Source organism: Herpailurus yagouaroundi, unplaced genomic scaffold (assembly GCF_014898765.1).
Source record: "Herpailurus yagouaroundi ecotype Mexico unplaced genomic scaffold, PumYag 193, whole genome shotgun sequence".
NCBI classification, from domain to species: domain Eukaryota; kingdom Metazoa; phylum Chordata; class Mammalia; order Carnivora; family Felidae; genus Herpailurus; species Herpailurus yagouaroundi.
Genome location: NW_024412424.1, coordinates 9,227,489 through 9,288,846, shown reverse-complemented (window position 1 = coordinate 9,288,846; position 61,358 = coordinate 9,227,489). Strand labels below are relative to the sequence as shown.

At 45.3% G+C, this 61,358-nt stretch overlaps 5 protein-coding genes and 1 non-coding gene across 15 annotated transcripts; 3 read left to right on the top strand and 3 right to left on the bottom strand.

The window, feature by feature from the left end:
- Nucleotides 1-2,031: 2,031 nt before the first annotated feature.
- Nucleotides 2,032-8,770, bottom strand: PARP3 (poly(ADP-ribose) polymerase family member 3). 6 transcript variants are annotated; one of them, XM_040445535.1, is made up of 11 exons: nt 8,673-8,691; nt 7,386-7,575; nt 6,613-6,738; nt 6,208-6,396; nt 5,864-5,996; nt 5,548-5,774; nt 5,154-5,300; nt 4,848-4,934; nt 4,414-4,591; nt 3,054-3,209; nt 2,032-2,601 (listed from the first exon to the last, which is right to left on the bottom strand). In XM_040445535.1, exons 2-11 carry the CDS (start codon nt 7,566-7,568, stop codon nt 2,432-2,434), a joined length of 1,596 nt encoding a protein of 531 aa, XP_040301469.1. In that variant the 5' UTR covers nt 7,569-7,575; nt 8,673-8,691; the 3' UTR covers nt 2,032-2,431. The 6 variants fall into 6 exon arrangements, with proteins under 6 accessions (XP_040301469.1, XP_040301470.1, XP_040301472.1 ...); XM_040445536.1 differs by lacking the exon at nt 8,673-8,691 and adding an exon at nt 8,262-8,595 and having other exon boundaries at nt 7,386-7,627; XM_040445538.1 differs by lacking the exon at nt 8,673-8,691 and adding an exon at nt 8,262-8,595 and having other exon boundaries at nt 7,386-7,623.
- A 293-nt stretch (nt 8,771-9,063) lies between these two features.
- RRP9 (ribosomal RNA processing 9, U3 small nucleolar RNA binding protein) lies at nt 9,064-21,733 on the top strand. Its single transcript, XM_040445542.1, has 15 exons — nt 9,064-9,239; nt 9,520-9,608; nt 17,183-17,292; nt 17,658-17,725; nt 17,807-17,848; nt 18,131-18,257; nt 19,089-19,213; nt 19,296-19,388; nt 19,718-19,818; nt 19,898-20,032; nt 20,109-20,171; nt 20,322-20,467; nt 20,550-20,629; nt 21,378-21,451; nt 21,565-21,733. The coding sequence occupies exons 1-15, from the start codon at nt 9,153-9,155 to the stop codon at nt 21,656-21,658; spliced, it is 1,434 nt and encodes a 477-aa protein (XP_040301476.1). The 5' UTR covers nt 9,064-9,152; the 3' UTR covers nt 21,659-21,733.
- A 7,856-nt stretch (nt 21,734-29,589) lies between these two features.
- On the bottom strand, nt 29,590-29,698 carry LOC121011309 (U6 spliceosomal RNA). The gene has a single exon (XR_005781562.1). It is a non-coding gene; the product is annotated as a U6 spliceosomal RNA (small nuclear RNA).
- A 3,473-nt stretch (nt 29,699-33,171) lies between these two features.
- On the top strand, nt 33,172-35,014 carry LOC121011306 (IQ domain-containing protein F1-like). 3 transcript variants are annotated; one of them, XM_040445582.1, is made up of 4 exons: nt 33,175-33,301; nt 33,477-33,586; nt 33,720-33,782; nt 34,555-35,014. In XM_040445582.1, the coding sequence occupies exons 1-4, from the start codon at nt 33,295-33,297 to the stop codon at nt 35,002-35,004; spliced, it is 630 nt and encodes a 209-aa protein (XP_040301516.1). In that variant the 5' UTR covers nt 33,175-33,294; the 3' UTR covers nt 35,005-35,014. The 3 variants fall into 3 exon arrangements, with proteins under 3 accessions (XP_040301517.1, XP_040301516.1, XP_040301515.1); XM_040445581.1 differs by having other exon boundaries at nt 33,182-33,298; nt 33,474-33,586; XM_040445583.1 differs by lacking the exon at nt 33,477-33,586 and having other exon boundaries at nt 33,172-33,297.
- Nucleotides 35,015-43,859: 8,845 nt separating this feature from the next.
- On the top strand, nt 43,860-47,041 carry LOC121011305 (IQ domain-containing protein F5-like). Of its 3 annotated transcripts, none has more exons than XM_040445577.1 (2): nt 43,860-44,006; nt 46,590-47,041. In XM_040445577.1, the coding sequence occupies exons 1-2, from the start codon at nt 43,997-43,999 to the stop codon at nt 47,027-47,029; spliced, it is 450 nt and encodes a 149-aa protein (XP_040301511.1). In that variant the 5' UTR covers nt 43,860-43,996; the 3' UTR covers nt 47,030-47,041. The 3 variants fall into 3 exon arrangements, with proteins under 3 accessions (XP_040301511.1, XP_040301512.1, XP_040301513.1); XM_040445578.1 differs by lacking the exon at nt 43,860-44,006 and adding an exon at nt 44,959-45,194; XM_040445579.1 differs by lacking the exon at nt 43,860-44,006 and adding an exon at nt 45,970-46,171.
- Nucleotides 47,042-59,625: 12,584 nt separating this feature from the next.
- LOC121011265 (IQ domain-containing protein F2-like) lies at nt 59,626-61,187 on the bottom strand. The gene is made up of 3 exons (XM_040445531.1): nt 61,083-61,187; nt 60,823-60,906; nt 59,626-60,064 (listed from the first exon to the last, which is right to left on the bottom strand). Exons 1-3 carry the CDS (start codon nt 61,098-61,100, stop codon nt 59,681-59,683), a joined length of 486 nt encoding a protein of 161 aa, XP_040301465.1. The 5' UTR covers nt 61,101-61,187; the 3' UTR covers nt 59,626-59,680.
- Nucleotides 61,188-61,358: the final 171 nt, after the last annotated feature.

The window sequence follows — 61,358 nt, the reverse complement described above, 5'->3', positions numbered from 1 at the left end:
GGGGGGGGGGGGGAAATGGAACACTTCATAGTTTATGTGGGGTTTTTTTGGTTTAATTTGCACAAAGAAATGGAGGAAGGATAAATCAGAAACTGCAGCAGGTTGGTGGGAATGGAGTGAAAGACTGGAGAAGGACACTTTTCGGAGTGCATGCTTATGTCCAAAAGATTGGACTTTTGGGGACTCTGTTAATGTTCTATGGATTGAAAAAAACAAATCAATGAAGATGAGGGAAACTCCCTGAAAGTGAACTATAAACAGGAACAAATGAACTTCCCTGTATTTCAAATGCATAACAGCCACACTGAAGAGAAATAAATAGCTCATCCAAATAACATTTGAACCTGTGCTCAAACTGCTGCTTTGACCATTGACCCTCAGTCTAGAGGGTGGTCATGAATAAGATTCAATACATCTGGAGCTTAGGTTTGTTTTTCATAATGGCACAGGTGTGGCAATTCTGAAGCCCCTTTTCACATGGGATTTAGTGATAAGTAAATATATTAAGGTTGATGGAAACCAAGATTCTGACTGTTAGAGAAAAGAGATATTTTAAATATGTATTTGAGGAAGAATGGAAGAGCCCTGTGGTGTTGGATTAGAATTGAAGAAATAGATATAGACAGACAGATGTGTTAATTTATTTACATACACGTATTTCCTGGCTCTCTTTACTACAAGAACTTACAAGCAATGACACCCCAGAACTAAGGAGCATACCTACTGCCCAAATCTGGGATGCTAAATACCATTTCCTGCTCTAGGGAACCAGGGCTCCTTGGAGAAATGGCTGACTTGGGTTTGTGTGAGATGAGCCTGGAACATCTTGTGATGCCAGAAAGTAAGGAAGTGCTCAGAAAATGACATAGATCCAGGAATCAGTTTGAAGGGCCTTCTGCTGGCAAAATCTGGGGCATTTTGAAGATCAGGATAATTATAGTAATGGATTATAACCTAATGCATAAAATAAGAATCCACAAGTCCATATGGATAATAAAGAAAGAAAAAGGACTAGTATCAATAAATATAAAAGAAATGGTGGGATTAGATAACTGTCATTTGCAACCATCTTACCAAAAATTGATTTAAGTCATTGATTCCAGGTAAAAGTCACCAGTGGATGTTAAAGCTAGTGGGTGAAAGTCCAGGAAAAATGGGACACTTATACCTCAAAATATTTTCCCACAGATTACTGATTAATTACAAATAGGAGAAATGGTAATTTTCCAGTGGAGAAACCTGGTGGTCACCACCTTAAGAGATCAAAATTAACATCACCTAGAATGGGACATGTCCCTCTGGATATAATGCACCGAAGACACATCACATAGGTCACGTCCCTGCTCAAACTGCACTACCCAAATCTGATCATGACAAAACATCAGACAAACCCAAATTTTGAGTTAGTCTGTAAAACAACTGGCCCATCCCCTTCACGAGTGTCAAGAATGTCAAAGTCATGAAGGGACAAGAAGGGCTGAGGAATGGCTTCAGACTGAAAGAGACGGATGAGACACAACAACTAAATGCAGTGTGAGACCCCAGACTGGATCCTGATTGCTCTCTAGTACCTGCACCCCATTTGTGGACAGGGTTACCTGGGGGTGGCTGTCATTCCTTTCATGATTGTACAACAGTATTCCATGGATATGTGCTGAACTTAATAATATTCAGATGTAAGATACATACGGATGCTTGGTCCCAAGACAGGAATGCTTGATTTGCCTGGCTGTGTCTGGGCCAAATGAGTCCCCAGATGCCCAGGTGAGTCTCCAGATGCCCAACAGTTTTGAATCCCCCTTTGAAGGCTCAATGATCAGGAGGCTAGTTGTTGCAGACTTGGATGTAGATCGACCTGTGCGTGTGTGTGTGTGTGTGTGTGTGTGCGCATGCGTGTGCATCCCACATCAACCTTGTGAGTGCTTGCTCCCTGGAGTGGGCTGGTGCAGCTGTGCGGTGTAGTGGGTTCCCAACAAGAGAAAAGGAGGCCTGGGCCTGGTGCAGCTGCGGCACAGACAAGCAGAGGCCAGGGAGTGAGCAGATACAATATTTAATAAGCTTGCTGTGCATGCTTGAAGTTTAGCCTACCCTGGTGCTCACACCTCTCGGACAGACAAGCTGGGCCAGGGTGGACAGCCCAGGTGGATCTGGGATTCTGCCCACTCTCAGTCTGTGCTCCTCTAACTTGAATGGGCTGCTGTATCTGTGCCCCAGTAATAATGGCAGCCCATCATGCCCATCACCTTAGGAGGTGAGACTCTGGGGCCACGGCCATGCCAGGGCTAGCAAGGATTGGAGGGAGGGGGGGATCACTGTCTGGGACACAAGAGGGAGATCTGGGGGCAAGAAGGGGTGATATGGGGGATGGGCAGGAAGGTTGAGATGATGGTCTAGCGGCCAGCAGGTCCTGGGGCAAGGGTAGGGGGACAGCTCAGAGATGAACCTCTAGCAGGTAGCGCAGGCGACACTGGCTCTCTTGGTAGATGAGATATTCGCTCTGGGAGAAGGTGGAGCTGCTGAACTCTGCGCAGGGCACGGGCTGGCCCTGGGGCACTGCCACTCGCTGTCCATCCAGCTCCAGCTCGGTGTCCTTGGCTGGATCTGCAGGGCACAGCAAGGGCCATGGGTGACTCAAGGGTCACTGGTCCTTGGCTTTACCAGTAAGTTCTGCCTCCTATGCTCTCCACTTCTGCCACAGGGAACACCTGCTCATTCCCCCCCCTTGCAATCTCCAAGCCACTGCACAGGCCGGGCCTTCTGCCTGGAGTATCCTCCCCATTTCTCTGCCTGGGAAATGCCTACTTATATCTTTCAATGCTCAATGACACCTTTTCGTTGAAGCCCTCCTGGATGCCCAGGAATATGTTCAATCAGCAAATGTTTGTCGAATGACAAAGTGAATGACCATAGTGAAGAAGCCTACTGCTTTTTGTCCCTCTCCTCAGCTCCTTCCCTGCCCACCTCCTGGGCCCACCATGCCCTGAAAGCATCCTGGTCCCCTAGCTCAGCCCCAGGTCTCTATCCTCAGGCCTGTCTAGCTTTTCAGGACTCACCAGGCTCTGTGTGGCCTCGGGCAATGACACTGTCGAAGCCAGGGGGTGGCTGCTTCAAGCTGGGCTCGTCGATGGTGATGTGGTACTCTCTGCCCAGTGCCACCTCACCCAGGAACATGTAGCCAATTTGGTGGGCTCCGCAGGACATGCCAGTAACTGGGGGACACAGGGAAGAAGCTTGGCCCTCCTACCTGACTCCCTGGTCCCCTTCTGCTGCATCCTTATCTCCTCTGGCTTTGTTGACCGAGCCAAGGAAAGTGCCCACTCTTCCTGCATCCTTAAAAACACCGCTTGTCCTGGCTGTGCTCCCCCCCACCCCTTACCCCACTCTTCTGATCCCTGAGAGCAGGTATATGCAGCCCCTTCTACCCGACACCAACGTCAGCAAGGGGCTCCCAGTGACCAAATCCAGGGTGGAGGCCTTTTCTCTCTGGCCTGTTCTGTTGATTTTACCACTGGCATCCTCCACCCCCTAGCCTAGGACCCCATTGCCCTGGCTCTGCTGAGGCTACCCTCTACTCCTTCATAGGCTCTTCTGCCCTCCTGGTGGTCCCCTTGGCCTTGAGCAACCTCAGACATCCAAGAACATCAGCCCCATCCAACCTTGCTCTCTTGGATCAGTGGGTGGTGGTGGTCTCCAATGATGGGCTGGCCGGGGAGCCAGTCTGGGGAGGTCTCCTCAGTGAGGACACCTCTGGACAGAAACTTGGGGGTCATCAGAGATACTTCAACCCTGTCACACATGCTGCCCATCCCACCTCCCGCACATCCCTCTCACGGATTCTTTCTTCCCCCACCTCCACTGCCTGGGTTGTGTGCCCATCACATCTGGCCTGGGTAAGAACATGGCCTCCCTATGCTCTGGCCTCAGTCGCTCTCCCTGAGGCTGTAGCCACTGAGATGCTGCTGCTATACCAAGTCTGGTGAGGGTCCCATCACTATCTGGATAAAGCTCCCTTGATCTTCCAGGCCCCAGCCCTCCCGCCCACACAAGGCATTTGCTTGGAGCCTTATCATCAGGCTGTGCTTGGAGGTCCTGATATGGTGTGCGTAGCCTCCCAGCCTGTGTGCCACTTCCTAGTTTCTTTACCTCCAAACCTCCTCTTTCACTGCACTCCCCTCCACATCTGGCTGGCACGCTCATCCTATCTGCATCACCTGCTCCAGGAAGAGATGCTGCCTGGGGCTGTCTGACCTGTCTGTGACCACTGGCCCCTCCACGGAGTCCCCATAGGACTCAGGATGCCCCGCTGAGCACTCTCGTCAGTAGCTATTCAAGGTTTCCTCTTTTGGGCGAGCACTGGGCCTGGTCCTCCCTGGTGTCCTGCATCTGCCCAGGTGGCCCCCGGGGGTATCTCACCATAGCCCGCTGACTTGCTATTCTCTGAGGCGAAGTAGATGCCCTTGCCAACGCGGCCACCAGAATGTGGCATGATGCGAAGCCCACTGGTGAGGATGGCGGCCACCACAGCCACATTGGTGCCATGCCACAGTAGCCTCCGATTACCCAGCTTGGCGTGGGCCTGGAACCTATCTCCCTGGGGGAAAGGAGGTGGGAACAGGAAAGGTCATGCTATCCAAGCTCAGGTGCTTCTCCCTGATGCTCAGAGAGCACCACCAAGGCCAAAGGCCCCTCTGGCCAATCACATCCACTCATGTACACGTGCACAAGACCTGGGTCTGAGGGAAACTGACAAGTTGTTAAGCTGACTCACTAATGGGCACATAAACTAAGGTCATCTCCTTCAGAGTCAGATAGTGATAGGGGAGTGGGTTGGGAGGAATCTCTCTTACCTCCCCTTCTCGGTTTACTTTCCAAACATGTTGAAGAACAGGGCACCTGTAGGTGTTGCCAGTCTGTTCTAAGTAGGTATGTATTACCTGCAAGGAAAGCAGATGCTGGATGCCGAGGCCGACAGATGTGTGGACAAACCTCCACTGGTGCCCCAGTCCCAGAACTCTCTTTGGGCCCTTCAGACACAGGGAGAGAAGGCCAAGGCCAAGGCCAAGGCCAAGGGATTCCTCTGCACACCAGGAGGGCAGATGGGTAGAGGGACAGTGCTTGCTATTAGCCAGGCTCCTCTGTGGGACCTGGCCCACCTTGTACTCGGGTGCCTCGGAGTCGAGCAGCTGGAGCTGGCACTTAAGGAGCTGGTAGTCTCGGTCCAGTGGGTGTGGCACCTCCTTCACCTTCTCCTCTTCAGGGGCTGCCTGCAGGGTCTGAGCCAGCTCGATGTCTGCCAGCACCTAAAGTGATGGGCACTGGCAGCTTGTCTGTCCACTTGACTCCCAGCCTCCTCCCTCCCACATGACTGGGACCATGGTCACCCCACCTGTGCACCCCCATACCATCTATCTGCCTGGCCTTCCCCTCCCCTGTCCTTCAACCTACCCATTCAGTCCACCTATCTGGGCCTTCTTGGCCATCTGTCCTCCATCTCCCTTGCCCAGTCTCTCTGTCTGCCCCACTGCCCACCCACTTGCCAACCCTCACCAGCAGCATGTCCTTTTTGGCCTGCAGAAGCTCAGGGGAGTTGATAGATGGGGGCCGATTGCGGCCAAAGTTGTGGGGAATGACAGTGTAGAAGTGGGAGGATAGCTTCTCCAGGCTGAGGCCACCATCCGTAGGGTCTTTGAGGGCTGCCTCCAGTGCCTCCAGAGCCTCGAAGCCCTGTGCAATTTGCTGCTTGCTCAACTTCCCTAGGGGCATCTTCTTCACATCTAGGAGGTGGGGAAAGTCAGGGAGACTCAGTCTCATGGCCTTGCAGCCCCCAGGCCCCTGCAACCCTGTCCGGCCTCTCTCCCCTCACCCAGGTTCATGAGGGTCATGGCATTCTTGAACATGTCTTTGCTGAAGATGTTGGTGATGAGCTTCTGTGTAGCTGCGTCCAGGGAGCAGGGTCGCACCTGCTGAACCATGGTCCTTACTGGGCCTCCAACCATCTAGAGGTAGAGGGCACAAATGAGCAGGAGTAGCTGGGCACAGCCAGAGAAGAACCTGGCATTAAACAGAGACTGGCCAGGTTGAGACCAGAGAAGAGAGGTCTATGCCTGAGGCCACAAAGCTGGACAGTGGCAGAACACAACTGGCTGGGTCTCTCCATCTAGTCCCCTCCCTCAACGCAAGGCCCACCACCCTCCCTGGCCACTTCACCTTCACCATGGCTTCCTGGGCCTCGTCCTCTCCCCGTACTTCAATAAGCATGTACTTGCCCGGGTGGGCCACAAAATGGTCCCGATCCACCCAGCTGTTCTTGGTCTTGTCCCGAAACTTCTTCTCAAAGTCCTTTTTTGCATCCTCCAGTAACACGAAATAGCTGAGCTTTGACTGGCCCACTTCTCCCTGCAACCAACAACCTTCAGGGGTGTGCCTGCGACAGTACCCACTGTGGACATTAGTTGCCCTCTGCTGTGCCAAGAGCCCCTGGGTAGTCAGAAGTGGGGAGGGGGTGTGGTCAGCAGCTGAGTAAGTTGTGGGGACCCTGGGGGAGTAGGGGGCATGTATTGTAAAGGGAGAGGTGGGGAGGAGGTGGGCACAGGGTGGGAAGGTGGCACTCACCACACGACCCCAGCGGTTCCAGCAGGCGAAGCGGTCACCATCTTCCAGCAGCTGGATGATGTAGAATTTGTTGTTGTTGCTCCCGATGTTGGTCTGGTTCAGGGTGCAGGCGTAGTCTTCATGCACCTGGGGCCAGAGGGGGCATAGGGAAGGCAGGCTGGCTTGGGCTGCCCTTGAATGAGACAGGGTACCCAGCTGCACAATGACAGGGGTCTGATGGGGAAGGAGTCATGCTGCACTGGGGCATCGGAGGAGGCCCTGTCAGGGAAGGCTTGAGGAGGTCACGGTTCTGCCCTGGGGGACACAGACTGAGGGGACATGACTCAACCCAGGCAGTTGGGGGGAGTTCTGGGAGGACATGGCTGTGCCCTGTGTCAGGGAATCAGAGAGAGACATTGGTTCTGCCCTGGGGGGTTGACAGGGACATGACCCTGCCATGCAAGGGATCTCAGGGGACATGGCTCTGTGGGGCTGCTTTAGGGGACATAGTGAGCCCTGGGAAGACTGAGGGGTCACAGCCCTGCCTTAAGTGTGGCAGGGGGAGGCCTAAGAAGCTCAGGGGTCTGCTCTGGGGTCTGAAGAACAGACATGACCTGCCTGGATCTGATGGTATATAACCCTACATGACCTTTGGGGTCTTGAGGGAACATAGCTTACTTGGGACCTTGACCTATCAGGCCAGAACCAAGCCCCAGTGGGAAGCAGAGTAGGTCTGAGTGTATTTATACCTAGGAAGGAGTAGGCTCCAAGACTGGATGGGGCCTACAGCTTACCTGAGTCCTGGGACTGTGGCTGAGTGGGCATGCTGGATCCACTCGGACTATGTGCTTCTCCGTGGGTGCAGCTCTGAGAGCCTTGGCAGTGGAGCGGAAGCTGTCCTCCTCCTCTGCCCCCTGACGCCCCTTCTTTTTTTCAGGACCCGCATGTTGCACCGGGGGCTTGCGCTTTGGAGCCATGGCTCTTCTGGGGCACAGAGGGGTCCCTCAGGGCTTCATGGACTCTGCATTCCACCTGGCTGGCACAGCACCAGCTTGCCCCACTTTGGGTTTGCCCTTTGGTGTTCTGCCCCCAACCCCGCACCCTCAAGCCACTGTCTCCCCCTGCTTCCATTTCCCCATTCCCAGACTCAGACCAAAACCAGCTCTCTGTACCAGTCACCTTTCCCTTTTCCCATTCAGAGGGGCCAGGCCAGGACCCTGTACAGTCTGCCCGGGGTCAAGGAAGAGTGGTTCCCTATCCTCTAGCAATCCAGTATGTCCTGATGAGGGAGGGAAAGTGAAAGGAGAATCTCCTTCCTCTTGCTTCTGGGCTCCTCCTCCCTTCAGAGCACTCCCTGGGTACTGCTTGCTCCTCCCCTGTCTCAGCTGACTCAGACGGGCCTGACATGGTTGCTAGGCTGAGTCACCCAACTATGGAGGACAGTGGGCAGTAGTAGCTCCCCAGGGCCACACTCCTGGGGCCAGATGTGTCCCTCCAGAACGTGCGACCCAGGGGCCCAGAAACCATTCATTCCCAAGGGGTTCAAAAGTTCTGGGGTGCCAGTCAGGGTGTGAGATCAGTGGCCTTGAACTGCCAGAGGGCAAGGGCCAGTCCCACCCATCCCTGCCCTGCCCTGTGGAGGGCTGTGGGCTGGATCATAGGGCACTCACCTAGGAGAAAGAAGCCGTGACCTGGCGGCTAGTGGTGGCCTAGTGGCGGCCACTAGGTCTACTATCAGGACCCCCACAGCAGTTCCAGTTCTAGGGCCTTGTCTAGCAACCCTCTGTAACCTTAGGTGTGACTTGGAGAGTGATTTCCCTACAATCGCCAGAGGGTGGGGGCAGGGGCAACACAGGAGTGGGGGGTGTGGTTTTCTAGCTATCTGGCCACCAATCAAGTGAGTCAGAGGCTGGGCAGGAGGAGGCCGGCAGCCTGTCCCACGGACCCATGGACACTTGATAGGGATACAGCCAAGGCCTAAGGGACTGACGCATCCTGAGCGCCGCTTGTCTGGCCAGAAGTGCGCAGTACAAGTCTGCCGGTTGCCAATGACCTTGGACCCTGGTGCAGGCACTGCCTACCTCTTCTCGAGGCTGCCTAGATTCCCCGGGTTATCTAGTGCCAGGCTGGTTCGTTCTTGCCCCCGCCCCCGACGGGGAGGAGTCACGTTCCGAGACGTGAAACCCTGCATCTCTGACACCTCCCAGCGTTCAAGGGCCGCAAACACAGAGAAAGCCCGTCTCTTCCGACCCGCCCTTGGACGTCAGCCTGAAGCAGGGCGCACGCGCCACTGCCTTGTGCCGGAAGCGCCCGGAGAGGCTTGCTACCTACTGGAGACTGGCGCGGGAGCCTGTAGGAACTGTTGGAGGCGTGGCCACAAGCGTTTACCCTATGGGCGCTTGGGGGGCGTGGCAGAGTTTACAGAAGGACCCAATGGAGCTGTGGGAGGCGGGGCCCACCGGGCAATGGGAGCCTATCCGGGCCCGGAGTCTTGCCAGACCGCCTGGGTTTAGCAGCCACGTGAGTTCTCCGTGGCGGTCCTTACACGCAAGGTGGGCAGCATGTCGGCGGCAGCGGCGGCTCGAAAACGCGGAAGGTCGGCCTCGGGGGCCGGGGCCGGTGCAGGGGCCGGCAAGCGGCGGCGGAAGGTGAGTCTGGCTCTTCTGCAGGCCAGAGTCAGTCCCGTTACTGGGACCACCGTCATCTCCTACGGACATCCTGGCCCCCGGCCCCTCCGTGGCCCTTTTTTCGGGATTCCAGCTGGAGTCAGCTTCGTCCCTCTCTCCGCGGGCCAAATCCTGGAAGGCCTTGCACTTGAGCCGGGGGGCCACCGCCTTTCCTAGTCCCGCGGCTCTCGAGGGATCGGAAAGGGCTCTTGCACAGTGCCGGGGTGGTTGGGACCCTTGACCAACGAAAGGATTATTTAATTCTCAGGCAGATTCTGCCGGGGAGAAGGGCAAGTCCAAGGGAGGCGGCAAGATGAATGAGGAGATCTCCAGCGACTCCGAGAGTGAGAGGTGAGCTCTCTTCCACTGGGGGAAGGGGACACTGAGGCCCATGGTGTATGGAAGACTCAGTGAGTGTGGGCAGAGCTGGGCCTAGAACCCAGGTTTCCCGCCTTTTTGGCTCTTAGATCTTGGCTCTTTCCTCCAGTTCTAACCCTGATGAGTAGGTCTCATCTTGAGGAGATTGAGAAGTCTCATCTCCTTCCCTGCAGGGTCCCAATGCGAGACCAGTGAGAGTTCCCTCATTGGCAGGGACCTGAGCACAGGCTGGACTGGCTGATAAGGGAAGTGGAATGCAAGAAATGCTTGCTAGTTCTTCATCTGCTTTCCCACAATTTTACAATTGCTGCTCTCCCCGCTGACTCTCAACATACGCCAGGTACTGGCTTTACTGTTGAGAATAGAGATCAGCAGGCAGGTGAAGACAAAACGTGTTGTAATAGGATGTGTATTCTACAGCTCTGTGTTCTGGAGACAGGTGAGGGAACATTTAAATAGGGCCTGGAGAGATGAAGAGGAGTCCCTCATGTAGAGGTAGGGAGGACACTCAGGGATCAGAGAAAAGTCTAAGGCTTTTTGTATGTAAATTGTCAAATTTGTATGTAAAACTGCCAGACTGGGAGATGGAGAGGATGGAAAGGTAGGTGTTGGCTGCATCCAGATTGTGGAGGGCTTTTATTGTTTATTTATTTATTTTTCTTTTTTTTTTTTATTTATATATGAAATTTATTGTCAAATTGGTTTCCATACAACACCCAGTGCTCATCCCAAAAGGTGCCCTCCTCAATACCCATCACCCACCCTCTCCTCCCTCCCACCCCCCATCAACCCTCAGTTTGCTCTCAGTTCTCAACAGTCTCTTATGCTTTGGCTCTCTCCCACTCTAACCTCTTTTTTTTTTTTTTTCCTTCCCCTCCCCCATGGGTTCCTGTTAAGTTTCTCAGGATCCACATAAGAGTGAAACCATATGGTATCTGTCTTTCTCTGTATGGCTTATTTCACTTAGCATCACACTCTCCAGTTCCATCCACGTTGCTACAAAAGGCCATATTTCATTTTTCCTCATTGCCACGTAGTATTCCATAGTGTATATAAACCACAATTTCTTTATCCATTCATCAGTTGATGGACATTTAGGCTCTTTCCATAATTTGGCTATTGTTGAGAGTGCTGCTATGAACATTGGGGTACAAGTGCCCCTATGCATCAGTACTCCTGTGTCCCTTGGATAAATTCCTAGCAGTGCTATTGCTGGGTCATAGGGTAAGTCTATTTTTAATGTTCTGAGGAACCTCCACACTGCTTTCCAGAGCGGCTGCACCAATTTGCATTCCCACCAACAGTGCAAGAGGGTTCCCGTTTCTCCACATCCTCTCCAGCATCTATAGTCTCCTGATTTGTTCATTTTGGCCACTCTGACTGGCGTGAGGTGATACCTGAGTGGTTTTGATTTGTATTTCCCTGATAAGGAGCGACGCTGAACATCTTTTCATGTGCCTGTTGGCCATCCGGATGTCTTCTTTAGGGAAGTGTCTATTCATGTTTTCTGCCCATTTCTTCACTGGGTTATTTGCTTTTCGGGTGTGGAGTTTGGTGAGCTCTTTATAGATTTTGGGTACTAGCCCTTTGTCCGATATGTCATTTGCAAATATCTTTTCCCATTCCGTTGGTTGCCTTTTAGTTTTGTTGGTTGTTTCCTTTGCTGTGCAGAAGCTTTTTATCTTCATAAGGTCCCAGTAATTCACTTCTGCTTTTAATTCCCTTGCCTTTGGGGATGTGTCGAGTAAGAGATTGCTACGGCTGAGGTCAGAGAGGTCTTTTCCTGCTTTCTCCTCTAAGGTTTTGATGGTTTCCTGTCTCACATTCAGGTCCTTTATCCATTTTGAGTTTATTTTTGTGAATGGTGTGAGAAAGTGGTCTAGTTTCAACCTTCTGCATGTTGCTGTCCAGTTCTCCCAGCACAATTTGTTAAAGAGACTGTCTTTTTTCCATTGGATGTTCTTTCCTGCTTTGTCAAAGATGAGTTGGCCATACGTTTGTGGGTCTAGTTCTGGGGTTTCTATTCTATTCCATTGGTCTATGTGTCTGTTTTTGTGCCAATACCATGCTGTCTTGATGATGACAGCTTTGTAGTAGAGGCTAAAGTCTGGGATTGTGATGCCTCCTGCTTTGGTCTTCTTCTTCAAAATTACTTTGGCTATTCGGGGCCTTTTGTGGTTCCATATGAATTTTAGGATTGCTTGTTCTAGTTTCGAGAAGAATGCTGGTGCAATTTTGATTGGGATTGCATTGAATGTGTAGATAGCTTTGGGTAGTATTGACATTTTGACAATATTTATTCTTCCAATCCATGAGCAGGGAATGTCTTTCCATTTCTTTAAATCTTCTGCAATTACCTTCATAAGCTTTCTATAGTTTTCAGCATACAGATCCTTTACATCTTTGGTTAGATTTATTCCTAGGTATTTTATGCTTCTTGGTGCAATTGTGAATGGGATCAGTTTCTTTATTTGTCTTTCTGTTGCTTCATTGTTAGTGTATAAGAATGCAACTGATTTCTGTACATTGATTTTGTATCCTGCAACTTTGCTGAATTCATGTATCAGTTCTAGCAGACTTTTGGTGGAGTCTATCGGATTTTCCATGTATAATATCATGTCATCTGCAAAAAGCGAAAGCTTGACTTCATCTTTGCCAATTTTGATGCCTTTGATTTCCTTTTGTTGTCTGATTGCTGATGCTAGAATTTCCAGCACTATGTTAAACAACAGCGGTGAGAGTGGGCATCCCTGTCGTGTTCCTGATCTCAGGGAAAAAGCTCTCAGTTTTTCCCCGTTGAGGATGATGTTAGCTGTGGGCTTTTCATAAATGGCTTTTATGATCTTTAAGTATGTTCCTTCTATCTCGACTTTCTCAAGGGTTTTTATTAAGAAAGGGTGCTGGATTTTGTCAAAGGCCTTTTCTGCATCGATTGACAGGATCATATGGTTTTTCTCTTTTTTTTTGTTAATGTGATGCATCACGTTGATTGATTTGCGAATGTTGAACCAGCCCTGCATCCCAGGAATGAATCCCACTTGATCATGGTGAATAATTCTTTTTATATGCCGTTGAATTCGATTTGCTAGTATCTTATTGAGAATTTTGGCATCCATATTCATCAGGGATATTGGCCTGTAGTTCTCTTTTTTTACTGGGTCTCTGTCTGGTTTAGGAATCAAAGTAATACTGGCTTCATAGAATGAGTCTGGAAGTTTTCCTTCCCTTTCTATTTCTTGGAATAGCTTGAGAAGGATAGGTATTATCTCTGCTTTAAACGTCTGATAGAACTCCCCTGGGAAGCCATCTGGTCCTGGACTCTTATTTGTTGGGAGATTTTTGATAACCGATTCAATTTCTTCGCTGGTTATGGGTCTGTTCAAGCTTTCTATTTCCTCCTGATTGAGTTTTGGAAGCGTGTGGGTGTTCAGGAATTTGTCCATTTCTTCCAGGTTGTCCAATTTGTTGGCATATAATTTTTCATAGTATTCCCTGATGATTGTTTGTATCTCTGAGGGATTGGTTGTAATAATTCCATTTTCATTCATGATTTTATCTATTTGGGTCATCTCCCGTTTCTTTTTGAGAAGCCTGGCTAGAGGTTTGTCAATTTTGTTTATTTTTTCAAAAAACCAACTCTTGGTTTCGTTGATCTGCTCTACAGTTTTTTTAGATTCTATATTGTTTATTTCTGCTCTGATCTTTATTATTTCTCTTCTTCTGCTGGGTTTAGGCTGCCTTTGCTGTTCTGCTTCTATTTCCTTTAGGTGTGCTGTTAGATTTTGTATTTGGGATTTTTCTTGTTTCTTGAGATAGGCCTGGATTGCAATGTATTTTCCTCTCAGGACTGCCTTCGCTGCGTCCCAAAGCGTTTGGATTGTTGTATTTTCATTTTCATTTGTTTCCATATATTTTTTAATTTCTTCTCTAATTGCCTGGTTGACCCACTCATTCGTTAGTAGGGTATTCTTTAACCTCCATGCTTTTGGAGGTTTTCCAGACTTTTTTCTGTGGTTGATTTCAAGCTTCATAGCATTGTGGTCTGAAAGTATGCATGGTATGATTTCAATTCTTGTAAACTTATGAAGGGCTGTTTTGTGACCCAGTATATGATCTATCTTGGGAATGTTCCATGTGCACTCGAGAAGAAAGTATATTCTGTTGCTTTGGGATGCAGAGTTCTAAATATATCTGTCAAGTCCATCTGATCCAATGTCTCATTCAGGGCCCTTGTTTCTTTATTGACCGTGTGTCTAGATGATCTATCCATTTCTGTAAGTGGGGTGTTAAAGTCCCCTGCAATTACCACATTCTTATCAATAAGGTTGCTTATGTTTATGAGTAATTGTTTTATATATTTGGGCGCTCCGGTATTCGGCGCATAGACATTTATAATTGTTAGCTCTTCCTGATGGATAGACCCTGTCACTATTATATAATGTCCTTCTTCATCTCTTGTTACAGCCTTTAATTTAAAGTCTAGTTTGTCTGATATAAGTATGGCTACTCCAGCTTTCTTTTGGCTTCCAGTATCATGAGAAATAGTTCTCCATCCCCTCACTCTCAATCTAAAGGTGTCCTCAGGTCTAAAATGAGTCTCTTGTAGACAGCAAATAGATGGGTCTTGTTTTTTTATCCATTCTGATACCCTATGTCTTTTGGTTGGCGCATTTAATCCATTTACATTCAGTGTTCTTATAGAAAGATATGGGTTTAGAGTCATTGTGATGTCTGTATGTTTTATGCTTGTAGTGATGTCTCTGGTACTTTGTCTCACAGGGTCCCCCTTAGGATCTCTTGTAGGGCTGGTTTAGTGGTGACAAATTCCTTCAGTTTTTGTTTGTTTGGGAAGACCTTTATCTCTCCTTCTATTCTAAATGACAGACTTGCTGGATAAAGGATTCTCGGCTGCATATTTTTTCTGTCTAGCACACTGAAAATCTCGTGCCAATTCTTTCTGGCCTGCCAAGTTTCAAAAGAGAGATCAGTCACGAGTCTTATAGGTCTCCCTTTATATGTGAGGGCACGTTTACCCCTTGCTGCTTTCAGAATTTTCTCTTTATCCTTGTATTTTGCCAGTTTCACTATGATATGTCGTGCAGAAGATCGATTCAAGTTACGTCTGAAGGGAGTTCTCTGTGCCTCTTGGATTTCAATGCCTTTTTCCTTCCCCACTTCAGGGAAGTTCTCAGCTATTATTTCTTCAAGTACCCCTTCAGCACCTTTCCCTCTCTCTTCCTCCTCTGGGATACCAATGATGCATATATTATTTCTTTTTAGTGTATCACTTAGTTCTCTAATTTTCCCCTCATACTCCTGGATTTTTTTATCTCTCTTTTTCTCAGCTTCCTCTTTTTCCATAACTTTATCTTCTAGTTCACCTATTCTCTCCTCTGCCTCTTCAATCCGAGCCGTGGTGGTTTCCATTTTGTTATGCATTTCGTTTAAAACGTTTTTCAGCTCCTCGTGACTGTTCCTTAGTCCCTTGATCTCTGTAGCAAGAGATTCTCTGCTGTCCTTTATACTGTTTTCAAGCCCAGCGATTAATTTTATGACTATTATTCTAAATTCACTTTCTGTTATATTATTTAAATCCTTTTTGATCAGCTGTGGAGGGCTTTTAATACCTCCCTCATTCTGCGGGTGACAGGGGTGGGGCATGATGCAGGGTTTCAGAGGACGCTAGCAAAGTGTCAAGTCCTGAGCCTGTGGAATGGAGTCTGTCATATCAGGGGATGGATCCTAGAGTTGGCCTTAGAAATTCAGCTTCTAAAACTGAGTACATGTTGGCCTTAACCTGCTCACAGAGATATATATTTTCTCTCAAGGTTACTCTGGGCAGGTGTGTGTCTGGCCCTGTGCCAAATACTTTTAACGTTTAAAGAATGTGTTGTGAATGTATGAGATACAGCAGAGTTCATGAAACGCGTTTGTACTATAGGGAGCAGTGGTGAAATGATGAACCTCTGTGCGCCCACCCCTTAGGTTAGGAACTAGACCATTTGCGGAAACTTGGAAGCCCCAACTGCATTCCTGACTTGAGTTAATCATTTCTTTGGTCTCCCCTTCTTCCTCCCTCCCCTCCTTCTCCTTCTCTTCTTCATTTTTTTCATTCAGATACAATTTACATATAGTAATATGCACCTTTTTTAGCGTACAGTTTGTGAGTTAAACACATGTAGTTGTATAACAACCACCACTGTGAAGGTATAGAAGGGTTTCATCACACTCCAGAACTCCCCGCCACTCCTTTGCGGTCAGTTACTGCCCTGCCTCCAGTCCCTGCTAACTACTGTCCCTGGATTTTGCTTTTTCCAGAACATCAAATGAGTGGAATTATACAATACAATGTATATTTCCTTTGCTTTCCTTTAGAGTTCTGTCTCCTATGTGTGAACCCCTAAACAATAGACCGATTAGTTTGGGTAAATGGAGTGCAAGTTCTAACCTTGGCTGGTTAGCAGGGCAGCCACCAACCCTGTTGGCTGAAGTCTTGCTGAGCACTGAGTACTAAATGGTCTCTGTGACCTGATTTAGCTTCGGCTTCCTTGAGAGTTTCCAAGGTCCTTTCTGGGAAAGTTGTGGGCAGGGTCGTGAATGAGTCCTGGGGAACAACTGGGGCATTTGACAGGGACTAGGTATCTTTAGGCATGTGATCAGAAGGGATGGTTCCTGTGACCTACCTCTAGCTCCCAGGAGCAAGTCAAAGTAGGACTTGTCTTGAGTAAAGAGAGTGCCCTCAGCTGGGGTAGGGAGTGGGGCGTGGAAGGGAAAGCAGAAACTTCAGCACAAGGTCAAGCCAAGACCAGTTAAGCTTCACCTGGAATCCTGTCCTCAAGGTAGAGGATGGTGCTATGGCATCCATAGTGAGGTGGCATCCAAGGTGAGGATGAGGCAATGACATCCCAGCGTGTCTGCCTCTTGGGTCCTTTTTTCAGACCTGGGCTGGCTGCTCCCCTGTCTGGGGGTGGTTCTGGGATTTACCTTTTCTGCTTTTCATGTTGGATCTCCTATTCCCTGTCTCCCATGCCTTTCTCATTCTTAGTTTATCCTCTTGTTTGGGGAGCACATCCCCATCCTTAAATGAAGTGTAGAAAAGACCAATCTTGTGGCACCTTGTATATCTGATAGTAACTGGCATGGCCTTCCAGGAGTTCACATTTTCCTTCAGAATTTTGTGTGTGAGGCTCCTTTGCCTGCCTGCTTTCAGTGTTGTTGTTGAGACTTCTGAAGCCTTTTGATTCCTGACCCTTTGTATGTAACCTTTTGTCAGCAGCCTGTAGAACCTTCTCTTTCCCTCTATAATTGAGAAACTTCACAGTGATCTTCTTGGGTTTGGGGTCTCTTTTCACCCTTATGTCGGGCACTGGGTAGGTCCTTTCAATTTGGTAAGTCACCTGTTTTGGTTTTCTACATGTGTAATCGTTGGCCATGAGGGCTGGCAGGGATGGGGGCGGTTGAGTGTCGGGAAGCAGCGACGAGGCATGGTCCTAGAGGCTAGAGGAGCGGGGTGAGCCCCCTCAGAGCCAGCCCCTCCCCACCCCCAGCCTAGCTCCCAGGAGGACTGAGGAGGAAGAGGAGGAGGAGCTGGAGGAGACAGCCCAGGAAAAGAAGCTGCGCTTGGCCAAACTCTACTTGGAGCAGCTCAGGCAACAAGGTGAGCCCATGCACTGGGCCTGTGAGTTCAGGGTCTGTGCTTAAGGCTGCCTGCTGTACCTGATGGGTGACTGATGCAGGTACCTGGTGGGCTGTCAGAGCTCCTGGTGCCAGTGGCCCTGGGGGAGAATGGCTAGGAGAGTAACGGACCTCCTGGGCTGGGCCAGACCTTCAGCTTACTTTATCTCTAAGTAAAGGCAGGGGGTAGGCAGGAGGAGACCCCTCCTTTGCCCAAGGCATCCTAAACTTTCCATGGGACACAGCTTGAGTGTTTGGGGCCCAGGATGGAGATGGTGGTGGTGGGGATGGGAAGGGAGAAGTGGAGTCTCGGCCTCGGTTTACTTGGTCTGGTCTGTCCTTGCACAGAGGAGGAGAAGGCTGAGGCCCAGGCATTTGAGGAGGACCAGGTGGCAGGGCGCCTGAAGGAGGACGTGGTGAGTGTAGAGGGAAGGTGGTAGGAGAGAAGGGTGGGGCTGGCCCTGCTCCTGGGAGCTCACCCTTTCCTCTCTGTGCAGCTCGAGCAGAGAGGCAGGCTGCAGAAGTCGGTGGCAAAGGAGGTGAGTGGGCAAGGCACTTTGGTGTAAGTAAGCCTGGGGACTCAGGCTGTGGGGGTCTTTCTTTGCTCTGGAACATGGTGAGCACTAAGGCAGACAGGACGGACCAGATAAGGGTCTGATCCTTGCAGTTCTGTGTCCACTTTGCCTTCTGGTCAGGGTGGTGGGAAAGGATGGCGCGCGCGCGCGTGTGTGTGTGTGTGTGTGTGTGTGTGTGTGTGTGTGTCTGTGTGTGTGTGTCGGGGCCTTCCTGCCCCGTCGCAGTGACCCAGCCCTGCCCACCAGATTCAGGCCCCAGCCCCGGCTGACATCCAAGTCTTGCGGGGGCACCAGCTCTCCATCACATGCGTGGTCATCACCCCTGACGACTCAGCCATCTTCTCTGCTGCCAAAGACTGCACCATTATCAAGTGTGAGTGAGCAGCTGGGTGGGGGTACGGCCTCACCAGGGGTCTTTGGGGAGGGCTAGTCTGCAGAGGAGGGAGTAATCAGGGCAGACCGAGGCCTCATGGGGAAAGCTTCTGGAGGAAGTTTGCTCCTGAAGAAGTGTTTTCTGTGGGCGCCTGGGTGGCTCAGTCGGTTGAGCATCCAACTTCGGCCCAGGTCGTGATCCCGTGCTTCCTGGGTTCGAGAACTGCGTCGGACTCTGTGCTGACAGCTTGGAGCCTGGAGCCTACTTCAGATTCTGTGTTTCCCTCTTTCTCTGCCCCTCCCCCAGTCTGTCTATTGGTCTCCCAAAAGTGAATAAACATTAAAAAAAAAAAAACGAAGTGTTTTCTGGATGACAATGGATGCTTCTGCCCAGGAGTGGTGCTAGTGACTCTGTGTTGCTGTCACTGGGGATGATGAGGCAGGATAATGATTGAATGAGGAGTGATGCTGCAGGTGGGCAGCTGGAGGGTACCTGAGGCCCTGTGCAGTCTTGGGATTGCATTCCTGGTCCTCCTGGGTCTCCCCTTTGACAGCGGAGTACTTTCCTCAGGAGAAACCAGAAGAACGCACACCCTTGGTCCCAAAGCTCCATCCTGTCCTTTTCTTTGGGGCTTTGTGGCTGCTTTTTGGCATTATTGTCACCATTTAACAGATGAGGAAATTGAGGGGACTTGTGCAGGGTCTCACAGTGGCTGAGCCAGATCTTTGGCCCTGCGGCCACGACCTTATCCACAGCCCCAGACTGCCCTTGAGGGGGTTGCCAGCCAGTCCTCTCCTCCGTCACAGTAGCCTCTCTCTTTCCTGGTGTTAGGGAGTGTTGAGAGCAGACGGAAGCTTCATGTGATCCCACGAGCCAAGAAGGGTGTGGAGGGGCAGCCCCCCGGCCACGGCAGCCACATCCTCTGCATGGCCATCTCCTCTGATGGCAAGTACCTTGTAAGGCAGGGTTGGCCCTGGGAGTGGGTGAGAGGCCCGGGCACACATCGGGTGCCTGGGGCCATTGTCATCATCTCCACAGGCCTCGGGTGACCGCAGCAAGCTCATTTTCATTTGGGAGGCCCAGAGCTGCCGGCACCTGTACACTTTCACGGGACACCGGGACGCTGTGTCGGTAGGAACTATGGATGTTTGGCGGTGCTTGGGTGATGGGGTGAATGAGGCAGGGGGTCTTTGAGGTCAGAGAACCTGTACTTCTGTGCAGTCGGTGGCACTGTAAAGGACATAAAGGGGTGAAGGGATAGGGAAGAGCTGGGAGAGGCTAAGTGGGCTTGCCTAAGAAGCAGGGAGCCCTCTGAGAAGTCTGCAGCTGCTTGATGGCTAGGGAGTGTGCCCTGACTCCTGTGCTTTGTGACCTGCTTTTCGGGAAGTCCTCCCTGGGCCTGACCCGTCTCGCCTGCCGTAGTCCAGGTCCCCTTTCACCTGCTCTCTGTGTACCCTTAGGGGCTGGCCTTCCGCAGAGGCACCCACCAGCTCTACAGCACGTCCCACGACCGCTCTGTGAAGGTGTGGAATGTGGCGGAGAACTCCTATGTGGAGACACTGTGAGTGTGTGCGGGGAGAGGGTGTGCGGATGTGTGTGCTTGTTCATGTGTGACCCATCCTGCCTCTGCCCCCCTCCAGCTTTGGGCACCAGGACGCCGTGGCCGCGCTGGATGCCCTGAGCAGGGAGTGCTGCGTGACGGCCGGGGGCCGAGACGGGACGGTGCGTGTGTGGAAGATCCCGGAGGAGTCCCAGCTTGTCTTCTATGGCCATCAGTGAGGCGATCCGCTGGGCCGGGTTGGGAAGGGTGTTGGGGAGAGGGGCCATGCCCCTTACTGCTCCTTTTGTCAGGGGCTCCATCGACAGCATCCAGCTCATCAATGAGGAGCACATGGTGTCGGGTGCAGATGATGGGTAAGAACTGCCTTTTGGATGTCTCGTGCCACTGCCACTGCTCCTGGACTTGCCTCCTGGAATCCCCCTGTGCGGCTGGTGTGATTCCTTTCCGCTGAGTGGCCTTTCTGCCCTACCCCAGCCCCTCATGATCATATTCTCCGTTCGCAGCTCTGTGGCCTTGTGGGGCCTCTCTAAGAAGCGGCCACTTGCCCTGCAGCGTGAGGCCCATGGGCTGCGGGGGGAGCCAGGCCTGGAGCAGCCCTTCTGGGTGTCATCGGTGGCAGCCCTTCTCAACACGGACCTTGTGGCTACAGGTGGGTGCTCTTTGAGGCAGGGAGGAGGGGGTTGCAGGGTGGGCTGGCGTGGGGGTGCCCACTGTCTCCCTGTCTCCCACAGGCTCCCACAGCTCTCGCGTGCGGCTCTGGCAGTGTGGGGAGGGCTTCCGACGGCTTGACCCTCTCTGTGACATTCCCTTGGTGAGTGGGGCTCTAGTGCCCAGCCTGTCTTTGCCACAGTCCCGAGGCCCAGGAGCTCGTGGCCCCTGGAATTAGACCCTTACTGTATTTTCCTACCTGAATGGAGGCTCCTCAGGTCAGGGCCAGCTCTGACTTCTCTTTTTTATAGTCCCAGCTCCTAGCATAGGACCTGACAGGAACCCTCCCTCCTTTTTCCTCTTCCTTCTTCCCTTCCTCCCCTTTCCCCTTTTCTACTCCCTACCTTGTCCTGGGTGCAGGGGAACAAGGCAGGGACAAGGCAGGGAACATTGTGTGCAGAGCCATGGAGGGCCTGGTGCTGTGATGGGTTCTGTGAGGCTGGTGCCAGATTGACACCGGTCTAGGGCTTGTGAACGTGTGGCACCCTAAGGGACAGTGGCAGGATGGTCAGCGACATCTGGTGACAGTGAAGGGCTTGGTGATGGTCATGGGGTCTCTAGGATCCCACAGCCAGGAGCTAAGCCCTGGGCTACCCCTGACACCCGACGTACTTGGCATACACTGTCTCCTTAAATCCTCACAAATATCACTGTGCGGCTGCTGCTCTGTTATCATCCACCTCACAGGTATGGAGGCTGAGGCCCTGACAGGTCAAGGGCTGGTCTGGGTGCAGGAGGCAGAGCAGGGATTTAACCTGGCCTGCTGAGGCCAAGCCCTTGGCAGTGAGGCTGGGGCTGTGGTGTTGGGGGAATCTGTTCTCACATCTTCCCATGTCTCTCCCTCTTCTCAGGTGGGCTTCATCAATAGCCTCAAGTTCTCCACCTCTGGGGATTTCCTGGTGGCTGGGGTGGGGCAGGAGCACAGGTATGAGGCATCCTTGGAGGGGTGAGGGTGGTGAGGCTGGGCTACCTGGTGGGACTGGGGGTGGTGGGGGCTGGGCCTGGCCTCAGCTGCTCCTTTCGTTTTGTCTTCTGCAGGCTTGGCCGCTGGTGGCGCATCAAAGAGGCTCGGAACTCCGTCTGCATCATCCCCCTCCGCAGGGCCCCCAGGCCCCCCACTGCCGGCTCCTGACTCCTCTCCACTTTATTTAAGTCCTTCCCAGGCCAGGCCCTGCCCTCTTTGTATTAAAAGCCTCCTCTTTGGGGCCTTGTCTCTTGCAGCTTCTTGGGCGGGGACAGCGGGTGATGGTGGCACTGTGGCTTGGAAAAGGCCAGGGAGGGACAGGGCTCCCACAGTCTCCATTCTGCCCCTCTGGTGGCAGAGAGCTTTTTATCCTTTTCTATGGAACTTGGGGATGGAGACCTCAGAAAGCCCCTGGTCCCTAAGTATCCTCTGTGACCTTATTAGGCCAGGTCTCTACCCACTGCTCTGGGCTGGTAGGTGTCAGAAGCTGACCTCTCAGCCAGGAAGCCATGGCTGTCCAATTATGTGTTGGGGCTGGCTGTGGAGTCTGAGAACTGACAAGACCACTAGGCCTACAAGTCAGGGTGACCTGCCCCCCACCCCCGCCATTCCTGCCAGGGCCAGGTCAAGAACCTGGAGGGGACAGACTGCCCCTGGGGCGGGAGTGACACGCTACACTGCTTATTGCCTGGGGACAAGTGTCAGACTTAGGAATAGTGTGGTCCCCTCAGGAAGCCACAGGCTTCTCTCCTGCTCTCATGCTCTTGAGGCCTCACCCTCAGACCTGCTCCTGCCTGCCCTCATTCTTCTGAGGCCAGCGGGGTCAGGTTCAAATCAAACCCCCAGAAATCCTGTTCGAGGTCAGAAGACGTCGATAGAATTCATTTCATGTGTCTCTCCTCCAATTCAGCTCAACGATGGCATAAACATACCTCCTGAAAGACACTACAAAGCAACACTGAAGTATACCTTAATATATTAACCCCTTTCCTATGGGCGTGCTCCTACTAGGGGAAATCCACAGCCTTTGAATCCTTGCTCCCCACTAAGTAATGCATCATTTTTCTTCTGACTGCTTTTATGATTTTTCTTGAGATTTGATATTCAGCAGTTTAATTACATGTGTGGGCATGGTTTTCTTTCTTTTTTTAAAAATATTTATTTTTGAGATGGAGACAGAGCGCGAGTGGGGGAGGGGCAGAGAGAGAGGGAGACACAGAATCCTAAACAGGCTCCAGGCTCTGAGCTGTCAGCAGAGCCCAATGTGGGGCTCGAACCCACAAACTGCGAGATCATGACCTGAGCCGAAGTCGGATGCTCAACCGACTGAGCTACCCAGGCGCCCCGAGGCATGGTTTTCTTGAATACATCTTTTTCTTTTTTATTGTGTTAAAATACACAACAAAATTTACCACTTTTAATTTACCTTTACTTTTTAATTTACCTTTACTTTTAATTTAATTTTTAATTTACCATTTTTAAGCATACAATTCAGTGGTATTAGGTACCTACACATTGTGCAGCTGCCACCACTGTCCACCTGCCAAAAGCTTACAAATCTGAAACTCTATACCTATTAAATAATACCCCCCCCAACACACACACAGGCCACCTTCTCACGAGCCCCTAGCAACCACCATTTTACTTACGATTTTGACTACAACTAGCTCCTATAAGTGGAATTATATGCTATTAGTCTTTTTGCGACTGATGCATTTCTGATGTATTTCACTTCAGATAATGTCCTCAAGGTTCATTCATGCTGTAGCAGGTGTCAGAATTTCCTTTCTCTTAAAGACTGAATAATATTCCATTATACGTATATGCCACATTTTGTTTATCCATTCATCCACCAAATGGATTGCTTCCATGTTCTAGCTATCGTGAATGATGATGCTCTGAACACAATTGTAAAAATACTTCTCCAAGACTCTGCTTTCAGTTTTTTTGGAGGGGTGTATGCCTAGAAGTGGAATTGCTGCGACATATGGGAATTTTATGGTTAATTTCTTGAGGAGCCTCCATACAGTTCTCTACAATGGCTACCATTTTACATTCCCACCAACAGTGCACAAAGGTTCCAATTTCTCCCCATCCTTGCCAACACTTGGGTTTTTTTGTTTTGTTTTTGATAGAGCCATCCTAATGAGTGTGAGGTGGTATCACCTTTCACTTTTGACTTGCATTTCCCTAATGATTCATCATGTTGAGGATCTTTTCATGCACTTCTTGGCCACTCAGATATTTTCTTTGGATAAATGCTTATCCAAGTCCTTTGCCCATTTTTTAATTAGGTTGTTTGCTTTTTTGTTGTTGATCGAGTATATCCCCTTTGGTGTTTGCTGAGATTCTTGAATTTGTAAATTTATGCCTTTCACAAATTTGGGCAGTTCTTAGCCTTGCTTCAAAAGTTTTTTCTACATCAACTTCTTTACTTCTGGGACTCTAATAACATAAGTGTTAGACCTTTTAATATCGTCCCACAGATTGCTGAGGCTCTTTTAATTGTTTTCACAATATTATTTCTCTCTGGATTATTTCATTCCTGTTGCTCTATATTCAAGCTCACTGATTTCTCTGTCATCTGCATTCTGCTAATGAGTCTGCCAGTGAGTTATTTCAGATATTGTATTTTACAGTTATAAAATTTCCACTTGGTTCCTCTTTAAGTTTTTTGTTTTGTTTTAATTTTTTTAAGTTTATTTATTTTGAGAGAGAGAAAGCACAAGTTGGGGAGGAGCAGAGACAGGGGAGAGAGAATCCCAAGCAGGCTCCGCACAGTCAGCACAGATCCTGATGTGGGGCTCGAACTCAAGAACCATGAGATCATGACCTGAAACGAAATCAAGAGTTGGGACACTTAACCAACTGAACCACCCAGGCGACCCTTGTTTGTTTGTTTTCTAGTAATCTCTGCACCTAATGGTGGGCTCAAACTCATGATCCTGAGATCAAGAGTTGCATGCTCTACCGATTGACCCAGCCAGGCATCCCTCTTTTGTTTTATCTTAGTTTTTATGTCTCTTCTGAGAACTATGTTTTTGTTCATTTAGAAAGGGTTCACCTTTACCATCATGGAAGATAGTTACAACTGTTTAAAACGTTGTCGTCTGATACTCATAAACATTAAACTTGTAAACGTTGTCGTCTGATACTTGATACTTGTCTTTTTCCTTAAGAATTAATCAGATTTTCCTAGATCTTTATAAATTGAGTAATTCTGGATTGTATCCTGGATGTTTCCTCTAGCCAAGGAGATGATTTTTCAGAAGCTCATGGTGCTACCACTGTGACAGCTCTATGACTTTGCCATGGGGCAGAGCCGTGGGAGAAAACAAAAACAGGAAAATGGGGGGTGGGGTGGGGGAAGGGATGCTGTCCATAATCTTTGGCTTGAGGAGGTGCCTTTTTTTGACCCTCTGGTAAAAAAGAGGGGCTTTCTCTTGGATCATTTGCCACCCACACTAGTGCAATTCTGTGTTTTGAGACACCTTCAGCTCTGATGTGGAAACAAATTGACAGTTCAAATTTTGTCTTTCTTCCCCAATCTACCTGCTATCGTCCACTTTTCAGAGTCCAGTTGCTTTCTCCCCAACTGTTTTTTTTTATTTTTTTAACGTTTTTATTTTTGAGACAGAGAGAGACAGAGCATGAACAGGGGAGGGGCAGAGAGAGAGGGAGACACAGAATTGGAAGCAGGCTCCAGGCTCTGAGCCATCAGCCCAGAGCCCGATGTGGGGCTCGAACTCACGGACCCTGAGACCGTGACCTGAGCTGAAGTCGGACGCTTAACCGATTGAGCCACCCAGGCGCCCCATCTCCCCAACTTTTAAAAAACGTTCATTTTAGAGAGAGGGCATGTGAGTGGGGCACAGGGAGAGGGAGAGAGAAAGAATCTTAAGCAGGGCTCAATCTCATGACCCTGGGATGAAATCAAGAGTTGGGTGCTCAACCAACTAAGCCATCCCAGTGCCCCTCCAGTTGCTTTTGGTATTCTAGCCATAGTTTTTAGTTGTCATCATTGGGAAAGATTAGCTGTAATGCCCTTATTCCATCTTGCCAGCACCAGACTCCATGGTATTTTAAAGAAATTTTAAAAGATGGTCTTTTCTATGGGGCACCTGGGTGGCTCAGTCAGTTAAGCCGAATCTTTTTTTTTTTTTAATGTTTATTTATTTATTTTGAGAGAGAGAGAGCACGAGACAGGGAGGGGCAGAGAGAGAGGGAGAGAGAGAGAATCTCAAGCAGGCTCTGTGTTGTCAGTGCAGAGCCCCATGTGGGACTCGAACTCACATACCATGAGATCATGACTTGAGCCGAAATCAAGAGTTGGACACTTAACCCACTGAGCCACCCAGGTGCTCCCACTGACTCTTGATTTTAGCTCAGGTCATAATCTCTCATTTCATTGACAGCACAGAGACTGCTTGGGATTCTCTCTCTCCCTCTCTCTCTGCCCCTTCCCCATGCACACTCTCTTTCTCTCCTCTCTCAAAATAAATAAATAAAGTTAAAAAAAAAAGATGGTCTTTTCTAGACATCCAGATAGCCAAGACACATGAAAAGATGCTCAATATCACTCATCAGGGAAATGCAAATAAATGAGATATCACCTCACACCTGTCAGAATGGATTAACAAAAAAAGTGTTGTTAAAAAAAAAATTTTTAATAAAAAAAAAAAAAAAGGGGCGCCTGGGTGGCTCAGTCGGTTGAGCGTCCGACTTCGGTTCAGGTCACGATCTCGCGGTCCGTGAGTTCGAGCCCCACGTCGGGCTCTGGGCTGATGGCTCAGAGCCTGGAGCCTGCTTCCGATTCTGTGTCTCCCTCTCTCTCTGCCCCTCCCCCGTTCATGCTCTGTATCTCTCTGTCTCAAAAATAAATAAATGTTAAAAAAAAATTTAAAAAAAAAAGTGTTGACAAGAAGGTGGAGAAAAAGAACACTCGTGCACTGTTGGTGGGAATGCAAACTGATGCAGCCACTGTAGAAAACAGTATGGAGGTTCCTCAAAAATTTTAAAATAGGGGCACTTGGGTGGCTCAGTCGTTTAAGCGTCTGACCTGGGTGTAGGTCATGATCTGACAGTTCGTGGGTCCTCATCAGGCTCTGCTGACAGCTCAGAGCCTGGAGACTGCTTCGGATTCTGTCTCTCTCTCCCTCTCTCTCTCTCTCTGCCCCTCCCCTGTTCTTGCACTATCTCTCTCTCATAAATAAACATTAAAAAAAATTACAAGAAAATTTAAAAATAGAATACCTTATGATCCAGCAATCACACTACTGGGTATTTACCCAAAGGATACAAAAACACTAATTCTAAAGGATATATGCACCCCTATGTTTATTGCAGCGTTATTTACAATAGCCAAATTATGGAAGCAACCCAAGTATCCATGGACAGATGAATGGACAAAGATACACACACACACACACACAGGAATATTATTCAGCCATAAAAAACTTATGAAATCTTACCATTTGCAACAACATGGATGGATCTAGAGAGTATAATGCCAAGTGAAATGCCAGAGAAAGACAAATACCATATGATTTCATTCATATGTGGAATTTAAGAAACAAACAGGGGCACCTGGGCAGCTCAGTCAGCTAAGCGTCCGACTTTGGCTCAGGACATGACCTTGCAGTTTGTGAGTTCGAGCCCCGCATTGGGCTCTGTGCTGACAGCTCAGAGTTTGGAACCTGCTTTGGATTCTGTGTCTCGTTCTCTCTCTGTCCCTCCCCTGCTCACCCTCTGTCTCTCTCTGTCTCAAAAATGAATAGAACATTAAAAAATTTTTTTAAGAAACAAAGGGGGAAAAAAGAGAGAGAGAGAGACAAATCAAGAAACAGACTCTTAACTATAGAGAACAAACTAATGGTTACCAGAGGGGAAGTGGGTGGGGGAATGGATGAAATAGTTGATAGGGATTAAAGAGTACACTTACCGTGATGAGCACTGAGCAATGTACGGAATTGTTGAATCATTATATTGTACACCTGAAACTAATACAACACTGTATGTTAACTATACTGGAATTAAAATTAAAAGCTTAAAGAAAAAAAAAGATGGTCTTTTCTATTTACCCAACATTCACTACTTCTGGGGCCTTCAATTCCACCTGCTGATGTGGGCTTCCATATGGGATCTTCCTTCAACATTTCTTTTAATGTGAATCTGTTAGCAATTTTGTTTTCTGAATTCTTATTTTTTTTGAAAATGGCTTTATTTCAACTTTATCTTAAAAAAATCAAGGTTATAATTTATGTATAGTGAAATGAAGAAATTTTAAATGTGCAGCTAAATAAGTCTTGCCAAATGCATACATCCCATAAATCTGTACCTTATCAAGATATAGGGCATTTCTATCACTCCAGAGAATTCCTTCATGCCTCTTTCTAATCTGCCCTAATTCCCAAAGGCAACCCTGGTTCTGATTTCTATCCCTATGTATTAGTTTTGCCTGTTATCAAACTTCGTATATGGAATTATACAAAATGTTCTGTTTTGTGTTTGTCTTTTTTCCCCCTCAACATAATGTCTGGAGATTTATCGATGTTATTACATGTATTGTTAGTTCTTTACTTTTTATGGTTTAATAGTATTTTATGAGTATACTCATAAAAAATATTTATCCATTCTCCTATTTATAGACATTTGACTTGTCTCCAGTATTTGGCTCTTATGAATGTAATGCTACAAGCATTCCTGTACAAGTCTTTTTGTGAACATACATTTTCATTTCCCTCAAGTAAATAAATATGAAGGAGTGGAATTGCTGAGTCACAGAACAGGTGTACGTGTATGCTTAATTTTATCAGGGGCAGCCAAACTAATTTCCAAATTGGTCATTCCATTCTGCCAACATTTGGTCTCAGTTTTTAAAAATTCTTTCATTTGAGCCATTATAATGGATAAGTAGTGGTATCTCATTGTAGCGTAAGTTTTGACTTTCCCTAATAAGCAATGATGTTGAGAAACTTTTCATGTGTTTGGTGGTTGTTTGTATATCTTCTTTTATGGAGTATTAAGTCTTTTGCCCATTTTTATTGGGTTGCTTATCTTTTTTTTTTTTTTTTTTTAATTTTTTTTTTCAACGTTTATTTTTATTTTTGGGACAGAGAGAGACAGAGCATGAACGGGGGAGGAGCAGAGAGAGAGGGAGACACAGAATCGGAAACAGGCTCCAGGCTCCGAGCCATCAGCCCAGAGCCTGATGCGGGGCTCGAACTCACGGACCGCGAGATCACGACCTGGCTGAAGTCGGACGCTTAACCGACTGCGCCACCCAGGCGCCCCTGCTTATCTTTATTATTAAGTTGCAGAAGTTTTTCTATCCTGGACTAAAGACCTTTGTCATATTCTCTCTCTGTCTCTATGTATATATAATATATACAGTGAAAATTCTTTTCTTTAGCCTGTGACTTCAAAAAAAAGTTGAGGTATAATTGACATACAACATTATATTAGTTTTAGGTGTACAGCATAATGATCTGATATTTGTATATATTGTAAAATGCTTACCACAGTAAATCTAGTTAACATCTGTCACCACACAGTTACAGAAGTTTTTTAACTTGTTAAGAGAATTTTTAAGATTTACTCTCAGGGGCACCTGGGTGGCTCAGTCAGTTAAGTGTCTGACTCTTGATTTTGTCTCAGGTCATGATCTCACAGTCATGAGATCAACCCCCCACCCCCTTCAGGCTCCACGCTGACAGCATGGAGCCTGCTTGGGATTCTCTCCCTCCCTCTATCTCTGCCCCTCCCTCACTTGCACTCATGCACTCTTTCTCTTTCTCTCAAAACAAATAAATAACATCTAAAAACAAAAACAAAAAAGAGGGCCGCCTGGGTGTCTCAGTCGGTAAGCCTCCGACTCTTGATTTTGGCTCAGGTTATGTTCTCACAGTTTGTGAGTTCGAGCCCCACATCAGGCTCCACATTGGCAGTGTGAAGCCTGCTTGGGATTCTCTCTCACCCTCTCTCTGTCCCTCCCCCATCAAATAAGTAAAATAAAATAAATAATAATAAAACAAAGAGATTTACTCTCTTGGCACCTCTCAAATATGCCATACAGTATGTTGACTGTGGTTTCCATACTGAAAAATATGGTACATGTCATGTATTTGTATGTCACCCTTGCACAGGAGCCATGATAATCTTCTTTGCATAGTTCCAATTTTAGTGTATGGGTTGCCCAAGTGAGCACCCAGCTGACCTTTAAAAATGCTGTCTTTTGATAAACAAATGGTTTTAATTTGGATGAAGTCCGTTCTATCAATATTTTGTACTTAATGTTTTCTCTGTCTTGTCTAAGAAATCTTTGTCAACTCCAAGGTCACAAAATAATTCTCATGGTTTTTCTTCTAGAAGCTTTATAGTTTTAGCTTTAATTTTTGTTTAGATCTATGACACATCATGTGTGGGTGTGTTTTGTCTATGATATTAGATAGGGGTCAAGATTTTTTCTTTTTTCCCCATTGAAAATGCATTTCCTTTCTGTACTGAATTATCTAGATACATTAAAGAAAATCAATACACTGTGTAAATGTGAGTCTATTTCTGGCTTCTTCATTCTGTTTCATTGATCTGTTTGTCTCTTCTTACACTAAAACCACATTGTCTTGATTACTGTAACTTTATAGTCTTCCAAGACAGTAAGTCTTGAAATCAGATAATGTAAGTCTATTTTGTCTAAGTGGGTACCCCTGTTCTCTCTTGGTTCCTTTTGCATGGAATATCTTTTTCTATCCCTTCACTTTTAGGCTCATGGGTGTCCTTGAGACTTAAGTCTTTGTTAACTAGCATTACCTGGGTCTTTTCTGTTTGTTTTGTCCATTTAGCCACTCTGTGTCTTTTTGATTGGAGAATTTAATCCATTTACACTTAAAGTACTTACTGATAGGTAAAGATTTACTAATGCCATCTTATTGTTTTCTGGCTCTTTTGTAGTTCTTTTATTCCTTTCTTCTCTTGCTGTCTTTTTTTTTTTTTTTTTCAACGTTTATCTATTTATTTTTGGGACAGAGAGAGACAGAGCATGAACGGAGAAGGGGCAGAGAGAGAGGGAGACACAGAATCGGAAACAGGCTCCAGGCTCTGAGCCATCAGCCCAGAGCCCGACGCGGGGCTCGAACTCACGGACCGCGAGATCGTGACCTGGCTGAAGTCGGACGCTCAACCGACTGCGCCACCCAGGCGCCCCATCTTGCTGTCTTTCTTTGATGTTTTTCCATAGTGGTATGCTTAAAAAAATTTTTTTTTAAGATTTTATTTTTTGTTAGGCAATCTCTACACCCAACATGGGGCTCGAACTTACAGCCCCAAGATCAAGAGTCACATGGTCTACTGACTGAGTCAGCCAGGTGCCCCTATAGTGGTATGCTTTGATTTCCTTTTTTTTTCTTTTGTGTATCTACTGTATGTTTGTGCCTTGTGGCTACCATGAGTCTGACATAAAACATCTTATAGTCTAAGTTGATAAAAACTTCAATTGTATATACAACCTACACTTTTACTCCTCCCCCAACTCTGTTTTTGATGTCATAATTTACATCTTTTTATATTGTGTATATATTGACAAATTGTTGTAGCTATAGTTATTTTTAATACTTTTGCCCTTTAACCTTTGTACTAAAATTAAGTGATTAGCACAGCACCAGATTACAATATTACAGTATTCTAAATCTGACTGTATACTTACCTTTACCAGTGTGCTTTGTATTTTCATATGTTTTTGTTATTAATTAGCATCCTTTCATATCAGCTTGAAGAACTCCTTGCAGCATTACTTGTAAAGCAGGTCTTGTGGTGAGAGAGATGAACTGTCAGCTTTTGTGTGGGAAAGTATTTATCTTGTCTTCATTTCTAAAGGACAGCTTTATTCCTGATTAGCAGGGTTTTTTTTTTTCTTTTAGCACTTTAAATATATCATATCTTTGAATATATCACTTTCTCATGGCCTGTTCTGCTGAGAAATCCACTGATACCTTTAAGGAGTTTCCCTTATATGTGAGAAAATGTTGCTCTTGTTGCTTTTAAATTTTTCAGGGGTGGGGTACCTGGGTGGCTCAGTTGGTTAAGCATCTGACTTCAGCTCAGGTCATGATCTCATGGCTTGTGGGTTCAAGCCCCATGTCAGGCTCTGTGCTGACAGCTTGGAGCCTGCAGCCTGCTTTGGATTCTGTGTCTCCCTCTCTCTCTAGTCCTCCCCTGCTCATGCTCTATCTCTCTCTCCTTCAAAAATAAATATACCTGCTCCATACTTCTTATTCCTTCTCGAGAGGATTCTTAAGATTGTATGTCTTCTCTCAATCCTGTAAAGCCAGGCTGAATTCTGATAGCCTCCTGTTTGCTTTCCCTGGGGCAGTGCTGAATGTTCAAATTGTGTTCTTTCTCAGTCCCACAGAGTCAACTGGCTTTGTATGCATGCTCACTGGCCATCTGCAAAGGCTTCTACTCGTCATCCTCAGAGGCCTACACAGGGAGCCAGCCATGGGTAAGGGAGTATGGGGTGAGTGGCACAGAGTGCTAGAGATGTCCATATGCCAGCTGGGGAATCTGAAGGTGAAGCATCCTCAGTGGCTTGTGGGCAGGCTTCCTGAAGGAGTCTGGTTAGAAGAACCCACATCCCTTTGATACATTTTGAGCCCTACCTGATATTCTCTCAGTTCCTCCCCACTGCTCAGTCATGTAGCTTACCTCAGTGTTCTGGAAGATATGAGAAATGCACTCTCAGTGACACCTGGGGCTGTGACTCTGAGGGGCTACCAGGGACTCACACTAACTAGGTGGGTTTTCACAGGACAAGAACAGGCAAAGGTGGGGAGGTCTTGTGGCAAGTGCCTTTTGTATGGTTCAGAGCTAAGAACACAGCTAAGAACTTCTATAGTGGCCATTCCTCACCATAAAATGTAGCCTTGAGTCCCTCAGGGAAGAAGACAGGAGGGCACCTGAGACCATTGCAGTCTGCAATGGGGGCCCCAGGTGGTCCTGGAAGCTTCATGGAGTTTCCTGGGCCTTGTATGGATGGTTCAACAATTCAACTCTTCCAAGGTAATCATTGGTAGCAATTTGGTACATATACCTTTCTCCCCCTTTATATGCATTTACTATATATGTATAATTATGTATCTTGATGACTTTACTTACATGAATGGGATCATAATGATCTCCAACTTTTTCACTTACAAATATATCTTAGATACACTTTCTCATCAGTACATATAAATCAAATTCATTATTAAAAAAATTATTTTTCTTTCTCTCTCTTTCTTTCTCTCTGTCTCTCTCTTTCCTTCCTTCCTTCCTTCCTTCCTTCCTTCCTTCCTTCCTTCCTTCCTTTAAATAAGTTCTACATCCAACATAGGGCTTGAACTCATGACCCTGAGATCAAGAGTCACATGCTCTACTGACTGAACCAGTCAGGCACCCCTAAATTAATTTTTTTACAGTTATAATTTATTAGTATTCTCTGAGTACAAATGGACTGTTAACAATTAAATCAATCTTCACTTTTATCAATTAGGGATATGATCAATGACTGGTTATTTTTGTATACCTGTACATCAGTGGGCCAATATTCTAGTGTCTTACTTTTGTATTCAGGGCTTTGGCCATTTCCAGAAGAAAAGAATGGACAGCACTTTTGTCTTTTCCTTGGATGCAGCTCAACTATTGGGAGCATCCTTGTGCCTGAGTCACAGCTGCCCTTATGACATCATAGGTCTCCCCCTCCACTCCATCTACCCATCCATGGCTAGAGGAAGACAGACCTGAGGGGATTTGAACCATCTACACCCAATCCAATGGTGAGTAAGTGAGAGACAGATAAACCAGGCTTTTTAGGGATGTCTCCATAAATCTCTTAGGATAAGGGGATCCCCCTGGCATATGAATACTCTGGGAAGCCCTGGAAGCTAGAGATACTGAATGCAGAGGGAGGGAGCACAGCTTCGCTCTTGACTTTTCCCTAACTGCTGATTGCAGGAGAAGGACCAGCCTCAAAATATTAATGAACCCACTGAAGATGAGTCTCAGCAGAAAGAGGAACTGACCAGATTATCCTCAGTACCACTGACCTCAGAGAATAATGTAGAGGTGGGAGGAGCCTTGACTTGGATGTCTCTGGTCCTTGTGTCATAGTGCCTGTAGCTAGTGTTTTTTCATGGTCTAGAACTAAGAAAGGAATAAACTCATTCTTGTTTGTCCTCTTTCCCCATTTCTTTTTCAGGCTGAAGATGTAAATACAGTTGAGACACAGATAGTGGATGGTGCTGATAAGAAAGCTAGACAAGTATGAGCCCCTATCCCCCAAGACCACACAAGGCTGGGGCTGGGAATGTAGGGGCTGTGTTTGTGGAATGGAATAGCCAACATATGGAAAGCTGAGCTTAAGCAATATTTGTGTGTGTGTGTGTGTGTGTGTGTGTGTGTGTGAGAGAGAGAGAGAGAGAGAGAAAGAGAGAGAGAGAGAGAGCATGTGCATATATGTTTGCTTGTTAATTAAGAGTTAAAATGTGAAAGTCAAGAAGAGTAAGGATGGAGAAAAGATAAGAAATAAACTTTATGGGGTGGGGGATACTTAATACCATAACATGACAGAGGAAGAGAGCAGGTTGTGGTTTGGAGCTGGAGTCAAGGATGAAAGGACAGGATTAGCAAAGAATGTCACTTCTCTAGCAGGTGAGTGGAGTCTGAAGGGAAGGATCATAGGTCTTGATCAGGTGGAACATGTAACTTTTTGACCCATAGGTCATGTGTTCTTGCCCTAGGCTGGCCAACTTAATCCATATAAAATAGACAGGGCAAACGTACTCACATTTTACAGATGGGGACTTTGAGATTCAGAGGTCAACATGTTGTGTCCATGTCCATTAACCAGAGAGTGGCAGAGACAGGACACCTACCTGGTCTTCTTGTTCCAGCCAGTGCCTTGTCCAGTGCTCCTGAGCTTCAGAAGAAGGGCTGATTGTAGATAGGGAATCTGGGCCCCTTTCTGGCATGCCCCAAACTCAAATGGGTAGGGAACATTCTCAAAATGCCCCCTCCTTTTTTTTTCTTGCAAGATCCCAAGAAATCAAAATAAGCCCTCTACCAGTAATAATCAAGAAGTCATAAAGATCCAGGCCTGGTGGCGAGGCACCCTGGTGCGCCGGACACTACTGCACGCGGTAATCAGAGCGCTGATCATCCAGCGCTGGTGGAAGCACATCCTGACAAAGCTAATGGAGAGGAGGCGGCGGACAGCACTGGAGACCTTTACACGGAAGGAGTGGGCGGCAGTCAAGCTGCAGTCCTGGGTCCGCATGTGGCACATCCGGAGGCGCTATTGCCGTTTACTCAATGCTGTCCGCATTATCCAGGCCTACTGGAGGTGCCACTCCTGTGCTTCCCAGGGATTCATCAAGGGCCAGTACAGAGTCACTGCCAACCAGCTGCATCTGGAGCTAGAGATCTTGCTGGGCTCAGGGCCTTGCATTGTGACAGAGTGTATTCCCCTCCCAATAAAACAGTGAAGTGGTCTTCCCCCAGGCTCTTTCTTTGACAGGTTCCAGGAGGTCAGGGCACATGATAGCAGATACTTCACATCTGGCACTGAGGAATGGGCCGGGTTGTCCAAAGGCCCGAGTGTGTTAAGGGGAAGGATCCTGAGCCTTTGTCCAGACTGAGGAGAGATTGATTAGCAAGGTCTGCCATAAGTAGAAAAGTTGGTGAAACCTATCTGTCATGTTGGCCAACTCTGGGAGCATCCTTCATGTAAATGGTGCCCCTCCCCAAGGTTGCATATAATGGAGGCCTGGTGGGGGCGGGGGTTAGTGATGGCAATGGCAACACATTTGTCGGGAATTCACCCACCTAGGTCTAATTACTTAGGGCTTGTTCTCTCACCTGCATGAATGAGAGGAGCCCACCCACCCCAAGCTCTGTGATCATGGTTCCCATTGGCTCATAAACTGGCCCCCATTATAAAGGGCAAGGAGAGATGGAAAGGAGGAGGCAGGCTGTTTCAGATTGGTAGGTGGCAGGTTTAATAAGTAAATGAACTTATGTATGAGGCTTGTCTTGTGTGGCTGCAAGGTGAGTAGATCTCACCTGCCTGCCAGAATCTTAAAAGTTTATATATAAGCCTTAACAGGGTTCAGACACATATACTGTCCAGATGTTCTCAATGCCACATTGCTTTCTCAAGGCTATGTCCTTGAAAAAGGCTCCCACTGTGGCATGGTGGGTGGCATGCACATTCCAAGGATAAGGGAGGGGATGAGGGGCCTTCAGTTGCCTGGGTCCAGCTTGCGAGTCAATGTGCAGTCATATCCTCTCAACGACCTTCTTCAAAACTCCCTGCCCAACTGGGGGCTGTATCCTCATACCCAGCCTCCAAGTCAGAATGAGTCAAACTGTAAATTGTTAAGAGTGCATAGCCCCAGTCTTCATTCTTACTTCAAACTCATCCTCCAGTCCCAAATGGAGGCTAGGATTCATTCCCCTTCAGACCTATGGGAGGTTCCACCGGAGTGGAGATGGGAAAGAACGCACTCCACTGCTAGCCTAACCCTCTAGTGAGTGTCAGGTCATAACATCTCACAGATAAAGAGTTAAGAAGGATCAGCCATGTCTCCCTCACCCTATCCCCAGGCTCAGTCTTAGCAGAGGCTGGTCCAGCTGGAGCTGGGGCCTCTGACAGTCACTTCCTATGAAAAGCTGCCCCCCTGGGGTGGGATTGGGGCCTAGGTCCATTAAGAGTTCAAGGTTAAGCTGTCCCTTTGCCCATCTGGGCACTGCTATCCTATGGCTTCCTATAGACACAGGGTCCTGGGGTCTTGGGTGATTCTCCATCAAGACTGCAAGCTCAAAAGCCCTATATCTGGTCCTGCTCCATCTACTCTGCCCTGACAAACTAGTCCTTCAGCTCACAGGGTTCTGAAATACCGCCTGGAGGCCTCAGGTTCCAGTTCTCTGTATTGCATTGGGGCATGAGCTCTGTATGTCCAGTTCTGTGCCTCTGTGTCCCACCCCTGTGTCTCACACAGGTTCTGGTCTCTCACTCTGAAGGACTTCTGTCTTTTTCCTTGACTACCTTTCCCTCTTGTGTTCAGTGTCTCAGAGTAAAGAGCAAGGATTTTGGAGTCAAACCCTAGGTCAGATCCTTTACTCCACCACTCACTGCTGTGTGGCTGTGGACACATTTTACCTCTTTGAGCTCATTTCCTGAGCTGATTCTCATCTTTCAGCACAAAGGTCAAGTGCCATAAAAATTTAGCATCAGCAACAAAACAAGGAAAGGGGTCACACCCACCTTAAAAACTGGCAGCCAGGGAAAAACTGCAAATTTGGGGATGCAGTAGAGTACCCCAGAGAGCACAGCAAGGTGTTCTCATTATCATTGGGGTGCAATGGTCCCAGGCCCTCTCAGTGCACAGAGATAAGGAATATATGTTTGTGCATACACACAAGCACACATTATCTATCTATCTATCTATCTATCTATCTATCATCTATATCATCTATCTATATTGAAATGTATGAGTTCACACTGATATCTTCAATTACAATCTAAAATCAGAGTTCATTCTAGTTTTCTACTTTCTATATTTCTACCTCCTGTTTCCAAGATTAAGACACCTGGTCCCATTTATACTTAATACATTTTCTTATCTGGTCTCCTCTGTATGTAATTAATCTTCCATGGCTGCTGCTGGCTATGCAGACATTGTCTTCACCCTGCTTGAGCTCTGACACCCTGCTGGGCCATTACCCTCTTCATGTATCTCAGGCTCCAGTTTCCCGCATTGGTTGCTGTCCTCTGTGAATGCCCCTCTCACCTAACTTGGGGCTGACATGAAATTTCAGGATGCCCTCTGCACAGATACCCTCCTTGCTGTACTCAAGTTCTGATTTCCTATACCATTAAGGATGCCCTCTTCATCTTGTCCATGCTATGATACCTACTACTGTCATGGCCTTGAACTCCCATGTCCAGACCCCCCCTTTACTCTGCCTGGGTTCCAAATTGGCAACTCTCTTATGCCAACACCTTCCTCACCCTCTTGGGATCCACGCCCTGTTCTGTGTCACAGTTTCTCTTGCCCTTGTATACCTATGTTGCATTGCCCAGCCTAATGGCTTTCAGACTAAATTGTTCAGGAAGGGAAGGGAATAAAATGAGGGAAAGGATGATAGGAAACTAAAATTTCCATTTAAAAACAGAGAAAAACCATCTGCAGAAAAAAATTCCCAGTCATTAAAATCTGCTTCAACATTTTTATCTCAAACCTCAACGAAACATGACCATAAAGAAAACCAGAAAAATGTCCATGAGAAAATGGCTCAACATGTTTGAACACAGGTTCAGGTCTTCTTCTCTTGGTGTAAATTCATAGGAATAACAGAAAAAGAATATATTTATTTAAAAAATCTCTAATAGAGGCGCCTGGGTGGCTCAGTAGGTTGAGCATCCAACTTCAGCTCGGGTCATGATCTCATAGTTTGTGGGTTCAAGCCCTGCATTGGGCTTGCTGCTGTCAGTGCAGAGCCCACTTCAGATCCTCTGTCCCCCTCTGTCTCTGCCTCTCCCCCATTTGTTCTCTCTCTTTCAAATAAAATAACCATTTAAAAAATTAAAATAAAAAAATAAAAAATCTCTAATAGTACTTAAACATTTAGGAAGGGAACTAAAATGGACAGAAATTATGTGGCCTCCTTAAAGGATAGAAGGCAGATGTGAAAACACCGAAAGAACATATATCAAAGCTCTAAAAAAAGGTCTCCTATCAAGGAAGAGAATGGCCATGCAGTCCCTCCAAGCTTGGAAGCAGCTGATTCAGGAGGCAGCAGGGGCTGGTGGCTACTGTGGGGACTAGCTGGGATATAACCATAGAAGGGGCAGCCAGCTCTAGCTGAGCCATGTGGTTGGCAAGAGAAGGACTATCTCCAGGGAGGAGCTATGATTGGTAGGGCCTGTTACCATGTGACTCCCTTGCACAGCAAGACTCCTGCCCAGGAGACCACCAACCATGAGATCCCACCCCATGCTTCCCTTGCAACCCATGGACATAGCAATCATCAAGAGGCAAAGAAGAAATCACAAGACAAAGATGAGTACCCAAACAAGAATCACCAAGCTTTGGAGGAAACCAACCGCAGAAAAAAAGCATCCCTAGACTCAATAATGAGAAACACAATGGCCAAGGGAAAGACTAAGAAGGCAACTTAAAGAGGTGGAATTAATATTCTCAGTGGATGGGAGGAGACATTTTAGCCATATAAGAACAAACCATTATTTAAAAGAGCTATTTATGGATCTTAGAAAGGAACAGTGTTAAAATTCAAACTTGATAGATGGGATGAATAGCAGAATGGACATCACCAAAGTTAATGAGTAGAAAGTTTGACAAGAGAACTCTTGAAATACAGCAGAAAAGGGAAAGATTCAGAGAAATGAAAAGGTTAAAGAAAAGCAAATTTAAAAATGGAGCACCGATCCAGAAGTTCTACTCATGGTTGAATTAGTGTTCTTGAGTAAGGAAGCACAGAGATGAAGAGCAGGAACCTTCAAGGCATTAACGAGTTTCTCAGAACTCATCAAGGAGATTCAATTGCCCTAAAAAAGGTGGCATTCATCTATTTTCCAAACAGGTTGCAGCACAGTCTCATAGCTGATGAAGATAATATACGTAAACATTTGAAGAGGAAGAAAAAAATCCAGAAACTACCCACTCAGGAATAAGTTTCAGACTGACCTCAGCCTTCTCAGCAGCAACACTGGGTGTGAGGAGATTAAGTGGAGTGACACCCTTAATGTTCTAAAAGAAAAGAAATGTAAGCATTGAATGATATACCACCTACAACATCATTCAAGTCTAAGGGCAAAAAATGAAAGACATTTTTATTAATTCAAAGTTTACATTGAAAGTCTCTCAAAGTATTTCTGGGAAATGAATTCCACAATAAAGGAAAATGAATCCAGGAGAATGACATAAGAAGCAGTAATGAGTACAGATGCCATTAAAATTTGTTGTTACAAGAAAGATTTTTCTATTAAAAATATGTGTACCATCTCAGATGATACTAACATGAGAGGATGCTGGAGGCAGTGAGTGAAGTAAGGAAAATTGGGCAGAAGTCCCTGCCAGATTTGGGGTAGAAGTGACAGATACTGATTGGGTCAAAATTTTCCATGACATAAAATTTAAAGTGTAAGTGTTAAAATGAACCTAAGTATAAATAAGTACTAGAAGAAAAGGAATAAATTGTATAACTTTTATAGAAATTTGAAATTATGTTCAGAGAAAACAAATCTAAAATATGAGGAGATAAACAAACTAGGGGTTTGTTTTTACATTACAGAAATCTGAGCATGGACAATCCAAGCCTGGTGTAGCAGTTCATGTAACTAAGCTACTAGTTTCTCATCTGCTCCTCCTCATTATCTTAGAGATGTTAGCCTTATTCTCATGTCCTCAAAGTGATTACCAGAGTGCTGGCTATCAAGCCTACTTTTTAGGGAAGAAGAGGGTTCAGGCAGAATGACAAAAAGGATTCATTTGCATTCTTAAGGAGCTTTCCCAAAAGACTTACCCAGCAACATCTCATTGGCCAGTGAGTATCACATGGCCACTCCAGTCAAAAGACATCCTGAGAAACGTCATTTTACTTAAATGACCATGTTGCCAACTCCAATGAAATCAGTTCTTTTGGTAAGAAAGAAGCGTGTGGATATGGGTAAGCAACTCACAATCTCTGTCACAATTGCTAAAATAGTAGAAGGGAAGAAACTCACCAACCTCCAAACTCACTGAAAACTCAATCTGACAAAAAACAGGGAAAGAAAAACAGATTTTAAGAAAAAATGATAGATTTAAGGCACAAAATAAGATGGTAGTAAGTCCATATATATTAGGAATCAATAAGTGTGAATTAGTAATATCCATCTATTAAAAAATGTTCTCCTTCTGAGTTAAACAGATCTTGCTTTTGGTAGACATGGAGATGAATTATACAGACTCCCCTTCGAGGAAGAACCTGCTGCCTTGGCTCCTGGGAGTGCTGATAGCAGCTGTCAGCCCTTTCAGGGACTGCTTCAGCTGCAAAGAGCCTGCCTTGCCCAAAGTTAAGCCCTTCAGATACCACCCTCAATGACTGATCTAAGTGAATGTGTAAAGACCTGGACATTTGGACTTAATGTGGGTCAATCTTGCTAGGCCATTTCAGCAACAGAACTTCCTGTGGTGCTTGCAGAACAATCCAGCTGCCAGCTGAATTGCTGCATCTTCTCCCTCTACCCAATCCTGTTTCCTTCCCTTTCTTCCCATAGGTATTGATCCCAAGGGTACTCCCTAATACATAGCCTGAATGCTAAACTCCATCTCTTTTCCTGGAGAACCCAAAGTACAACAGTTGATGCCAGAGTTGCCTGAGAAAGAAGATAATAAGATGGGGTTTTGAAGTGGGATCACTGACTTCATCAGTGCCTGGTTGGCAACGAGGACCCCAAATACTAGTGGTATGTGCAGCACAGATAGCCCCTGACACAGGGTGGTGGTTTAAATGGTAACCTTCTCAAGCGTGAATGGGATCATATATATATCCACTAGCTGGTGTGACATAGCAAGCATTTGGAAAGTAGGGGGGAATTAACTATAAAGAATTGGATGGCTATTTTAGGCTCTATGAAGCTCTAGAAAAAGATAACAGATGGCTGAGAACAAGTAACAGGTAATTAAAAAGTAAGTGTAAAAGCCAGAGTGCCTTCTTGATGGCATATGAAGAAACTCTTGTCTACAATGGTAGGGCTTAAAAAAGCTGAGGGCCAGGACCAGGGCTTAATCATCAAAGTGGCCAACATCCTAAGAAGGTTAAATTCTCCATCAAGGTAGGATGTTCTGCCAAAATCAGGGCAGGAAAAAGATGGAACTCTGACACATGGGATAGGATAATTTGGGTTGATGGCCCCCCAAATCTTTAATTCCCAAGTTCCCCTGAACCCTTTGAATCTGAAGAAATGTGATACTCCTCCTTAACTTCACTGATAGTAATGGTGACAGACAATGGGAAACTGAAGATGCAAACTACATGAGCAGGTAGCTTAGACTCTTGAGTACCCACCACTGTTGTGCCATCAGCCCTCTTAGCTCATACTCATGTGGGCTTATAGGGAATCCCTTGGGTCCAGCTGACATAAGAGGAAAATGCCTGACTTGCAGATTGCTAAGCTTAGTATGTGTATGCCATCCCCAAAGAGCAGGTAAGCCACAGCCTCATTCAAAGGTAGCCTTGAAAGACAGTGAGTGGTGAGGGGAAAGTCCTCTCAGTTGTCAGAGTTTCAGGCTGAACACCTACTTTATGCAGAAAGAGAAGTGGTCTGAGATAGAATATATATGGGCTTTTCAGTAGCGGTGAATGGCTTATTGGTCAGCTTCCTGGCAACACAAAGACTTGAACAATGGGGACAAGGAAGTCTGGTCTAGAGGCAGATAGATGGACATACGGGAGTATACACAGAATAAAAAATCTTTGTATTGTATGTTAACACCTGCCACCAGGGTACATCTACCACGGAATAGGCACTAAACAGTGAAGTAGACAAAAACACTGGACTGGTTGATGTCAGCCAACTTCTGTCACTCATTCTATTGCTGGAACAATGGGTCCTGGATGGTCACGGAGGCAGAGATAGAGGCAATATATGGACCCAACAGCATAGGCTCCAAGTTAGCAAGGCTTATGTAGCTCTTGCTACTGCTATGTTCAAGTCATGGAGTTGTGGTGTGTTTGGTAAATCAGAACATTCACCTTCTGTTTCTGAGAAAAACTCACAGAACTAATAATAGTTAAGTCAACAATGGCAGGAAAGCTTATCATTGATGTTCCTGCTTTAGTAACACAGTAGGTTAAAATGTTTTCCCCAAAATACCTATTGATGAATAATATAATGAGTAACCATAGGCTGTAAGCACCTTACATTTTCATAAACTTTGTAAATTTGTCCAACTAAGTCTAATTTTTCTGCTTTTTTCCACATGTATTTTCACTGTATCAGTTTTATCACATCCTAGCAGATTCCACTTCAGGTGGCATTGAATTTGTCTCTTCTCAGCTTCTTCAACCAGTATTCTCAACTGTAGTTGTTTTCATGCAGACTATTCATAAAGCTGTGTTCTTTAGGCCTCTTAAAGTTGGCATTCACCCCTTCCATGAACAACAGCTGAGCTGTATGGTAACATCTGCTAACTCATCAACAGCTAAGGAAAAACCACTTGAAATCATTTTCCTTGTTTTAATTTGACTGTTGGTTTTGTCCCCAGTGTCTTCAACTCTCAGAGCAACTATTCCCATGAAAGGCTAATAGTGTTAAGTTTATTTTCTGTCATCACATTTTTTTTCCAGCTGCTGCAATTAAATATAATTTAGTTAGCTCACCAGTAGTAAACACGTTTTCTTGCTTGGCTAACAAATGAGCAGTCTGAAAACTTACTTTGTGCCCCATTTTCATTTTTTATTTTTGTAAAGAAGTTCTTCTGTGGTGAGATATCCCATTTAAAATTGCTAAATTTTAAGATCTTTGCTTTCTTGTGAGTTAGGAATAATACGGACTGCTTAGTCTGGTAATGTAGGTATATAATGCTGTATCCCTTTAGCACAGCTATAATGTTGCATAATGAACACAATGCTTTGCTATTGCCAAATAATGTGACATTTAAAGTCTACTTTTCTCCTCTGTTCTTGTTTGACATAATACATTATGTATTGGTGATAAAGTATAAATCACAGCAAGCAGTATATGTGGCACTCGAAATACTATTCAGTTATAACTGCACCACTGCCATTTGTTATGTGTTGAGCAGCAGTGGGAGGTGATGGGAGGGTCATATACTGTCCCTGTCACAAATACTCAAATCTGTCATTGCGGTGCAAATGTGGCAATAGACGGCCTATAAACAAATAAACCTGGCTGTGTTCCAATACAATTTTATTTATGGATGCTTAAATTTGAATTTCATGCAATTCTCATGTGTCATGAGGTTTTTTTTGTGGTTTTGTTTTGTTTTGTTTTAGTTTTTTCAACCACTGAAAAATATAAAAACCATTCTTTGCAGGATGTACAAAAACAGGCAGTGGGGTGGATTTAACCTATGTGCTGTAGTTGCTAACCCAAGCCCTAAATCAAGGCCCATTACATGGTGCTTGGTTCCTAATAGGTAGAATGTATGTGTCCCAGAATCAATGTGTGGCAGTGGTGGTGCATCCATAAGCACCCTTCCAGTTATACATGTGGGAATTTGGGCTTTGTGTCCCTGCAGGCTCCATACGACTGGGGATTCTAGTTTCTAGGGAGGAGGGTAGTCATCAAGGGTCACAATAAGGGTCCCACTAAACTTAAAGCTATGGCTGGGACCTGGTCACTTTGGACTCCTTTGCCAAGAGACAAGCAGGTATTGAAAGGAGTCACCATACTGGCAGGGATAATTAACCCTGGTCATCAGAAGGTGAGGGGGCTGCTGCCACACTATGGGGTCAGGTAAGACTATGAATGCTGCTTGGGTGATTCACTGGCAGATCTGTTGGTGCTTTGCTGCCCAGTGTAATGGTAGATGAATACAATTATGACCGGAGAAGTATGGTAACTAGAGAATCAGATACCTCACGGATGAAGGTCTAGACTCATGGATAAAGGTCTGGATAACTGCTCCCCCTGAAATTGCCTAGACCAGCAGAAGTGCTAGTCAAAGGGTGGAAGGGGGAAGGGAGAAGGGGGTAAGGAGTGTGAGTCTTCTCTACATGCCACCCCCCTGCATAGCCCCACACTGCCCCCACCCCATGCCCACTCTACATATTGCAAGTGCACTCCTCAGTGACCCCTGGGGCTGTGACCCTGAGAGGGGACCAGGTCTTCACAATGACCATGTGGGTCTTCAGAGGCAAGGAGCAGGCAAAAGTGGGGCACTTCTTGTGTAGTGGTTGCCCCTTACCCATCTTCTGGCTGTGACTTTGAGGCTCTCAGGGGAAAAGGAAGACAGGAGAGTGTTTGAGCCCACTTGAGCCTGAGATGAAGGCCCTGGTTAGTCCTGGGGGCTTCATGAATGCTCTCCCAGAGGCCTGATAACTAGACGACCTACAGTTAGGCCAGACATAGGAGGTTTAGCAACAAGGGAGTTTATTCTGTTCCACTAATTCTGCTATCTTCTTCAGAGATGATCACTGCTAATTTTTATCTACCTTCTTAATCCCCACCCCTTTAAAAATAATGCTTTTGTGACAACATGTGTATAAATATATACTTATATTGAGTTCATCTTGATTTGATGATTGTTAATCTTGCTAAATCTTGAACACTGTTCTATATCAGTACATAGAACACTGATTCTAATTGTTATCTGGGGTGTCGTTGTTGAGATAAACTGAAATCCATATAATAAATACTACCCAGGCTTTAATGAGTATCATTATACACTTTTGTGTCAGTGGGTCAGTATTTGGGGTGTCCTTCTTTGTAGCTAGAACTCTGGCCACTCTGGTAGGAAAGAAAGGACAGTTCTTCTAGGTTTTTCTTAGAAAGGGGCTCAATTGCTGGAAGCCATCCTGGTGCCTGAGTCATAGGTGCCTTTATGACATCGTATCTCTCACCCCTCCTCCACTTTTCCTGCCAGTGTGTGGCTGGAGGAGTATGGACCTGAGAGTGATGGGACCACCTTGCCCCTAACCATGGGTAATTTAGTAAAGTGCAGATCTGAGGGGGATTTGACCATCCACCTCAAGTCATGGGCATTTGATGTTTTGTAAGAAAGAGTTAGGTCCACCTGAGCTTTCTGGGAGGACAGTAAAGTTCTCAGGATGAGAACCCCCCCCCCAACCCCAATACTTCCATGTCTGAGGTCCCAGGAAAGGCCAGGAATCTGTGTGGTTGACTTGTCACCTAGTGATGAGAAGATCACCCTTACTTTCTCCAATGTTTTTCTCGGTAGTCTCTGATTACAGGACAGCAAAATTTCCAAGTTATAGTCAAAGATGATGAAGTCATATTGATAGAACAGAGGTTGAAGGAGCAAAGGGGAGAAGAGGAAGTGGCTGTCCCCCAAACTCCCACCCACATCACTACCATTACCCACTCCACTCCTCCATGTGTAGATGGTTATAGGCTTTACTATGTTGGGGAAAGTCTTGACTTGTGACATCTCTGACCCTTGGGGTTCAGTGGAGTATTCCAAAAGTCTGTGACCATGAACTTTGTTATCCAAAGAGAGATGCTTCAGTGAGTGAAGGGACACTTATTAACGTGGCTCCAGGACAATAGGCATAAACCCAGGGTGTGCTAGGCAAACAGAGGAATGGTCCTCATACACAGAGCTGGAATGAATACAGATTGACTCCTCCTTGGCTATCCTTTTCCCCCATTTTCTCCTTAGGCTGAGATGTGGGTCTGGCCAAGGTGTATAGATTGTGCCAAGGAGGTGGGCAAAGAGTATGAACTTAGACCATGCATGGTTGGGAGCTACAAGGTGGGGACTGTGTTTGGCGTAGAGGTACAGGGAGATTGGGTCTAGAAGTGTGTGTGCACGTGTATCTTTATACTAATGTATGTGTTAACTGATGTTTAAGCTCAAGTATAGACGGTGGAAGAATCTTTTAATACTTTGGTGAGGCAGAGGGGAGACAGCACGTTGTGGATGTAACCTGAAGTCAGAGGTGAGAGGACAGGGGGCACAAAGATGCCACTTCTCCAGCAAACGGGAGGGGTCTGAGGAAAGAGACATGAACCGTACGTAGGTGGTTGGGTCCAGGTGAAACTTATATCTCTTTCACTTCTGATTATGGTGCTCTTGCTTTAAACTGGCCAACCAGGTCCATGCAAAACTGGGTGACACTGCAAGTTCAGGAGGAGGCCATGAGACTCAGAGGGCAAGATGATGTGTCCATGTCCAGTAATCAGAGAGTGGCAGAGGCAGGACACTTGCTTAATCTCCTGAGTCCATCCATTGCCCACAAAAGCTCTGCTGAATGTCAGAGAAAGGGGCAATTGTTGATAGAGGATCAGGGCTCCTTCCTGGCACACCTGGGAGTTGAAATGTATGAGTTTCCTAAGTGTCCCATTTTCTTTTGCAAGGCCCTGGAATAAAGACCACTACAAAACAGGAAGCGGCCATGTTCATCCAGGCCTGGTGGCGGGGCACCCTGGTACGCCGGACACTGTTGCACGCATCCCTCAGAGCGTGGATAATTCAGCGCTGGTGGAAGCAGATGCTGGTGAAGCTGATGGAGAAGAAGAAGCGATTATCCCTACAGTTCTATGCTCAGCAAGAATGGGCAGTGGTCAAACTGCAGTCCTGGGTCCGCATGTGGCGCTTACGCCTTCGTTACTGCCGTTTGCTCCACGCTGTCCGCATCATCCAGATCTATTGGCGCTGGCATATTTGTCAAACACGTGGCTTTATTCAGGGCCGTTACAACCTCAAAGAAAGCCAACTAAATCTTCAACTTGAAATCTCTTTAGGCTTACAGGCTTGTAAAGTGCAACAGTGCATACCCCTTCCAGTAAATGAATGATCAGGTCTGCTATATCTGTGTCCTCTGCTCTCTTTGCCAGATTTCAAAGAGGTCATTGAGTTAATGATAGCATCTCATAAATCGGTCCCGAGGAAGTGCCAGTTCTCCTAGCATGGAGAAAGATTCTGAGAGCCCAATGCTGGATGCAGGACCTATGAACAGATTGATTAGCAATGTCTGCCATGGGTAGGAGATTTGGGGGCTTCAGGGCCTCCAAGTTGGCCAACACAGGAGAGACTCTTTCACAGTGTGGTTCACGTAAGTGGCACCCTCTGTAGTTGCGTAACATGGAGGACTGTGCCATCTTTTGCTTCCCCCCACCCAAATGTTTAAAAAATGCCATTTAAAAAACTGTGGTTGGGGCGCTTGGGTGGCTCAGTCGGTTGAGCGTCCGACTTCAGCTCAGGTCATGATCTCACGGTCTGTGAGTTCAGGCCCCGCATCGGGCTCTGTGCTGACAGCTTGGAGCCTGGAGCTTGCCTCAGATTCTGTGTCTCCCTCTCTCTCTGCCCCTCCCCTGCTCATGCTCTGTCTCAAAAATAAATAAAAATATTTTTTAAAAAATAAAAAAAATAAAAAAATAAAAAACTGTGGTAAAATATACATAACATAGAATTGACCATTTTAACAATGTTTAAATAAACAGCTCAGTGGCATTAAGTATTTCACATTGTTGTGCAATTATCACCAGCAGCCATGTCCAGAACTTTATTCATCTTGCAAAATTAAAACTCTGTACTATTAAACAATTATTCTCCATTCTCCCTTGCCCTCAGCCCCAGGCAACCACCATTCTATTCTGTCTCCATCAATTTGGTCACTGTAAAAATCTCATTTGAATGGAATCAGACATTAGTGGTAGCAGTAGTAGTAGAAGTGACTGACTTTTTCATTTAGCATGTCTTCAAGGTTCATCCATGTTGTAGCATGTGTCAGAATTTCCTTCTTTTCTAAGGATGAATAATATTTATTGTATGTATACACCACGTTTTGTCTATCTATTCATCCATGAATGGATACTTTGGTTGCTTCCACCTTTTGATTATTGTGAATAATACTGCTGTGAACATGGGTGTACAAAGATCTCTTTGAGATTCTGCTTTTGATTCTTTTGTGTATATACTCAAAAGTGGGATGGCTGCATCATTATAAAATAGTAATTCTATTATAAAATTCATTATAAAAATAGTAATTCTATTTTTAATTTTGAGGAACTGCTGTGCTGTTTTCGGTAGCATCTGTACCATTTTACATTCCCATCAACAGTGCACAAGGGTTCCAATTTCTCCACATCCTTGCCAATGCTTGCTAATCTGACTCTCTTTCTCTCTCTCTTTTTGATAATAGCTATCTTCTGGAGGTAAAGTGGTATCTTATTGTGTTTTTATTTTCATTTCCCTAATGATTAGTGATGTTCAGTATCTTTTCATATGCTTACTAGTCATTTGTATATCTTCTTTGAAGAAATATTTATTAAATCCTTTGTCCATTTTTGAATCAGGTTTTTTGTTGTTGTTGAGTTGTAGGTGTTCTTTCTATATTCTGGATATTGATACCTGATCAGATATATAATTTTCAAAGATTTGATCCTATTTTTTAAAAAACTAGCTGTATTGATAGCTCAGAGACTGGAGCCTGCTTCAGATTCTGTCTCCCTTTCTTTCCGCCCCTCCCCTTTCAGTGCAGCTAAAGCTAGTAGCAAGCAGGGGAGGGGTGGAGGGAGAGAGACACAAAACCTGAAGCAGGCTCCAGGCTCAGCACAGAGCCTGAACCGGGGCTCGAACTCGTGAACGGAGAGATCATGACCTGACTTGAGCTGAAGTCAGAGGCTTAACTGACTGAGGCATCCAGGTGGCTGAGAACCCAGTAGGGGTTCTTTTTTGACAGTTTTTTCCTTCTGCCTCAACGTTTCCAGTGAGATCTGCTGATGACGTTATAGGCAATCACTTATATATAATGGGTTGCTTCTCCATTGATGCTTTCAAGATTCTCTCTTTGTCTTTGTCTTTTGGAAGTTTGATTATAGTGTTCCTTTGCATAGATCTCTTTGAATTTATCCTGCCTTGAGTTCACTGAGCTTTTAAGGTGTTTATATTCATGTATTTCATCAAATTTGCCAAGTTTTAAGCCATTCTTCAATAATCTCTCTGCACTTTTTTTTCTCTTCCTTCTAGGACTTCCACAATGCATATGCTGGAGAGGTTGGTGGTCTTCCACAGGTCTTTAAGCTATATTAGCTTTTATTCAATCTTTCTTTCTGTTCTTCAGACTCAATAATTTCAATTGTCCTATCTTCAAGTTTGCAGATTCTTTTGACTGCTCAGATATGCTTTTGAATCCCTCTAATGAATTTTCATTTCAGTTCTTGTAATTTTCAATCCAAGAATTACTTTTTAAAAGGATTTTCTATCTCTTGGGGCACCTGGGTGGCCCAGCTGGTTAAGCATCTGACTCTTGATCTCAGCTCAGTTCTTGATCTCAGGGTCGTGAGTTCAAGCCCCACATTGGGCTTCATGGAGCCTACTTAAAAAATGTTTTTTATCTCTTAATATTTCCATTTTGTTCTTACATCATCTTGACTTTGTCCATGTCTTCTTTTAGCTCTCTGAGCACCTTTTAGACAGCAGTTTTAAAGTCGATTTCTAGTAAGTCTGCCATCTTGTTTATCACAGGGAGTTTCTGTTGATTTAATGTTTTTCCTTTGAATAGGACATTGTTTCTCATTTCTTAGTATACCTTGGAATTTTTTGTTGTTGAAAACTGGAAATTTGAATCTTATAATGTGGTGATTCTACAGGTCAGATTTTCACACTTTCCCTCATTTTGCTAGTTTTGTTGTTGTTGGTGGTGGTTTGTTGTAAGGTGTCTCTGTGTTTGGAGTTAATCTAAGGTGTAAATTTAAGACTTTCTCTTAAATTTTGAGCCCACACCTTTCCTGGGCAAACATAATGACTTTTTATATTACCCGGTATATGTGTTCTAGTCCTTAAATGTCTGGTACTCAATAAGGGAAAAAGAGAAAAGTAAAGAGTAAAAATTAAAAAAAAAGGTTCCATATCTTTAAATCCTCTGGAAATTGTTTTAGCTGGAAGAAAAGGGTATTGAAACAATTGGTGGGGATTGGGAATTGCAACAATGGCTGCCTGCCTCTGTACCTCTGTGATCACAAGCAGCAATAAGCAGTCAGAGCACAAATCCTTGATATTTAGAGGACAGAATCTTTATTACTCACCTTGGTTTTTGGAAACAGAATAAAAATTTTTATGGAACTCATACATGGCTGCCCACCACAGTACTGGGGATTAGGGATAGGGTCAGGGATGGGCAGCCAGTACTGTACAAAGGGCTGAAATTGACCAAAATTAATGACAGTTTACCACCTAGTTTTCTGGAAGTTATAAGCCTTCAAATAGAGTCCAGAGCTCCAAAACAGCTACATCAGACAGAGTCTTCCAGTGCAGTTGTTGTCTAGATGAGGGAGATGGATTCTTTGTCCATCCTTTCTGCCATGTTTTCTCTAGCTTTGACTTCATATAAAGGCTTTAATGTAAACATAAATTTCCGTCCCCCCCACCCCCCGGGAATAATACCCAAGAGTACAATTTCAGAATTGTATGAGAATTGCATATTTAGTTATTTAGGAAAATTCAAAATTGTTTTCCAGAGTTGCTGTGCCATTTAACATTCCTACCAACAATTTTTGAGAGATGCAGCTTCTCCATATTTTCACCAGCATTTGGTTTTGTCAGTACTTTTTGTTTTAGCCATTCTGATAGATAAGTAGTGACATTCCACTGTTTTTTTTTTTAAGTTTTATTTATTTAAGTAATCTCTACACCCAAAGTGGGGCTTGAACTCATAACTCCAAGATTAAGAGTTGCACACTCCACTGACTGAACCAGGCTCCCCTTCACTGTGGCTTTAATTTCCATTTATCAAATGGTTAATTAAGTTGAATGCTTAATACTTTCAAGTGTTTATTTGCCATCTATGTACTCTCCAGTGAAATGTTTGTTAATGTCTTTTGCTTATTTTCCATCTGGATTGTTTCTTTTTTACTGTTTTGTTTTGGGAGTTTGTTTTTGTTTTTGTTTTTTAAGTAAGTTTCATGCCCAGCACAGAGCTCAACATGGAGCCCAATGCGGGACTTGAACTCATGATCCTGAGATCAAGATATGAGCTGAGATCAACAGTTTGACACTTAACTGACTAAACCACCCAGGTGCCCCTCTTTGGGAATATAAAAGGTATATATTTTAGCAGAGAATATCAGCAAGATGATGAAAAAGGAGGCTCCCTGCTCATATTCCCCCTCAGCAGCAATAATTTGGCAGCCACCCATGGACAAAAGTACTCTGTGAGAGATCTTGGATCCAGGTAAGAGATTGTGAAACCCCAGTGGAGTCAAGACCTAAGAAGGTCATTTTGACAATGTAGGCTCATGCCCAGGTGGCTGACTCACTACCCATGGTCTCGTCTACAAACATGGAAATACCTCTATGTCCCCTGTTTGGCCTTGAGCTTACAACCAACACCATATATCAAGGAACTTGGGAGGAGGCATGTGTATCTATGTCTCAGGCAATTGTCACAGACCTTGGTCCCAGCTGTGGACCCTGAAATGGCTTGTAAACCAGTTCTAGCCCCTCTCAACCTCATCCTGGGAGCCCCTGGAGGCAAGCCTGTCAAACTTGGTCTGATGCAGATCCTGAAATGGCCCTGTGACTCACCTCAAGGTCCTCCCAACTGCAGTCTAAAGCAATCCTGACAGCCCAGGGGTCCAGGGGAAAACATGCTCCTCTGCACCCCTGGACATCCTGAAATTGCACTGTAATTTGGCTCCAGTTATTCCCAGCTTCAGTCCACAAAGTCCCAGAAGCCTGGGGATCCACTGGGAGAAATGCCCATCAGTGTCTCTGGAAGCAGGACAGCCAACTTTGGTATGACAGCAGATTCATGAAACAGCTCTGTGACTTGGCTCTAGCCCATCCCAGTTACAATCCATAAGCAGCCCTGCCCACTTAGTGACCAACTAGAAAAACACATCCACCTGTGCCTCCAGAGCCAGGCCTGCAGACCTCAGTCCTGGCTATGAACACTGAAGTAGCCTTGGGACTTAGTTCTAGCCCCTCTAAGCCATGATCTGGGCCCAGTTATGCCTTCCCAGGGCCTACCCAGTGTCCTGGCAGGATCTTTCTTAGGGACCTGGTGGGAGCCACATTCATCCATACACCTAGTAATAGAGACCATGAAGAATCAGGCAAACATGACACCAACAAAGGAAAACTAATAATGTTCCAGTAAGTGAGTCCAAAGAAATGGAGATCTGTGAATTGCCTGACAATTCAAAGTAATCACCTTAAAAAACTGAATGAAATGCAAGAGAACACAAATAATTAAGCAAAAAGAAGAAAAAAATGAAGAAAATAAGAAATATAAAAAATAGAAAACATAAAAAAGAAACAAATTCTACAGCTATAAAATACAATGAAAGACTGAAAACCTATAGAAAACTTAAATAAGACTTGATCACTCAGAAGAAAGAATCAAGGAACTCAAATACAGGTCATCTGATGTTAGCCAGTTAGAGGAACAAAAAGAAAAAAGTAATGAAAAAGAATGAAGAATGCCTACATGAATAATGGAATTCCACTAACTGAACAAATATACACATTATAGAAGTCCCAGAAGAAGAAGAGAGGGGAAAGGGCAGGAAGGTATTTAAGGAAATAATAGCTGAAAACTTCCTATATTTGGGGAGAGATATGGACATCCAGGTACCTGAAGCTCAAGGGACCCCAAGCAAGATCAACCCATAGAAGACTACTCTGAGATACATTATAATCAAATTGTTAAAGTCGAAGACAAAGAGAAAAATTTAAAAACAGCAAAATAAAAGCAACTTGTCACATAGAAGAGTAACCCTCCCCCCCCCCAAAAAACCATACACACACACAAAGGCTATCAGTGGAAATCTCAGCAGAAACCTTGAAGGTCAGGAAGAAGTAGGATGATATAGCTGTAGTGCTGAAAGAAAAAACTTCCAACCAAGAATACTACACCCAGCATTGTTGTCCTTCAGATTGAAGGAGGGATAAAGACCAGATGAAGAAAAGCAGAAGGACTTCATCATCACTAGACCTACCTTACAAGAAATGCTAAAGGGAGTCTTCAAGTTGAAATGAAAGAATGCTAAGAAATAACATGAAAACATATGAAAGTATAAAACTTGTTGGTAAAGTTAAAATATACAGTCAAATTCAGAGCACTCTAATACTGTAATTGTGGTGCACAAATAACTTTTTTTTTTTTTAAGAGAGAGTGTGAGCAGGGGAGAGAGAGAGAGAACCTTAAGCAAGCTCCACTCTCAGTGTGGAGCCTAATATGGAGTTCAATCCCACAACCTTGGGATCATGACCTGAGATGAAATCAAGAGTTGGACACTCAACTGACTGAGCCACCCAAGCGCCCTGGTGCATAAATCACTTTTAAGTCTAGTGTAAAAGTTAAAAGATGGTTGCCAGAAGGGGGTGAGGGTAGAGGAATGGGCAAAATGGATAGAGGGGAGTGGGAGGTATGGGCTTCCAGTTATGGAATGATTAAATCGTGGGAACAAAAGTTACAAAACAGGGACTATAGTCAGTGGTGCTGTAATAGTGTTGAATGGTGACAGATGGTAGCTACATTTGTTGTGAGAACAGAATAATGTAAGTGTTGTTGAATCACTATGCTGTACACCTGAAAATAATGTAACATTGTGGGTCAACTACATTCAATTTTTTTTAAAAAAACAAGGAACTGTGAAAAAAGACAATAGTAATAAAAATATAGGTACAATAATTTGTTAATAGATGCACAATATAAAAAGATATGAAGTGTGATATAAAGTATGGAAAGAAAAGTTAAAGTATAGAGTTTTTGTGTGCAATTGAAGGTAAGTTGTCAATATCTTAAGATAGATTGCTATAACTGTAAGATGTTTTATGTAAGCCTCATGGTAACCGCACACACACACACACACACACACACACACACAAATCTTCTAGTAGAGGGGCATCTGGGTGGCTCAGTTGGTTAAATGTTCTACTCTTCATTTTGGCTCAGGTCAGTTAAGTGTCCAACTCTTTTTTTTAAATTACTTTTTTTTTTTATTTAAAAAAAATTTTTTTTTTCAACATTTATTTATTTTTGGGACAGAGAGAGACAGAGCATGAACGGGGGAGGGGCAGAGAGAGAGGGAGACACAGAATCGGAAACAGGCTCCAGGCTCTGAGCCATCAGCCCAGAGCCCGACGCGGGGCTCGAACTCACGGACCGCGAGATCGTGACCTGGCTGAAGTCGGATGCTCAACCGACTGTGCCACCCAGGCGCCCCTTAAATTACTTTTTAAAAGTTTATTTATTTTGAGAGAGACAGAATGGGATCAGGGGAAGGGGAGAGAGAGAGAGAGAGGGAATCCCAAGAAGGCTCTGAAGGGTCAGTGCAGAACCTGACATGGGCTTGAACTCACAAAACTGTGAAATCATGACCTGAGCCGAAATCAAGATTCAGACGCTAACCGACTGAGCCACTCACTTTTAATTTCGGCTCAAGTCATGATCTCAAGGTTCGTGGGTTCAAGCCCAGCTTTGGGCTCTGTGCTGACAGCTCAGAGCCTGGAGCCTGCTTCGGATTCTGTGTCTCCCTCTCCCTCTGCCCTCCCCCACTCACATTCTGTCTCTCTCTCAAAGATACACATTTAAAAAATTTAAAATACATAAATGAATTCAATTCTCCATTCAAAAGGCACATAGAAAAGATTTTTAAAAAGCAAGATAAACAACATGCTGCCTACAGGAGACTCACTTAAGTTTTAAGAACATACATAGGCTGAAAGTGAAGAGATGTAAAAACATATTCCATGCAAATCATAACCCAAAGAAAGCGAGCAGGGCTGGCTATCCTTTTATCAGAGGAAATAGACTTAAAAAAAATTTTTTTAACGTTTATTTATTTTTGAGACAGAGAGAGACAGAGCATGAATGGAGGGTCAGAGAGAGGGAGACACAGAATCCAAAACAGGATCCAGGCTCTGAGCTGTCAGCACAGAGCCCGACGTGGGGCTCGAACTCACGGACCGCGAGATCATGACCTGAGCCAAAGTCGGCCGCTCAACCGACTGAGCCACCCAGGTGCCCCAGAGGAAATAGACTTTTATTCAAAATCAATCACAAGATCAAAAAGTCACTATATAGTGATAAAGAAGTCAATTCATCAAGAGGATATAACAATTATAAATAGATATGTACCAGAGCACCTAAATATTTAGAGCAAAATTTTTTTACACAATTCTTTAATGTTTATTTATTTTTGAGAAAGAAAAGCAGAGTGTGAGTTGGGGAGGAGCAGAGAGAGGGAAACACAGAATCTGAAGCAGGTTCCAGCCTGAGCTGTCAGCACAGAGCCCAATGAGGGATTCAAACCCACCAACCACAAGATCATGACCTGAACCAAAGTCAGACACTTAACCAACTGAGCTACCCAGGTGCCCCTAGAGCAAATCTTAACAGAAGTGAGGGGAAAAACAGACAGCAATACAATAATAGTAGTGGACTTCAAAACTCACTTTCAACAATGGATAGATTATCTAGACAGAAAAACAATGAGGAAATAATAGGATTGAATAACACTATAGACTAAATGGACTAAACAGACATATCCACAGCATTCCACCCAATGGCACCAGAATACCATTCTTCTCAAGCACACATGGGACATTCCTCAGGAAAGATCATATATTGGGTCTCAAAAAAAGTCTTGGAAAATTTCAGAAGATTGACATGGTACCAAGTATCTCCTCTAACCACAATGGTATGAAATTAGAAATCAATAATAAGAGGAAATTGAAAAATGCACAATTTGGAATTGGAAATTAAACAATACACTTCTGAACAATCAATGAGTCAAAAAAGAAATAAAAATGGAAGTGAAAGTACCTTGAGACAAATAAAGATGAAAATAACAACATACCAAAATTTATGGGATACAGCAAAAGCTGTTCTAAGAGGGAGGTGTATAATGAGAATGCCTATATTAAAAAAAAAAAGATTTCAAATAAACAACCCAACTTTATATCTTAAGGAACTAGAAAAAGAAGAACAAACTAAGCCCAAAGTGAGTAAAAATAATAAACATTAGAGCAGAAATAGTATAATAGAAAAATTCAATTAACCTAAGGGCTGTTTTTTAAAAAGATAAACAATTTTGACACACCTTTAGCTAGACTAACCAAGAAAAAAAAAAAAAAGAGAGAGGATTCAAATAAATAAAATTATAATTGAAAGAGTATATATTACACCTGATACCACAGAAATACAGAGGATCATATTATTATGAACAGCTATACACAAACTAATTGAATAACCTAGAAGACATGGATAAGTTCCTAGAAATGTACAACCTACCAAGACTGAATCATGATGAAGTACAAAATGTGAACAGATCAATAGCAAGTGGATTCAAGCAGTAATAATAAAAAAAAAATCTCCCAGTAAAGTCAAGTTCACATACTTGATGGGTGAATTCTAGCAACCATTTAAAGCCAATTCTTCTCAAATGTTTCCAATCACTGCCAAGACAAATGCCAAGCAGTTTTTCTCCTATGTTTCCTCCTAGAAGTTTACAGTTTCAGGTCTATGTTTAGGTCTTTAATTAATTTTCAGTTTATTTTGTACATGGTGCAAGACTAAAGGTTCAATTTCATTCTTTTGCATGTGGACATCCAGTTTTCCCATCATTTATTTATTTATTTATTTATTTAATTTTTTTTTCAACGTTTATTTATTTTGGGGACAGAGAGAGACAGAGCATGAACGGGGGAGGAGCAGAGAGAGAGGGAGACACAGAATCGGAAACAGGCTCCAGGCTCTGAGCCATCAGCCCAGAGCCTGATGCGGGGCTCGAACTCACGGACCGCGAGATCGTGACCTGGCTGAAGTCGGACGCTTAACCGACTGCGCCACCCAGGCGCCCCTCCCATCATTTATTGAAGAGACTAGTCTTTACCCATTGTGTATTCCTGGCTCCCTTGTCAAATATTGACATACACGTGTGGGTTTATTACTGGGTGCTCTATTCTGTCTCATTGATCTGTGTGTCTGTTTTTATGGCAGTACCATATTGTTCTTATTGCTATAGCTTTGTTAACATTAGTTGAAACCAGGAAGTGTGATGCCTCTCAGTTTTGTTCTTTTTTTTCTAAAGATTACATTGACTATTCAGGATCATTGGTGGCTCGATACAAATTTTTGGGTTCTTTTTTCTATTTCTGTGAAAAATGCCATAGGAATTATGATAGGGATTGAACTGAATCCATAGATCACTTTGGGTAGTATGGACATCTTAACAATATTAACTCCTCTTAACCATGAACATGGAAAATGTTTCCATTTATTTGTATCTTCTTCAGTCTCTTTCATCAGGAAGGTAGATCAGGCCTGCTTCCATCAGCAGATAAGAAATGTGGTGGGTTCTGCTGCTACTGCTTCTGAGGATAGCTTGGGCCACTGCTGCTGGCTGATGTGGGGTACGGAGAGGGTAGATAAGCCTGGGTTCCATTATTGCTGCTGCTGTGGGCAGATCATGCCTGCTGCTACCAGTGGATTTGGAGCATGAGACGGATTGATCCATCTGGGTACTAGTGTCACTTTAGCCTGTCATTGCCACTAGGTATGGGTCTCCCTGCATAGTTTCTGTGAGGCTACCCTTCCTTTGGCTATAGAGAGCAGGCTGTTCTTGTTTTTGTTTTATTTCCTCTATACCCCTTAGTGGTTCTGGATTGCAGACATTTCTGGTGTCCAGTCTGAGATATATGATAGATAAAAAGAAAACCTAGAGAATTCATCATGGTGTACATTTTTAAATCTTGAGGTTCCTAGCTGATCCACCTTCTTTCCACATTTCAGAGTCCTTTTAGGATTGTCTACTGAATTATTTTCACAGTATTTAGTTTGTATTTAGAGGGAAGGAAAAGGGAGAATGTGGTGGTAGGAAGATGGGGTCCAGTCTGCTCCCACTTCTTCAGTTGAGTGTGTGGTGACATATACCATCATCCAGTTCAAGGGGAGAAGATGTAGAACTGGACATTTGGAGAGGAGGTGATATGGATTTTCAACTCAGAACATTGAAATGCAAGCATAGCAGAGAACTTTTTTGGGAAATTTGTCCAGTAGACATCTACAGTTATGAATATTAACTGAGATAGATCATGCCTCAGGATTGTTTGTTTTGTTCCAGCCATGCTCGCTGTTCTGCAGGCACAGAGCAGGTAGATGGTTGAGTTCACCCCACACATGCTTGCAGAGAGAGGGCTAAGAGAAGTCAAGTTGTGCAGGGCAGAGATTACAATAATAACCGCAGAATCTGAACTGGGTAAAGAAAGATGCAAGGACATGTCAGGGGTGATGGCTGTAAAAAATAAAAAGGTAGGGTCAATAGATTGGAAGACTTTATCATATCTGAAGAAAGAGTCTATTGGGGGTATTTGAAAGATGAACTGGAAAGAAAGAATAAAGTAATCAGAAAATGCAACACTAGAAAAAGCCATTTGGGTAATAGAACAATTATTTGTACTGGTGAGGTCTACAGTCACACTGTCCAATAGAATAGCCACTATTCACATGTGCCCATTTAAACCTAAATTAATTTAAATAAAATAAAATCAAAGATTCAATTCTTTAGCTGCATCAGGCACACTTCAAGTATTTCGCAACCATATGTAGCTTGTGGCTTACTACGTTGGATAGCACAGATCCAGTTCATTTCTATCATCACAGAAAGTTCCATTGAATCACACTGCTTTAGTATGACTATGGCAGTGGGTGGCTGAGGAGGGGAGCAAAAATGGTTTATTAGAGCAAGGAGATTGATAGGACAATCTGACTAATGATAAAATCATCGAGAGTGGAGATAAGAGTAGGGATCAGATAATATCAGAGAGAGCCCTGTTTGCTACAGCCCTTAAGGAGAGGAGTTTGGGTAAGGATGCTGTGGAGACAGAGTTGGAGTACCATGAACTCATATTCTCTGTTAGTCCCCCTCAGCTGCTTATCAACATGCCTAGCTGCACCTATCACTAAGGCCAGCCTCCTGTCTTCACCTGAGGCTGCATTGCACTGCTTCTAGTAGTCAGACAAATATTGGCATTTTCTCTAGGTGCTTGTCAAAGATACCTTGTCTGAGGTAACCCAGACCCCAGTTAACCCCTGACCCCAGGCTGACAGAGAAGAGTCTCAGAGTCTCTTCTCATGTGCAGAGATGCTCAGGGTCTTCAGTGAGATGCAGCCCACCTATCTTTCAGATCCCCAGGGGGGAAGAAAGGAAGGGTACTGGGAATGGGAACTGAGACTTCTGGTTCTGTCATATATCAGGATAGACAAGGACCTCAGTTTCTGTTTCAACAACTGAGTAAACAGCATATGGTCATTGTCAGTCCAAAATAGGGTCCATGGGCAAAAGGGGAAAACCTTACTGAAGTTCTTTCCCAGGAAGAAAAGGAGGCAGCATGGCCTAAGACCCAACATTTCCATTAGCTGGAGGAGAACATGAGACATACCAGACCAGGTTAAACTTTTAATGGGGACAGGAGACACAGTGCCCCTTCTTGCCAACCTTTAGGGGTTGATGATCTCAATGTGGAACTGTAGGTGAGTGGCTGTGACTACACAGTGGCCCCGGAGGAGAGCACAGGTATGGCAGTTGTGGCATTGCCAGTGGCACTGAATGACATAGATGGCATTGAGCACCTGACGGTATCGCCAGTGGATACGCCACATACGGACCAAGGACTGGATCTTGACCACGGCCCTCACTGTATTTGCATAGGTGACCAGGGCTTGCCTTCGCTTCTCCTGCAGCAGGCTATCCAAGGTCAGCCTCCACCAGCGCTGAATGATACAGGCCCTGAGGGCTGCGTGCAGCAATGTCCGGCGTACCAGGGTGCCACGCCACCAGGCCTGGATCTCTGTAGCTGCTTTTGTTTGTTTTTTAAAAGTTTTCTAAGTGGAGATAAGAGAGACCACTCAGGGAACTTCCTGCCATCAACTTCCAAGATCTTCCTGGAAGGGGCCTGGATTCTCTTAACAGTTACCATTTTTTGGAGAGTTGGGGAGTTGGCAGGACACTGCCTAAGAGCCAGAAGACCTGGATAGTGAGCCCTTCTTTGCCACTGTGGGCACATTACTCTGCCCTCAGAGTCACAGCACCCTACTATCTCACAGGTGTATAGATCAAGGGGAAAACCATTAGCAGCTAGAAGGGTGCATTAGGGATGTGAGGGACTTTGTTAGTCATGGTCCACATCTTCAATGCTTATTGGGTTTTGGAGGTTTGGCCTCATAATGCCTTTGTCTGGTATTCTCTGCTAATTCTAGTCCCAAACCATCATTGGCTGATTTCCCTCTGCCACAATGTATTTCAGTACTCTGATTGGTTTTCAGCACCCTCAACCCACTTTCTATTCCAGCCTTCCCATATTTTGAACATTGTACTCTCTAATTCAGAGTCCTCACATTATCACCTCCCAGCCCCATTCATTTCTTGATGGCTTTCATTCTCCCCATTCACTCTTCATGTCACAGTCAGACTGATACCCAGAGAGCCCATGCTGAGAAGGGAGTGGAGGAAAAATGGGCCAATATTGAGCTGACTCTTGATTATTTTAGACTCAGGATCCATAAGGAGCACAATTCCACACCCTTATGACACAAATATAAATGTTCTGGATATCTCTTAACTACATGGAAATTTTACTCACCTTGAGTTTCTGCTTCTCCGTCTTCTTCCATTTGGTTCTTTCTTCAACATCTTCAATTACAAGTACAATTAAATTGCTGTGAGTCTGTCATCAGAATTGAATCGGAAATGAATGGATGAGTTAAGACTGCTGTTTCTCTCTATGGCTCTGTACAAAGATACCCCCTGCTTCAGCATCCCTTCTTTTCCCAAGACCTGTGAAGTCCTGGGTGATTCCCACCCACTCCTAGTTTGCCTAGTAAATCTGGCCATGTCTCTTACACAAAATCTGAGCCCCATGGCTTATCTCTAGATGGTTCATTAGCCTTGATTTCTCTACTTCCCAAAGTCTGGCATGAATAAAATGAGGGGGACAGTTATGAGTTCCCAACTGCATTATGACATCAGGATTAAGATATCTGCAACAGAGTTGAGTCTTCCTCAGAAACAAGCTCCATGGGAACTTGTACTACCTTACCTGTCTACTTCCCTCCTGTCAGAGATGTACCAGAGCTCAGAGTGGAAAGATAGGGTGCGTGAGGGCCATTTGATACCCGG

Excerpts from the sequence above, each read along its gene's own strand:
- PARP3 (XM_040445535.1), bottom strand. The coding sequence starts at position 7,568 with ATGGCTCCAAAGCGCAAGCCCCCGGTGCAACATGCGGGTCCTGAAAAA. Across the intron at positions 5,301-5,547 it reads CCAAAAAGGACATGCTGCTG|GTGCTGGCAGACATCGAGCT; the intron begins GTGAGGGTTGGC and ends CCATCACTTTAG. Across the intron at positions 4,935-5,153 it reads CCGAGGCACCCGAGTACAAG|GTAATACATACCTACTTAGA; the intron begins GTGGGCCAGGTC and ends CTTTCCTTGCAG.
- RRP9 (XM_040445542.1), top strand. The coding sequence starts at position 9,153 with ATGTCGGCGGCAGCGGCGGCTCGAAAACGCGGAAGGTCGGCCTCGGGG. Across the intron at positions 20,033-20,108 it reads CTTGTCTTCTATGGCCATCA|GGGCTCCATCGACAGCATCC; the intron begins GTGAGGCGATCC and ends TCCTTTTGTCAG. Across the intron at positions 20,468-20,549 it reads CACGGACCTTGTGGCTACAG|GCTCCCACAGCTCTCGCGTG; the intron begins GTGGGTGCTCTT and ends TGTCTCCCACAG.
- LOC121011306 (XM_040445582.1), top strand. Across the intron at positions 33,587-33,719 it reads CCTCAGAGAATAATGTAGAG|GCTGAAGATGTAAATACAGT; the intron begins GTGGGAGGAGCC and ends TTTCTTTTTCAG. Across the intron at positions 33,783-34,554 it reads CTGATAAGAAAGCTAGACAA|ATCCCAAGAAATCAAAATAA; the intron begins GTATGAGCCCCT and ends TTTTCTTGCAAG.
- LOC121011265 (XM_040445531.1), bottom strand. Across the intron at positions 60,065-60,822 it reads CGGAGAAGCAGAAACTCAAG|AAAACTTTTAAAAAACAAAC; the intron begins GTGAGTAAAATT and ends ATCTCCACTTAG.